Source organism: Ranitomeya variabilis, chromosome 1 (assembly GCF_051348905.1).
Source record: "Ranitomeya variabilis isolate aRanVar5 chromosome 1, aRanVar5.hap1, whole genome shotgun sequence".
Taxonomy (NCBI): domain Eukaryota; kingdom Metazoa; phylum Chordata; class Amphibia; order Anura; family Dendrobatidae; genus Ranitomeya; species Ranitomeya variabilis.
This window is the reverse complement of record NC_135232.1, coordinates 235736311-235808399: the sequence shown is the minus strand read 5'-3', so window position 1 is coordinate 235808399 and position 72089 is coordinate 235736311. Positions and strand designations below refer to the sequence as shown.

Sequence of the window (72089 nt, the reverse complement as noted above, 5' to 3'; positions counted from 1 at the left end):
CTGAGGCCAATATTTTTCTCCCACTGATTGATGTAGTGTTTTTTTTTTCAGGTAGATTTTAGAACCCAAATCAAGCAAAAAAATTAATAGGCTTTCTATGGCCCACTGAGTGAGAGATGGCACACACAGGAGTCAGGAGTGGCACACAAGCCCTGACTGAGGCCAATATTTTTCTCCCACTGATTGATGTAGTGTTTTTTTTCAGGTAGATTTTAGAACCCAAATCAAGCAAAAAAATTAATAGGCTTTCTATGGCCCACTGAATGAGAGATGGCACACACAGGAGTCAGGAGTGGCACACAAGCCCTGACTGAGGCCAATATTTTTCTCCCACTGATTGATGTAGTGTTTTTTTTTTCAGGTAGATTTTAGAACCCAAATCAAGCAAAAAAATTAATAGGCTTTCTATGGCCCACTGAGTGAGAGATGGCACACACAGGAGTCAGGAGTGGCACACAAGCCCTGACTGAGGCCAATATTTTTCTCCCACTGATTGATGTAGTGTTTTTTTTTCAGGTAGATTTTAGAACCCAAATCAAGCAAAAAAAGTAATAGGCTTTCTATGGACCACTGAGTGAGAGATGGCACACACAGGAGTCAGGAGTGGCACACAAGCCCTGACTGAGGCCAATATTTTTCTCCCACTGATTGATTTAGTGTTTTTTTTTCAGGTAGATTTTAGAACCCAAATCAAGCAAAAAAATTAATAGGCTTTCTATGGCCCACTGAGTGAGAGATGGCACACACAGGAGTCAGGAGTGGCACACAAGCCCTGACTGAGGCCAATATTTTTCTCCCACTGATTGATGTAGTGTTTTTTTTTTCAGGTAGATTTTAGAACCCAAATCAAGCAAAAAAATTAATAGGCTTTCTATGGCCCACTGAGTGAGAGATGGCACACACAGGAGTCAGGAGTGGCACACAAGCCCTGACTGAGGCCAATATTTTTCTCCCACTGATTGATGTAGTGTTTTTTTTCAGGTAGATTTTAGAACCCAAATCAAGCAAAAAAATTAATAGGCTTTCTATGGCCCACTGAGTGAGAGATGGCACACACAGGAGTCAGGAGTGGCACACAAGCCCTGACTGAGGCCAATATTTTTCTCCCACTGATTGATGTAGTGTTTTTTTTTCAGGTAGATTTTAGAACCCAAATCAAGCAAAAAAATTAATAGGCTTTCTATGGCCCACTGAGTGAGAGATGGCACACACAGGAGTCAGGAGTGGCACACAAGCCCTGACTGAGGCCAATATTTTTCTCCCACTGATTGATTTAGTGTTTTTTTTTCAGGTAGATTTTAGAACCCAAATCAAGCAAAAAAATTAATAGGCTTTCTATGGCCCACTGAGTGAGAGATGGCACACACAGGAGTCAGGAGTGGCACACAAGCCCTGACTGAGGCCAATATTTTTCTCCCACTGATTGATGTAGTGTTTTTTTTTCAGGTAGATTTTAGAACCCAAATCAAGCAAAAAAATTAATAGGCTTTCTATGGCCCACTGAGTGAGAGATGGCACACACAGGAGTCAGGAGTGGCACACAAGCCCTGACTGAGGCCAATATTTTTCTCCCACTGATTGATGTAGTGTTTTTTTTTCAGGTAGATTTTAGAACCCAAATCAAGCAAAAAAAGTAATAGGCTTTCTATGGCCCACTGAGTGAGAGATGGCACACACAGGAGTCAGGAGTGGCACACAAGCCCTGACTGAGGCCAATATTTTTCTCCCACTGATTGATTTAGTGTTTTTTTTTCAGGTAGATTTTAGAACCCAAATCAAGCAAAAAAATTAATAGGCTTTCTATGGCCCACTGAGTGAGAGATGGCACACACAGGAGTCAGGAGTGGCACACAAGCCCTGACTGAGGCCAATATTTTTCTCCCACTGATTGATGTAGTGTTTTTTTTCAGGTAGATTTTAGAACCCAAATCAAGCAAAAAAATTAATAGGCTTTCTATGGCCCACTGAGTGAGAGATGGCACACACAGGAGTCAGGAGTGGCACACAAGCCCTGACTGAGGCCAATATTTTTCTCCCACTGATTGATGTAGTGTTTTTTTTTCAGGTAGATTTTTGAACCCAAATCAAGCAAAAAAATTAATAGGCTTTCTATGGCCCACTGAGTGAGAGATGGCACACACAGGAGTCAGGAGTGGCACACAAGCCCTGACTGAGGCCAATATTTTTCTCCCACTGATTGATGTAGTGTTTTTTTTTTCATGTAGATTTTAGAACCCAAATCAAGCAAAAAAATTAATAGGCTTTCTATGGCCCACTGAGTGAGAGATGGCACACACAGGAGTCAGGAGTGGCACACAAGCCCTGACTGAGGCCAATATTTTTCTCCCACTGATTAATGTAGTGTTTTTTTTTCAGGTAGATTTTAGAACCCAAATCAAGCAAAAAAATTAATAGGCTTTCTATGGCCCACTGAGTGAGAGATGGCACACACAGGAGTCAGGAGTGGCACACAAGCCCTGACTGAGGCCAATATTTTTCTCCCACTGATTGATGTAGTGTTTTTTTTTTTCAGGTAGATTTTAGAACCCAAATCAAGCAAAAAAATTAATAGGCTTTCTATGGCCCACTGAGTGAGAGATGGCACACACAGGAGTCAGGAGTGGCACACAAGCCCTGACTGAGGCCAATATTTTTCTCCCACTGATTGATGTAGTGTTTTTTTTCAGGTAGATTTTAGAACCCAAATCAAGCAAAAAAATTAATAGGCTTTCTATGGCCCACTGAGTGAGAGATGGCACACACAGGAGTCAGGAGTGGCACACAAGCCCTGACTGAGGCCAATATTTTTCTCCCACTGATTGATGTAGTGTTTTTTTTTTCAGGTAGATTTTAGAACCCAAATCAAGCAAAAAAATTAATAGGCTTTCTATGGCCCACTGAGTGAGAGATGGCACACACAGGAGTCAGGAGTGGCACACAAGCCCTGACTGAGGCCAATATTTTTCTCCCACTGATTGATGTAGTGTTTTTTTAGGTAGATTTTAGAACCCAAATCAAGCAAAAAAATTAATAGGCTTTCTATGGCCCACTGAGTGAGAGATGGCACACACAGGAGTCAGGAGTGGCACACAAGCCCTGACTGAGGCCAATATTTTTCTCCCACTGATTGATGTAGTGTTTTTTTTTCAGGTAGATTTTAGAACCCAAATCAAGCAAAAAAATTAATAGGCTTTCTATGGCCCACTGAGTGAGAGATGGCACACACAGGAGTCAGGAGTGGCACACAAGCCCTGACTGAGGCCAATATTTTTCTCCCACTGATTGATGTAGTGTTTTTTTTTCAGGTAGATTTTAGAACCCAAATCAAGCAAAAAAAGTAATAGGCTTTCTATGGACCACTGAGTGAGAGATGGCACACACAGGAGTCAGGAGTGGCACACAAGCCCTGACTGAGGCCAATATTTTTCTCCCACTGATTGATTTAGTGTTTTTTTTTCAGGTAGATTTTAGAACCCAAATCAAGCAAAAAAATTAATAGGCTTTCTATGGCCCACTGAGTGAGAGATGGCACACACAGGAGTCAGGAGTGGCACACAAGCCCTGACTGAGGCCAATATTTTTCTCCCACTGATTGATGTAGTGTTTTTTTTCAGGTAGATTTTAGAACCCAAATCAAGCAAAAAAATTAATAGGCTTTCTATGGCCCACTGAGTGAGAGATGGCACACACAGGAGTCAGGAGTGGCACACAAGCCCTGACTGAGGCCAATATTTTTCTCCCACTGATTGATGTACTGTTTTTTTTTCAGGTAGATTTTAGAACCCAAATCAAGCAAAAAAATTAATAGGCTTTCTATGGCCCACTGAGTGAGAGATGGCACACACAGGAGTCAGGAGTGGCACACAAGCCCTGACTGAGGCCAATATTTTTCTCCCACTGATTAATGTAGTGTTTTTTTTTTCAGGTAGATTTTAGAACCCAATTCAAGCAAAAAAATTAATAGGCTTTCTATGGCCCACTGAGTGAGAGATGGCACACACAGGAGTCAGGAGTGGCACACAAGCCCTGACTGAGGCCAATATTTTTCTCCCACTGATTGATGTAGTGTTTTTTTTTTCAGGTAGATTTTAGAACCCAAATCAAGCAAAAAAATTAATAGGCTTTCTATGGCCCACTGAGTGAGAGATGGCACACACAGGAGTCAGGAGTGGCACACAAGCCCTGACTGAGGCCAATATTTTTCTCCCACTGATTGATGTAGTGTTTTTTTTCAGGTAGATTTTAGAACCCAAATCAAGCAAAAAAATTAATAGGCTTTCTATGGCCCACTGAATGAGAGATGGCACACACAGGAGTCAGGAGTGGCACACAAGCCCTGACTGAGGCCAATATTTTTCTCCCACTGATTGATGTAGTGTTTTTTTTTCAGGTAGATTTTAGAACCCAAATCAAGCAAAAAAATTAATAGGCTTTCTATGGCCCACTGAGTGAGAGATGGCACACACAGGAGTCAGGAGTGGCACACAAGCCCTGACTGAGGCCAATATTTTTCTCCCACTGATTGATGTAGTGTTTTTTTTTCAGGTAGATTTTAGAACCCAAATCAAGCAAAAAAAGTAATAGGCTTTCTATGGACCACTGAGTGAGAGATGGCACACACAGGAGTCAGGAGTGGCACACAAGCCCTGACTGAGGCCAATATTTTTCTCCCACTGATTGATTTAGTGTTTTTTTTTCAGGTAGATTTTAGAACCCAAATCAAGCAAAAAAATTAATAGGCTTTCTATGGCCCACTGAGTGAGAGATGGCACACACAGGAGTCAGGAGTGGCACACAAGCCCTGACTGAGGCCAATATTTTTCTCCCACTGATTGATGTAGTGTTTTTTTTTTCAGGTAGATTTTAGAACCCAAATCAAGCAAAAAAATTAACAGGCTTTCTATGGCCCACTGAGTGAGAGATGGCACACACAGGAGTCAGGAGTGGCACACAAGCCCTGACTGAGGCCAATATTTTTCTCCCACTGATTGATGTAGTGTTTTTTTTCAGGTAGATTTTAGAACCCAAATCAAGCAAAAAAATTAATAGGCTTTCTATGGCCCACTGAATGAGAGATGGCACACACAGGAGTCAGGAGTGGCACACAAGCCCTGACTGAGGCCAATATTTTTCTCCCACTGATTGATGTAGTGTTTTTTTTTCAGGTAGATTTTAGAACCCAAATCAAGCAAAAAAATTAATAGGCTTTCTATGGCCCACTGAGTGAGAGATGGCACACACAGGAGTCAGGAGTGGCACACAAGCCCTGACTGAGGCCAATATTTTTCTCCCACTGATTGATGTAGTGTTTTTTTTTCAGGTAGATTTTAGAACCCAAATCAAGCAAAAAAAGTAATAGGCTTTCTATGGACCACTGAGTGAGAGATGGCACACACAGGAGTCAGGAGTGGCACACAAGCCCTGACTGAGGCCAATATTTTTCTCCCACTGATTGATGTAGTGTTTTTTTTCAGGTAGATTTTAGAACCCAAATCAAGCAAAAAAATTAATAGGCTTTCTATGGCCCACTGAGTGAGAGATGGCACACACAGGAGTCAGGAGTGGCACACAAGCCCTGACTGAGGCCAATATTTTTCTCCCACTGATTGATATAGTGTTTTTTTTCAGGTAGATTTTAGAACCCAAATCAAGCAAAAACATTAATAGGCTTTCTATGGCCCACTGAATGAGAGATGGCACACACAGGAGTCAGGAGTGGCACACAAGCCCTGACTGAGGCCAATATTTTTCTCCCACTGATTGATGTAGTGTTTTTTTTTTCAGGTAGATTTTAGAACCCAAATCAAGCAAAAAAATTAATAGGCTTTCTATGGCCCACTGAGTGAGAGATGGCACACACAGGAGTCAGGAGTGGCACACAAGCCCTGACTGAGGCCAATATTTTTCTCCCACTGATTGATGTAGTGTTTTTTTTTCAGGTAGATTTTAGAACCCAAATCAAGCAAAAAAAGTAATAGGCTTTCTATGGACCACTGAGTGAGAGATGGCACACACAGGAGTCAGGAGTGGCACACAAGCCCTGACTGAGGCCAATATTTTTCTCCCACTGATTGATGTAGTGTTTTTTTTCAGGTAGATTTTAGAACCCAAATCAAGCAAAAAAATTAATAGGCTTTCTATGGCCCACTGAGTGAGAGATGGCACACACAGGAGTCAGGAGTGGCACACAAGCCCTGACTGAGGCCAATATTTTTCTCCCACTGATTGATGTAGTGTTTTTTTTCAGGTAGATTTTAGAACCCAAATCAAGCAAAAAAATTAATAGGCTTTCTATGGCCCACTGAGTGAGAGATGGCACACACAGGAGTCAGGAGTGGCACACAAGCCCTGACTGAGGCCAATATTTTTCTCCCACTGATTAATGTAGTGTTTTTTTTTCAGGTAGATTTTAGAACCCAAATCAAGCAAAAAAATTAATAGGCTTTCTATGGCCCACTGAGTGAGAGATGGCACACACAGGAGTCAGGAGTGGCACACAAGCCCTGACTGAGGCCAATATTTTTCTCCCACTGATTGATGTAGTGTTTTTTTTTTCAGGTAGATTTTAGAACCCAAATCAAGCAAAAAAATTAATAGGCTTTCTATGGCCCACTGAGTGAGAGATGGCACACACAGGAGTCAGGAGTGGCACACAAGCCCTGACTGAGGCCAATATTTTTCTCCCACTGATTGATATAGTGTTTTTTTTTTCAGGTAGATTTTAGAACCCAAATCAAGCAAAAAAAATAATAGGCTTTCTATGGCCCACTGAGTGAGAGATGGCACACACAGGAGTCAGGAGTGGCACACAAGCCCTGACTGAGGCCAATATTTTTCTCCCACTGATTGATGTAGTGTTTTTTTTTTTCAGGTAGATTTTAGAACCCAAATCAAGCAAAAAAATTAATAGGCTTTCTATGGCCCACTGAGTGAGAGATGGCACACACAGGAGTCAGGAGTGGCACACAAGCCCTGACTGAGGCCAATATTTTTCTCCCACTGATTGATGTAGTGTTTTTTTTTCAGGTAGATTTTAGAACCCAAATCAAGCAAAAAAATTAATAGGCTTTCTATGGCCCACTGAGTGAGAGATGGCACACACAGGAGTCAGGAGTGGCACACAAGCCCTGACTGAGGCCAATATTTTTCTCCCACTGATTAATGTAGTGTTTTTTTTCAGGTAGATTTTAGAACCCAAATCAAGCAAAAAAATTAATAGGCTTTCTATGGCCCACTGAGTGAGAGATGGCACACACAGGAGTCAGGAGTGGCACACAAGCCCTGACTGAGGCCAATATTTTTCTCCCACTGATTGATGTAGTGTTTTTTTTTTCAGGTAGATTTTAGAACCCAAATCAAGCAAAAAAATTAATAGGCTTTCTATGGCCCACTGAGTGAGAGATGGCACACACAGGAGTCAGGAGTGGCACACAAGCCCTGACTGAGGCCAATATTTTTCTCCCACTGATTGATATAGTGTTTTTTTTTTCAGGTAGATTTTAGAACCCAAATCAAGCAAAAAAATTAATAGGCTTTCTATGGCCCACTGAGTGAGAGATGGCACACACAGGAGTCAGGAGTGGCACACAAGCCCTGACTGAGGCCAATATTTTTCTCCCACTGATTGATGTAGTGTTTTTTTTTCAGGTAGATTTTAGAACCCAAATCAAGCAAAAAAATTAATAGGCTTTCTATGGCCCGCTGAGTGAGAGATGGCACACACAGGAGTCAGGAGTGGCACACAAGCCCTGACTGAGGCCAATATTTTTCTCCCACTGATTGATGTAGTGTTTTTTTTTCAGGTAGATTTTAGAACCCAAATCAAGCAAAAAATTAATAGGCTTTCTATGGCCCACTGAGTGAGAGATGGCACACACAGGAGTCAGGAGTGGCACACAAGCCCTGACTGAGGCCAATATTTTTCTCCCACTGATTGATGTAGTGTTTTTTTTCAGGTAGATTTTAGAACCCAAATCAAGCAAAAAAATTAATAGGCTTTCTATGGCCCACTGAGTGAGAGATGGCACACACAGGAGTCAGGAGTGGCACACAAGCCCTGACTGAGGCCAATATTTTTCTCCCACTGATTGATGTAGTGTTTTTTTTCACGTAGATTTTAGAACCCAAATCAAGCAAAAAAATTAATAGGCTTTCTATGGCCCACTGAGTGAGAGATGGCACACACAGGAGTCAGGAGAGGCACACAAGCCCTGACTGAGGCCAATATTTTTCTCCCACTGATTGATGTAGTGTTCTTTTTTTCAGGTAGATTTTAGAACCCAAATCAAGCAAAAAAATTAATAGGCTTTCTATGGCCCACTGAGTGAGAGATGGCACACACAGGAGTCAGGAGTGGCACACAAGCCCTGACTGAGGCCAATATTTTTCTCCCACTGATTGATGTAGTGATTTTTTTTCAGGTAGATTTTAGAACCCAAATCAAGCAAAAAAATTAATAGGCTTTCTATGGCCCACTGAGTGAGAGATGGCACATACAGGAGTCAGGAGTGGCACACAAGCAGAAAGGGCAATATTAATCTCCCACTGTTTTATTTTTTTTTTCTTTTTCAGGGAGACTTTAGAAACAAAATAATAAAAAATAAATAGGCTTTCTATGGCCCACTGAGTGAGAGATGGCACACACAGGAGTCAGGAGTGGCACACAAGCAGAAAGGGCAATATTAATCTCCCACTGTTTTCTTTTTTTTTCTTTTTCAGGGAGACTTTAGAAACCAAATAATAAAAAATAAATAGGCTTTCTATGGCCCACTGAGTGAGAGATGGCACACACAGGAGTCAGGAGTGGCACACAATCAGAAAGGGCAATATTAATCTCCCACTGATTGATGTAGTGATTTTTTTCAGGTAGATTTTAGAACCCAAATCAAGCAAAAAAATAAATAGGCTTTCCATGGCCCACTGAGTGAGAGATGGCACACACAGGGATGGCACTCTAGCAAAAATGCCAATCTTAATCTCCCACAAAAAAAAAAAAAAACTGTCCTACAATTACTATCTCCCTGCAGTAATCTCAGCCAGGTATGGCAGGCAGCAATAAGGAGTGGACTGATGCACAAATTAAATAAAAAGTGTGGACTGTTTGTAGATAGCTGTGCAGAAAGGAAGGAACAAGAGGATATGTGCTTTGAAAAAAGCAGTTGGTTTGCACAGTGGCATACACACAGCAATACAGCTATCAGGGAGCCTTCTAGGGCAGCCCAATGAGCTACAGCGCTGAGAGAAAAAAAAAATGTAGCTTCCACTGTCCCTGCACACCGAAGGTGGTGTTGGACAGTGGAAATCGCTACAGCACAAGCGGTTTGGTGGTTAATGGACCCTGCCTAACGCTCTCCCTGCTTCTAATGAAGCGGCAGCAACCTCTCCCTAAGCTCAGAGCAGCAGCAGTGAGATGGCGGTCGGCGGGAACGCCCCTTTATAGCCCCTGTGATGCCGCAGACAGCAAGCCAATCACTGCAATGCCCTTCTCTAAGATGATGGGGACCAGGACCTATGTCATCATGCTGCCCACACTCTGCGTTCACCTTCATTGGCTGAGAAATGGCGCTTTTCGCGTCATTGAAACGCGACTTTGGCGCGAAAGTCGCGTACCGCATGGCCGATGCAACGCTGGGATCGGCTCGGTTTCATGAGACGCCGACTTTGCCAAAAGTCGGCGACTTTTGAAAATGAACGACCCGTTTCGCCAGGGGCTGGCTGGCAAATTTTAGCCTGGGGGGCAAGCACACAGCAGTGGCCCATGAGTAGCGACCCAACCTTAAAGGGGTTTTCGGATCTTAAGCTACATGTCTACAGACACTATGTGTGAATCCTCATATCATGAGCACTGTGAGGATTTTCTGGTACCGGCACCGGGAACAGGTGGTCTTGTTACTGCAAGCTTGCGAATATAAATATAAATATCGTCACACACCAAACAACCACAGTTCCACTGTATAAAGAGACACACACACGGCCGGACTGGGACAAAAAAGCAGACCTGCCTGCCAAACAAACCCATATCCATTTAAATGGGTTTTCCAATATTTTTTTTAATTTTCCCATAAAAAAAACCTGAAAATAATAAACCAGTATTGACCTTCCCAAAGTCCAATGTCACCTCTCTGACAATAGAAGAGGAGGAGTGGTACTGTGCAGTGTATATATACAGGACAGGAGGAGCGGTACTGTGCAGTGTATATATACAGGACAGGAGGAGCGGTACTGTACAGTGTATATACACAGGACAGGAGAAGTGGTACTGTACAGTGTATATATACAGGACAGGAGGAGCGGTACTGTGCAGTGTATATATACAGGACAGGAGGAGCGGTACTGTGCAGTGTATATATACAGGACAGGAGGAGCGGTACTGTGCAGTGTATATATACAGGACAGGAGGAGCGGTACTGTGCAGTGTATATATACAGGACAGGAGGAGCGGTACTGTGCAGTGTATATATACAGGACAGGAGGAGTGGTACTGTGCAGTGTATATATACAGGACAGGAGAAGTGGTACTGTGCAGTGTATATATACAGGACAGGAGGAGCTGTACTGTGCAGTGTATATATACAGGAGAGGATGTGTGGTACTGTGCAGTGTATATATACAGGAGAGGATGTGTGGTACTGTGCAGTGTATATATACAGGACAGGAGGAGTGGTACTGTGCAGTGTATATACAGGACAGGAGGAACGGTAGTGTGCAGTGTATACATACAGGACAGGAGGAGTGGTACTGTGCAGTGTATATATATACAGGACAGGAGGAGTGGTACTGTGCAGTATATATATACAGGACAGGAGGAGTGGTACTGTGCAGTGTATATATACAGGGCAGGAGGAGCGGTACTGTGCAGTGTATATACAGGACAGGAGGAGTGGTACTGTGCAGTGTATATATACAGGACAGGAGGAGGGTACTGTGCAGTGTATATATACAGGACAGGAGGAGTGGTACTGTGCAGTGTATATATACAGGAGGAGTGGTACTGTGCAGTGTATATATACAGGAGGAGTGGTACTGTGCAGTGTATATATACAGAACAGGAGGAGTGGTACTGTGCAGTGTATATATACAGGAGTGGTACTGTGCAGTGTATATATACAGGATTAGTGGTACTGTGCAGTGTATATACACAGGACAGTTGGAACGGTACTGTGCAGTGTATCCATACAGGACAGGAGGAGTGGTACTGTGCAGTGTATATATACAGGACAGGAGGAGTGGTACTGTGCAGTGTATATATACAGGACAGGAGGAGTGGTACTGTGCAGTGTATATATACAGGAGGAGTGGTACTGTGCAGTGTATATATACAGAACAGGAGGAGTGGTACTGTGCAGTGTATATATACAGGAGTGGTACTGTGCAGTGTATATATACAGGATTAGTGGTACTGTGCAGTGTATATACACAGGACAGTTGGAACGGTACTGTGCAGTGTATCCATACAGGACAGGAGGAGTGGTACTGTGCAGTGTATATATACAGGACAGGAGGAGTGGTACTGTGCAGTGTATATATACAGGACAGGAGTAGTGGTACTGTGCAGTGTATATATACAGGAGTGGTACTGTGCAGTGTATATATACAGGACAGGAGGAGTGGTACTGTGCAGTGTATATATACAGGACAGGAGGAGTGGTACTGTGCAGTGTATATATACAGGAGGAGTGGTACTGTGCAGTGTATATATACAGGAGGAGTGGTACTGTGCAGTGTATATATACAGAACAGGAGGAGTGGTACTGTGCAGTGTATATATACAGGAGTGGTACTGTGCAGTGTATATATACAGGATTAGTGGTACTGTGCAGTGTATATACACAGGACAGTTGGAACGGTACTGTGCAGTGTATCCATACAGGACAGGAGGAGTGGTACTGTGCAGTGTATATATACAGGACAGGAGGAGTGGTACTGTGCAGTGTATATATACAGGACAGGAGTAGTGGTACTGTGCAGTGTATATATACAGGAGTGGTACTGTGCAGTGTATATATACAGGACAGTTGGAACGGTACTGTGCAGTGTATATATACAGAACAGGAGGAGTGGTACTGTGCAGTGTATATATACAGGAGTGGTACTGTGCAGTGTATATATACAGGACAGTTGGAACGGTACTGTGCAGTGTATACATACAGGACAGGAGGAGTGGTACTGTGCAGTGTATATATACAGGACAGGAGGAGTGGTACTGTGCAGTGTATATATACAGGACAGGAGGAGTGGTACTGTGCAGTGTATATATACAGGAGTGGTACTGTGCAGTGTATATGTACAGGACAGTTGGAACGGTACTGTGCAGTGTATACATACAGGACAGGAGGAGTGGTACTGTGCAGTGTATATATACAGGAGTGGTACTGTGCAGTGTATATATACAGGACAGTTGGAACGGTACTGTGCAGTGTATATATACAGAACAGGAGGAGTGGTACTGTGCAGTGTATATATACAGGAGTGGTACTGTGCAGTGTATATATACAGGACAGTTGGAACGGTACTGTGCAGTGTATATATACAGGACAGGAGGAGTGGTGTTGTGCAGTGTATATATACAGGACAGGATGAGTGGTACTGTGCAGTGTATATATACAGAACAGGAGGAGTGGTACTGTGCAGTGTATATATACAGGAGTAGTGGTACTGTGCAGTGTATATATACAGGAGGAGAGGTACTGTGCAGTGTATATATACAGGACAGGAGGAACGGTACTGTGCAGTGTATACATACAGGACAGGAGGAGTGGTACTGTGCAGTGTATATATACAGGTGGAGTGGTACTGTGCAGTGTATATATACAGGACAGTTGGAACGGTACTGTGCAGTGTATATATACAGGACAGGAGGAGTGGTGTTGTGCAGTGTATATATACAGGACAGGATGAGTGGTACTGTGCAGTGTATATATACAGAACAGGAGGAGTGGTACTGTGCAGTGTATATATACAGGAGTAGTGGTACTGTGCAGTGTATATATACAGGAGGAGAGGTACTGTGCAGTGTATATATACAGGACAGGAGGAACGGTACTGTGCAGTGTATACATACAGGACAGGAGGAGTGGTACTGTGCAGTGTATATATACAGGTGGAGTGGTACTGTGCAGTGTATATATACAGGACAGTTGGAACGGTACTGTGCAGTGTATATATACAGGACAGGAGGAGTGGTGTTGTGCAGTGTATATATACAGGACAGGATGAGTGGTACTGTGCAGTGTATATATACAGGACAGGAGGAGTGGTACTGTGCAGTGTATATATACAGGTGGAGTGGTACTGTGCAGTGTATATATACAGAAAAGGCCATGTTCACACTTTCAGTATTTGGTCAGTATTTTACATCAGTATTTGTAGCCAAAACCAGGAGTGGGTGATAAATGCAGAAGTGGTGCATTTGTTTCTATAAGGCTATGTGCACACTTTGCGGTGTGCTCTGTGGGTTCTCCCGCAGCGGATTTGATAAATCTGCAGGGCAAAACCGCTGCAGTTATCCCTGCAGATTTATTGCGGTTTGTCTGCCAGTTTCCGCTGCGGGTTTTACTCCTATACTATTGATGCTGCATATGCAGCAATATGCGGCATCAATAGTAATGTTAAAAATAATAAAAAATGGTTATACTCACCCTCTGATGTCCGGATCTCCTCGGCGCTGCACACGGCGGTCCGGTTCCAAAGATGCTGTGCGAGAAGGACCTTCGTGACGTCACCGCAGGTCCTGCTCGCAAAGCAACCCTGAGACCGGACAGCCGCGTGCAGCGCTGAGAGGTGAGTATATCATTATTTTTTATTTTAATTCTTTTTTTTTTTTACACTAATATGGTACCCAGGCCTGGAGGAGAGTCTCTTCTCCTCCACCCCGGGTACCATCTGCACATTATCCGCTTACTTCCCGCATCGTGGGCACAGCCCCATGGGGGAAGTAAGCGAATCAATGCATTCCTATGTGTGCAGAATCGCAGCGATTCTGAGCAAAGAAGTGACATGCTGCGGAATGTAAACCACTGCGTTTCTGCGCGGTTTTTCCCGCAGCATGTGCACAGCGGATTGCGGTTTCCATAGAGTTTACATGTAACTGTAAACGCAATGGAAACTGCTGCGGACCCGCAGCATCAAAATCGCCGCGGATCCGCGGTAAAACCCGCAAAGTGTGAACATGGCCTTATACTTTTCCTCTGGATTGTCCCACTCCTGGTTTTGGCTTACAAATACTGATTAAAATACTGAACAAATACTGACCGTGTGAACGTGGGCTTAATACAGGTGCTCATTAGGGTGGAATCACACTAGCATATGGAATCGGATGTGATCTAACGATACCCGGCTCTTGCTCTGCTGCGAGTGTGAGCCAAGTGTCAGTGCTCCAATGTTCTCGCAGCACAGGTGTGGAGGAGACGGAGAAATTCATTTCTCCATCTCCTCAATGGTCTGACTCGCCGTGTATCGGACTGCAACATCTGCTGAGAAAAAAACGGCTGCACACGGACAGCAAGTGGGAAGAAAATTGTACCACTTTTGTGGAAGAAAATGGAACCATTTTTTGTTATACTCTTTATTAGCCCATGTGGCAACATTTCACTTCCATATCAGAGAAATGTTCAGTTATGGATCCGAAACACTGCCACACAGGCCAATAAAGAGTACGCTACTTTTCTAACAATTAATCAGGCTCCCTCATCCCTGACTCCATGGCTCCTTATCCCCTTCCTTGTCTGCATGGCTCCTTATCCTCATCCTTGTATGCATGGCTCCTTATCCCCATCCTTGTCTGCATGGCTCCTTATCCTCATCCTTGTATGCATGGCTCCTTATCCCCATCCTTATATGCATGGCTCCTTATCCCCATCCTTATATGCATGGCTCCTTATCCCCATCCTTATATGCATGGCTCCTTATCCCCATCCTTGAATGCATGGCTCCTTATTCACATTCTTGTATGCATGGCTCCATATCCCCATCCTTATATGCATGGCTCCTTATCCCCATCCTTGTATGCATGGCTTCTTATCCCCATCCTTGTCTGCATGGTTTCTTATCCCCATCCATGTCTGCATGGCTCCTTATCCCCGTCCTTGTATGCAAGGCTCCTTATCCCCATCCTTGTCTGCATTGCTCCTTATCCCCATCCTTGTATACATGGCTCCTTATCCTCGTCCTTGTATGCATGGCTCCTTATCCCTGTTCTTGTATGCATTTTTCCTATAAAAAAAACAAAAAAAAAATCCTACTTATCTTCCCTGCATGCCCTCGCAGCATCTCGTTCCGGTGCCAGCAGCTCCTGTGGCTGGGTGATCACGTGTCCCCCGCTCTTTAAGGTAATGAATATTTACTCCACGCCTATGGGAATGGAGAGGGGTGAATACTCATTACCTTAATGAGCGGAGGATACATGATCTCTCGGCCTGAAGAGCTGCTGGCTCAGGAATGAGATGCAGCGAGGGCGCGCAAGGAAGGTAAATAGGATGTGTGCTGGAAGCCGGCGGCTGTGCGCATGCTGTAAGAGAAATGAATATTCACTGCCAGCGCAGTGAATATTCATTTCTCTTTAGCAGCGGCACAGGCTTTAGCCGCAGCCACCGGCTACTGCTTCTGTGACCCGCTGATCCCTCTCCATCTTTCTGAGACAATGACTCGTGTATAAGCCGAGGGGGGCATTTTCAGCACAAAAAAAAAATATGCTGAAAAACTCGGCTTATACACGAGTATTTACGGTATACTACATTCTATTATATACACTGCAAATTATATACCGTGTTAAGGAATATAGAGCGGTGTAAATATTATATAGTGTAGAGATGTGGCAGTGTATATATAGTGTGAATTCTACACTATATACAGCACCATACTATATAAACATCTCTAGACTATAATATATATATATACACACGCTAGATGGTGGCCCGATTCTAACGCATCGGGTATTCTAGAATATGTATAGTAGTATATAGCACAGCCCAAATATAGCGCAGCCCACGCAGTACATAACACAGCCCACGTAGTATATAACACAGGCCAGGTAGTATATAACACAGGCCACGTAGTATATAACACAGGCCACGTAGTATATAACACAGGCCACGTAGTATATAGCACAGGCCACGCAGTATATAACACAGCCCATGCAGTATATAACACAGCCACGTACTATATAGCACAGCCCACGTAGTATATAACACTGCCCACGTAGTATATAGCACAGCCGACGTAGTATATAGCACAACCGACGTAGTATATAGCACAGGCGACGCAGTATATAGCACAACCGACGTAGTATATAGCACAGGCCACGCAGTATATAACACAGCCCATGCAGTATATAACACAGCCACGTACTATATAGCACAGCCCACGTAGTATATAACACTGCCCACGTAGTATATAGCACAGCCGACGTAGTATATAGCACAGCCGACGTAGTATATAGCACAGCCAACGTAGTATATAGCACAGCAGACGTAGTATATAGCACAGCCCACGTAGTATATAGCACAGCCGACGTAGTATATAGCACAGCCCACGTAGTAAATAGCAATGTGAGACTATATTCCTGTTAAAAAAAAAAAATAATTAAAATAAAAAATAGTTATATACTCACCTTCCGGCGGCCCCCGGATCCAGCCCAGGCCTTTACCGATGCTCCTCGTGACGCTCCAGTCCCAAGAATGCATTGCGGCAATAACACGTGATGATGTAGCGGTCTCGCGAGACCGCTATATCATCTCCGGTCATTGCCGCAATGCGCTCTTGGGACCGGAGCGTCGCGAGGAGTGGGAAAGGCACCGGAAGGTGAGAATAGCACGATTTTTAATTTTTTTTTATTATTTTTAACATTAGATCTAGTAAAAAGTTGGTCACACAGGGTTAATAGCAGCAGTAACAGACTGCTAAACCGCAATGGGGGCACTGACCGGAGGAGAGTAGGGAGGGGCAAATTCGTGGCCGGACTGTGCCCGTCGATGATTGGTCGCGGTCGGCCGCAACCAATCAGCGACGCGGGATTTCCATGACTGACAAACAGACGGAAGTGACCCTTAGACGATTATATAGATAGATACCGCGACTATACACAGCAGTATCACCTATATAACGAATATGAAGTAGTCTACACATTACATAGATGATACTGCTGTATATAATGATAGTATCACCTATATAATGTATGTACAGCAGTCTATATACATTCTATAGGAAATACTGCTACTATATATACATTATATATAGGTGATACTGCTGGGTATATGTGTGTGTGTGTATATATATATATATATATATATATATATATATATATATATATATATATATATATATATATATATATATATATATACATACATACACATACACCGCAGTGTTACCTATAACGAATATACACATCAGTAGCAGTACTGCCTATAGAATGTATGGAATGCCTCCAGTACTACAGTCCTCCGTGCGGTGGGTACCCTGCTTTAATAGTATTTATTATGTTTGTTTGATAGGCCATGGGACTATAATTAGGATAGCAATACAGCGGCCCTTGTATTTACCTATCTCATATGCTGTGAACGGTTGCTATTTGCTCGGTATTCCTGCCTGCAGTAGGATCCAGTTATTATTATTTTGTGGTTTATTCAGTTTTTTACTATTTGGTTTTCCTACTTTTGCTTATTTTTTCTACTCTGATAATATATAAGCCTGGAGGACTGTTATTTCTGGTGGCGCCCTTCCTGTTAACTCTTTAACAGTGGTTTCTGTGCTGCTACTACCTTCCCTCCTTTCACCTGTTCTTAATGTTGTTATATATTACCAATAAAGTTTATAGTATCTCCATGTATTGTGTGTGACCATTTGTCATCGCTTTTTTTCTTTTTAAGTTTAATGCCTATAGAATGTATATAGACTGCTGTATATACATTATATAGGTGATACTATCAATATATACAGAAGCAGCCAGTATCACTTATATATTGTATATACAGCAGTCTATATACATTCTATAGGCAATATCACTACTGCTGTGTATATACGTTATATATAGGTGATAGTGCTGTGTATATACGTACGTGTGTGTGTGTGTGTGTACACACACACCAGTATCACCTATATAACGAATATACACATCAGTAGCAGTATTCCCTATATAATGTATATAGACTGCTATATATACACATTATATAGGTGATACTGCTGTATATAATCACTGTATCACCTATATAATGTATGTATGTATAGCAGTCTATATACATTATATAGTGAATACTGCTACTGATGTGTATATACGTTATATAGGTGATATTGCTGTGTATATATGTACGGGTGTGTGTGTGTGTGTGTGTGTATATAAATACACACACACACACCGCAGTGTCACCTATATAATCTATATACATCAGTAGCAGCATTCCTTATATAATGTATATAGACTGCTATATATACATTGTATAGGTGATACAGTGATCATGTACAGCAGTATCACCTATATAATGTATATATAGCAGTCTTTACACATTATATAGGTGCCACTGCTGTATATACACATTTAAAAAAATCATCTTGGGACTTACCAGGTCCCTGAGATGGGGGGGAGGTCGGGAGGATGAAGGGCTGAGGTGGATCGGGTCCCAGCGTCGGCGGTAGAGGATCCCAGGCAGCATTGGTGAGAGCAGTCTTCTCTGACGCTGGTTCAGGCCGGCCAGCGTCAGACACAGGTGGAGGCGCCCTATGCGCGCCAGCTTTTCAAATATCTCCGTGTGCACGCGGGGTCTCCTGCTTCCCGCGCTGACAAGGGCAGCAGGAGCTGGAGCAGACGAGCACACTCAGCACACGCAGGAACAAGGACCGCGGCCGTGCTCAACGCTCATTGCTCCCGCGACCCGCACTGACGCCGGCCGCTGCGGCCCTTGTCAGTGCGGGCAACTGAACACGCGCATACAGGACCATTTAAAGGGCCGGCTGGAAGTTTTGTGCGCTATGTAGTAAAATCGCTGCCGGTAATCCAGCGGCCCTGTGTAGCTGCTCAGGGACCGGCCCGGGGGGCAAATGCATTCCTGCAACCCGGCCCAGTCCGCCCCTGCGTTTCGCTCAACCCTACTGGGCACCACATTTTCAAAAAGACATTGAAAAACTATAGCAAGTTCAGGGAAGAACTACTATGATGGTAAGCAGACTGCAAATTATGTCCTACGAGGAACGGATAAAGGATCTGGGAATGTTTAGCTTGCAAAAAAGACTAAGAGGAGACTCAATAGCTGTCTACAAATATCTGAAGGGATGTCACAGTGTAGAGAAATCATCCTTATTCTCATTTGCACATGGAAACATGAAAAGCAATGGAATTAAACTGAAAGGGAGAAGACACAGATTAGGTATTAGAAAAAACTTTTTTACAGTGAGGATGATTAATGAGCGGAACAGGCTGCCACGAGAGGCTGTGAGTTCTCCTTTAATGGAAGTCTTCAAACAGAGGCTGGACAGACATCTGTCTGAGATTGTTTAGTGAATCCTGCTTTGAGCAGGGGGTTGGACACGATGACCCTTAAGGTCCCTTCCAATTCTAACATTCTATAATTCTATGATACAAACTGCTCCACTGAGAACCACTGATCTGTGATGATTTATAAGGCCTAAAAAAACACAATTGACAGAATTGTCTCAGTGAATTTGTTGCAAAAATAAAAGTGCCTCAAATCCAACCTTTTACTGCAAATAGATTAAAAATTCAAACTTTTATTTAACAAAAAATGCAAAAAGAATGATGAACAATCATTTGGTTATCACTCTATGGAAATTCTCCATGGATCCGCAGTGAAAAATATTAGAATAGCATATCTATAAAGGCTTTTTTTTACTGCAGTAGGAGAAATGTGAGGCAGTAAAACTGTTAATGGAATGTAATCATATCCGAACTCTATAAGATTAAATGTCTGAACCATATAAAAGGATTGTTCCCAAAGTTTAACTGGTTAAGTATTTTGTGTCTTACTTCTGCATAATGCACTGCAGTGCTTTAAACATATATATATTGATTTGATAGACTATGGCTTGTCCTTGGCTGAAACCTAAATCTGTCTTTAAATTGGCTCGCTACTTTTAATCATGTCTCTCCAAAAGGTGAACTGTAATTACATTTTCTTCATAAATGATAAGACTTGCCCAGTCCTCACTGTAAATAGGAAGATATCAGTATTAACGAAGCCTAATGGTTTGGTGGCTTTTAATTCATGAGCCTGAAAAATCGACAGACATTTTGAAGTTTGAAAGTTACTTAAAGGGAATCTGTCACCAGTATTTTATCGCTTAATCTGAAAACAGCATAATAAAAAGACAGAGACCCCGATTCCTCCGATGTGCCCCTTAATGGGCTGCTTACTGTAGTTTTGATATAAATACTGTTTTAACAGCTGTAATGTAGCAGGGTTGCTACAGTGTGACAAATAGTCAGGGACCACAGGGAAGTTCACAGCAAACGTGTTTAATGTCCAAACAACTCACACAGTGCACTGCACATGGTATCTTCTGGATCACATTCGGGGAGTCACAACAGTCCGTACACGAGATCAGTTGCCAAGGGCGACTGCAACACTGAATCAGACTGCGGGGTGCCAGGCGTTCGCTGCTCTTGGCTTTGTGTTAGCTCACACAGGCTGGACACTGCAGAGCCACCTGCTCTGCTGCTTGCAAACAAACACTGGCACACCCAAACCCTAAATGGCAGGGTTTTTAACAGGAATCTGTGGCCATGGGCCACCTGTAGGATCCGGCTTGGAGGAAGCGGCCACCACACTACCATTTTGTAGTCCGCTTAAAAAATAAAAGCCCTTACCGTTTTTTCTTGAACATTGCCTTGGCCAAATAGCTTGACCAGGTACACACTTACTTTTCCTTATGACTCACAGGCATCCTGCTATGAATACAAGGCACTCCAGCAGGTCTAATAGGACTCCGTCCGCATCCTGAGGATATGTAGGGACCCTCGCATATTATCCCCCTCACTGTCTTATATATCCCCTCCTATGATCAAACTTTTGGGGTTGAACACTGGTCACAATACTGGGGGCCCAAAGGGCATCCACATTTCCCTGTGATTTCCCCGCCCAATGTTCAATGGTGAAATTAACCCCTTAACGACCAGTGGTATTTTTCATTTTGCATTTTCATTTTTTGCTCACCTTCTTCCCAGATCCATAACTTTTTTATTGTTTGGTCAAAATGGCCATTTGAGAGCTTGTTTTTTGTGGGATGAGTTGTACTTTTGAATGACACTATTGGTTTTACAATGTCTTTTACTAGAAAACAGGAAAAAATTCCAAGTGCGATGAATTGCAAAAAAAGTGCAATCCCACGCTTGTTTTTTGTTTGGCTTTATTCACGAGGTTCGCTAAATGCTAAAACTGGCCTGCCTTTAAAATTCTGTAGGTCATTACGAGTTCATAGACACCAAACATGTCTATGTCCTTTTTTATATAAGTGGTGAAAAAAAATCTAAACTTTGTTTAAAAAAAAAATTGTGCCATTTTCCGATACCCGTAGTGTCTCCATTTTTCGTGATCTCGGGTTGGGTGGATGCTTAATTTTTGCATGCCAAACTGGCATTTTTAATGATACTATTTTGGTGCAGATATGATCTTTTGATCGCCCGTTATTGCATGTTAACGCAATGTTTCGGTAACCAAAAAAACATAATTCTGGTGTTTTGACTTTTTTTCTTGCTGCACCATTTAGCGATCAGGTTAATCCTTTTATTATTGATAGATCAGGCGATCGTGAATGCAGCAATACCAAATATGTGTGTTTGGTTTTTTTTATTTATTTTGAATGAAGCTAAAGGGGGGTGATATGAACTTTTATATATTTTTTATTTTTTTATATTTTTAAAAACTTTTTTTTTTACTTTTGGCATGCTTCAATAGTCTCCATGGGACATGGGATGCTAGAACCTGCCACAACCCGATTGGCTCTGCTGCATAGAGGCGATGATCAGATCACCTCTATGTAGTAGAATTACTCACTTGCTATGAGCGCCGACCACCGGGCGTTGCTCACAGCAAACAGGCAGTGACAAACATAGAGGTCTCCAGGAGACCTCTGGCTGTCATGCCAATGAACCGGTGAACCGCAATCACCTGATGGAGGTTACCGGTGGGTGGATTTCTGGCCTGATGGCAGGAAGCATGAGTTAAATCCTGCTGTCAGCATTTGACAGCGGCATTTAACGGTTTAATAGCCACGGGTGGATCGTGATTCCACCAGCGGCTGTTCCGGGCACATGTCAGCTGTTCAAAACAGCTGACATGTATTGGGAAAGATGTGGGCTCACCGTCGGAGCCCACATCAAAGGTATGGTGTCTGACATCTGCGTAAATGTACACCTGATGTCAGAAATGGGTTAAAATTCTGCAGGGATAGAAACTATCTGGTGTCCCCAGAATTCATCTCTTTGGCTTTCCTCATCCATACCAAGGGTGAATGATCTGTCACCAAGCAAAATGGTCTACCAAGTAAATAATAGCATAGGGACTCCAAGGCCCACTTAATGGCAAGGCACTCCTTCTCCACTATGATCAGGAGTCAGTTTTTTACTTAGGTAGGTGACTGGATGTTCCACCCAGTTCACCTCCTGTGACAAGTCCGCTCCTAGGCCCACGTTAGAGGCATCTGTGTGTGCGATGAAGCATTTCTGGAAGTTGGGGCTAATGAGGACGGGCTGTCCACACAGCACCCCCTTCATGGATTGGTACACTTCCTCCACCTGGGGGTTCCACTGAACCATGACTGATGGAGAGAGGTGGTGCAGGATCATAGGACAGAATGGAGACAGATGGGGCAGGAACATGGGGCAGGATGGAGACACATGGTGCAGGATCAAGAGGCAGGATGGAGACATGGGGCATGATGGAGACACATGGGGCAAGATCGTGAGGTAGGATGGATACGATGGAGACAGATGGGGCAAGATCATGGGACAGATGGGGCAGGATGGGACATCACGTGGGGACAAAGTGGATACCCATGAGGGCAGGATGGGAGATATTATTACCACAGGGGCTAATTAAGGGATATTATTACTGCAGTTCTATATTTATTTTATTTTTTGAGGACACTGTTTTAAATGGTGGGACGGTCCTGTTAATGTGCAGAGTGACAGTATGTTGCCTTTTTTTCTTCATCTCGTGTAGTGTAGAAGTTGGGAAAAATTAAGTATTGTGCTCTAGAAGCGATGCTCTAGATAACTGTTATTTCTTGCAGAGATGAGCCCTGGCTGGAAGAAGTGATGACGGTCTTTGCTGAATGAAGATGAAAAGTGAAGATGACGGACTTCACCTAGAGAGATCACTAGTGAATCAGTGTGTTACCTGTACACTGATATTATACCATGTATACTATATACAGAGGTCCTGTGTACAATGACACTAGGGATCACTCTGTTACCTGTACACTGACACTGTATGCAGAGCTCCTGTGTATAATGTCACTGGTGATCACTGTATTACTTGTACACTGACATTATATACAGAACTCCTGTGTATAATGTCACTCATGATCACTGTATTACCTGTACACGGACACTGCATACTAGGTACAGATCTCCTGTGTATAATGGCACTTATGGTGATATTACTATTGTGTATTTTTTTTTATTAATGATCAGTATTCTAGTATTCGGTCACTATGTGGTGGTAATATGTCGTCCGGCCATGGTGTGGCTGTATTTGTTCCTTGTATGTGGTATTATAGGTCACTATGTGATGGTAATATGTGGTCTGGTCATGGTGCGGTGGTATTTGTCCCTTGTATGTGATATTATAGGTCATTTTAAAAATTGAAAAATAAATAAAAATAAACCTAAATTGTATTGCATATTTTAACAAATGTTTAATAGGTTATAACAGAGTAGGGCCTGGCCAAAAGAGTTTACTTTATTGTGGTGGCAGAATAAAAAATATTTTGGCCAAAACAAAAGCTCCTGGCTATGTCTGTGATCTGGTGGTGTTAATGTGTGATTGGTAAGAAGTGAAAGTTTTCCAAGAGAGAGCGGTGGGACTGTGGACAGTTTGAGGGATGGAGGTGGGGCTGGGGTGGAGCCTGGGAGGAGTCTCAAGGAAGCCCCCCAAATTTTGCAAGTATGGGGCCCCAAAATTCCTAGTGGCAGCCCTGAGGATGCACATCATGATGGCATGGTGCACAGAGACATCTGAGGTCAAGTTGAACCGGAACCCATAGCCTACAGTGAAGAATCCGAAGATTTCAGTTGGCTGGGGGGATGGTGGGACAGGTGAATGGAGAGGTGAGATTTTAAGTTATCTCTATGTTTATTATGCTCTGGACTCTATAGAGACAACAGAGTGTAAAAGGAACATTCACTGTTTCAAATATGTTCCCTGTGAATCTAGTTTTCCTGTAAAAAACACTTTATTTGACAAATTCAAATCTTGGCTGATTAGATCATCACTACTCTTCACTATCATTTGTACTCTTCACCCATGAAATAACAAAACCTGTGCAATCCTATTATCTACTCCTACAAAAGTGGCTCTATAAGAAAAATATCTATCATACATATTTGTGTATATAACATATACTAGGACATAAAACAAAAAGATAAGACAGAAAAAATAATTTAAAAAAACTTAGAATTGAAGAATAAAGCCGGGGTTGCACTAAACGTATGGAAAATCGGTCCGAGTCTCCCTGCCGAGAGTGCACAAGTGTTCTCCATATGGTCATCCATGTGTAATGCATTTGAAATGCGATGATGCAATTTTCTCGCACCTATGCATCCGTATGGCATCCATATGACATGGGTATGACATGCTTATGGCTTTATATTTCTCACTGCTTTTCCCTATTGAATTTAATGGCTCAATGGGCTGAGATGAGGAAAATGTGTGCGTATCTTTCACAAGTCACACGGATGGTCCATGTGGTGTCCGATTTTTTCTCGCACCCACAGACTTGCATTGGCGAGACTCAGATGATATACACGTAAAATTTCAGCATGCTGCGGTTTCACTCTCACGCTGAATACGCCAGAGAAAAAAAAAATGGTGATGTGAGCTGCCCAATAGATTAACAGTGGTCTGTGTGCTATGCGATGTTTTCTCTCATAGCACTCATCCGTATTCTACACTAGTGTGACCCCGGCCTTAATCTGTTGTCGGCATGTTTCGTAAAGGCGGAATAAAAAAATTATTTTCTTTTGGTTAACCCCTTAATGACAAAAGGTATTTTTGTTTTTGCATTATCATATTTTGCTCCCCTTCTTCCCAGGGCTATATCTTTTTGGTTAAAATGTGAGGGCTTGTTTTTTGCAGGACGAGTTGTACTTTTGAACTACACCATTGATTTTAACATATTTTATACTGGAAACAGGAAAAAAATCCAAGAGCTGTGAAATTGAAAAATAAGTGAAATCCCACAGATGTTTTTTACCATATTCACTATATGTTAAAACTGACCTGCCATTATGAATCTCCAGGTCATTACGAGTTCATAAACACCAAACATGTATAGAATGTATAGAAAACACCAGTGATTGTCTTACCGCTGTCTCTAACATCATGTCCTCCCTCTATCTGAAACTGAACCTGTCAAAAACTGAACTCCTCGTGTTCTCTCCCTCTACAAACCTACCTTTGCCCGACATTGCCATCTCTGTGTGCGGTTCCACCATTACTCCAAAGCAACATGCCCGCTGCCTTGGAGTCATCCTTGATTCCGAGCTTTCATTCACCCCCCACATCCGATCACTGGCTCGCTCTTCTTATCTGCATCTCAAAAACATTTCCAGAATTCGCCCTTTTCTTACTTTCGACTCTGCAAAAACTCTTACTGTCTCACTTATTCATTCTCGTCTGGACTATTGTAACTCTACTAATTGGCCTACCTTTTACCAGACTCTCCCCGCTCCAATCTGTCCTGAATGCTGCTGCCAGGATCATATTCCTCGCCAACCGTTACACCGATGCCTCTACCTTGTGCCAGTCATTACACTGGCTACCCATCCAATCCAGAATCCAGTACAAAACTACTACCCTCATCCACAAAGCACTCCATGGCTCAGCACCACCCTACATCTCCTCTCTGGTCTCAGTCTACCAACCTACCCGTGCCCTCCGCTCTGCTAATGACCTCAGGTTAGCATCCTCAATAATCAGAACCTCCCACTCCCGTCTCCAAGACTTTACACGTGCGGCGCCGATTCTTTGGAATGCACTACCTAGGTTAATACAATTAATCCCCAATCCCCACAGTTTTAAGCGTGCACTAAAAACTCATTTGTTCAGATTGGCCTACCGCCTCAACGCATTAACCTAATTATCCCTGTGTGGCCTATTAATAAAAAACAACAACATAATCACGTTCCTCCATCATGTTCTCATACACTTTATGCAGTTAATAGCCTCTGTGTCTGTACTGTTACATACTTAGGCAGTTAACTGGTTCATGCAGCTTTACATGAACACCCGAGCCTTACACTATGGCTGGTCCAAATAACTAAAGCAATTGTTACCATCCACCTCTCGTGTCTCCCCTTTTCCTCATAGTTTGTAAGCTTGCGAGCAGGGCCCTCATTCCTCCTGGTATCTATTTTGAACTGTGATTTCTGTTATGCTGTAATGTCTGTTGTCTGTATAAGTCCCCTCTATAAGTTGTAAAGCGCTGCGGAATATGTTGGCGCTATATAAATAAAATTATTATTATTATTATTATTATTATAGCCTCTTTTTAATTTAAGTGGTGAAAAAAAATTCCAAAGTTTGTTAAAAACCTTATTCCGATACATGTAGCTTCTCCATTTTTTTACATCTGGGGTTGGGTGAAAGTTTAATTTTTGTGTGCCGAGCAGATGTTTTTAATGATACCAATTTGGTGCAGATACAATCTTTTGATCGCCCGTTATTGAATTTTAATGCAATGCTATGGCAACAAAAAAAACGAAATTCTGGCATTTTGAATATTTTCTCTTCACGCCGTTTAACTATCGAGTTAATTCTTTTTTCATATTGATAGATCGGGCAATTCTGAACGCGGCAGTACCAAATATGTGTACACATGCGGCTCTGCTCCATACACCTTGTACTTAAGCGGCTCCGCGTCGTACACACAAGGCTCTGCTCCACTCTGTACACACACGGCTCAGCTCTGTACACTTCGTGCACCCCGTACAGATCCGGCTCCGCTCTACACCCCGTACACACTGCTCCTCTCCGTACACCCTGTACACACCCGGCTCCGCTCCATACACCCCGTACACACGCGGCTCCGCTCCATACACCCCGTACACACGCGGCTCCGCTCCATACACCCCGTACACACGCGGCTCCTCTCCATACACCTCGTCCACACACGGCTCCGCTCCGTACACCTCGTACACACAGGACTCCGCTCCGTACACCTCGTACACACAGGACTCCGCTCCGTACACCTCGTACACACAGGACTCCGCTCCGTACACCTCGTACACACACGGCTCCGCTCCGTACACCTCGTACACACACGGCTCCGCTCCGTACACCTCGTACACACACGGCTCCGCTCCGTACACCTCGTACACACACGGCTCTGATGAAACAAAAGTAGTTTGGAGGAGACAGACTGCTGAGTTGCATCCAAAGAACACCATAATTACTGTGAAGCATGGGGGTGGCAATATCATGCTTTGGGGCTGTTTCCTTGCAAAGGGACCAGGACGACTGATCCGTGCACATGAAGGAATGAATGGTGCCATGTATCGTGAGACTTTGAGTGCAAACCTTCTTCCATTAGCAAGGGCATTGAAGATAAAACGTGGATGGGTCTTTCAGCATTATAATGATCCCAAACATACTGCCAGGGCAAAGAAGGAGTGGCTTCATAAGAAGATCCTAGAGTGGCCTAGGCAATCTCCAGATCTCAACCCCATAAAAAACCTTTGGAGGGAGTTGAAAGTCCATGTTGCCCAGCGACATGCCCAAGATATCACTGCTCTAGAGGAGATCTGCATGCAGGAATGGCCCATGTGTGTCAACCTTGTGAAGACTTAGGGTACCGTCACACATTGAAATTTCCATCGCTACGACGTTACGATGTGTGACGTTCTAGCGATATCGTTACGATATCGCTGTGTCTGACACGCTACTGCGATCAGACACCCTGCTGAGAATCGTACGTCGTAGCAGATCGTTTGGAACTTTCTTTCGTCGCTTGATCACCCGCTGACATCGCTGGATCGTTGTGTGTGACAGCGATCCAGCGATGTCTTCGCTTGTAACCAGGGTAAACATCGGGTAACTAAGCGCAGGGCCGCGCTTAGTAACCCGATGTTTACCCTGGTTACAAGCGTAAACGTAAAAAAACAAACCGTACATACTCACCCGTCGGTGTCCTTCAGGTCCCTTGCCGTCTGCTTCCTGCTCTGAGTGCCGGCCGGAAAGTGAGAGCAGATCACAGCGGTGCTGCGCTCTGCTCTCACTGTACGGCTGCACTCAGAGCAGGAAGCAGACGGCAAGGGACCTGAAGGACACCGACGGGTGAGTATGTACTGTTTGTTTTTTTACGTTTACGCTGGTAACCAGGGTAAACATCGGGTTACTAAGCGCGGCCCTGCGCTTAGTTACCCGATGTTTACCCTGGTTACCCGGGGACTTCGGCATCGCTCCAGCGCCGTGATTGCAACGTGTGACCGCAGTCTACATGTAGCCAGGAAATTACCGCACACTCTGATTGGGTATGATGCAAAAAAGTGTTCAATACGTTTATTACAGAAAAAGATTGCCATGCAGTGAACAGAAATACAATGATTTCAGATTCGACCAAACCCAACGTTTCGACCCACAAGGGTCTTATTCATGGGATTTACTATGGAGATAAAAAGACAGTATGAGTAACTGATCATAGCAAAATTTCAATGAGAACAAATACATAGTGGAAGACCTGAAGAAAATATATAATCACCAAAATCTAAGTCTAAATAATATACAAATAACAGACATAATCAAAGCTAAAATGTACAGGAAATAAAAAACGCTAAGGTTACTTAACTTGGTATTGCTAGATAGTAGGGAAAATAAATAGTATAAGGGAGACTGTGGGGAGCGAAGGATTACCTTGGTTTCCGAAGGTGCGCAAATAGATAAGAAAAGCAGGTAGGCAATTTTTTCAGTGTAAGTCCTGTCGCTGTGATAAACAGAGTCATGTTAGGATAAGACATATAGACAGTTAAGGGTCCTAGATGCTAGCTACTGTATAAAGAATGTATATTGGGTCCAGAGAATTGTATGGAAAATACTGTTATAATTGTACCTATTGTATCCAGGGGAGGCACATCCATGTGGATAAAGAACGAATCACTAGGGAGCCAGAGATAGCCTTTTAGCCCATATATTCTGCCTGGTAGTAAAATGATAACACCATAAGATGGCATAGGTGTGGTTTAAACTAATTTGAGTAAATGAGTGAAATACCTGTTAAGGCTCGGGGCAGTGGTGCTCCTGTATAGAGTTCAATGTGGTATATAGAGGAAATGGGAGAGCCCAGAATGGATGTGTTGTACCTAGGAACAACGGTTCAGAGGAAGGTCAGAGTGGTAACAGAGAAATAGTATGTGGTCCAAATAGTCACAGAATACCTGAGTAGTCCTGGAACCATATAGTAGGTATGATAGATGGTGTAGACTGACAAGGCTCCCGGTAAGCTGTGGAAGACATGCAGCTTCATGAGTGAGAATATGGAAAGCTATAGCCGCGCAGCGTCTAGTAGTGGGGACATACCTGAATGATCCGGTGCACTAGAATGTAGGAGCGGCACTCCCGTGCCTTGCCCGAGGTGATGTGCAGTGTGGGGACTCATGGCCGGAGTTAAATAATGTCCGCGGTATCGCCAGACCGGAAATGTGGCCGCGAAACCGGAAGTGATGTTATGCACCTGCGCAATGGCTGCTAGGGTAGCGCTGATGTATGGGCAGAGTCTGCCAGGAGGACGTTCAGTAGGGAGGGGGCCTGGAGTGTGACAGAGGCAGCTAGATCAGGGATAGAGCGTCCCTGTGGTAGCGTGTATATAGCAGTAGCGGCGCTTGGTAGAAATATAACCAAACAAGGGAATAGTAATGTAGTAGAATGGATCGGTGGAGTAAATATACGTATGGCTTACATAGACAGAGGGATGAGTAACCGGATATATGGGCAGAGTGGGTAATGAGCTCAGGAGTAATTAAACGAATGGGACATACTAAAGAGAACGGATGGTAATACCGAGTGGTATTGACATGTTGCTGTTGTATTGGTCGGTGATGTGGATGGAAACTCACCTAGAGGGAGGTGGGCTCAACGGGTCTGTAAGAGAAAGATAAGTTAATAGGGTATTTATAATAGGTTAACAAGGTATTATAGCAGCCAGTCAATTTCTCTGTTTAATCCCTTTGGAGTCAGTGTTTCCAGTTTATGGATCCAGAAAGCTTCTCTAAGTTTAAGAGATCTAATGTGGTCACCACCTCTTCTCGGTCTGGGTACCTGTTCAATGATCTGGTATTTTAATTGAGCTACCGTGTGTCTGGCTCTGGAAAAATGGTCAGGGATAGGGAGCCAAGTTTTCCCACAACGGATGGTGGACTTATGGCTAGCTATTCTATCCTTGATGTGCTGGGTGGTCTCTCCAACGTAAAGCAAACCGCAGGGGCATTTTATGACGTATACCACGAAATTAGAGTCACAAGTATAATAACCCTGTATGGGGTAGGATTTTCCTGTTCTTGGGTGTGTAACATTGTCGGATTTGATGATGTTGGAGCATGAAGCACAGTTAAGACAGGGGAATGTCCCGTGGCGGCGTGTGGAGAGTACCGTTTGGCTGATAGTAGGGCGTGTACTGCCAATGTCGGCCCGAACAAGTCGGTCTCTAACGTTGGGTGCCCGTCTGTTGCACATGAGAGCCGGACGGGAGAAGCTGTCTATGTTGGGATAGGCTCTTGCTAGAAGAGGCCAGTGTTTTTTGATGACTGCTTCAACCTTTGGCATGAAAGGGTGAAAAGTATGGACGAAGGGTACCCTATCCGTGTTAGATTCTCTCAGAGGTGGAGGTTGAGGATTTAATGCCCTTCTTTTCTCCTGATCCAGTAAATGTTGGGGGTAGTTCCGTTCGCGAAATTTGTTTGACATGGTTTCGAGGCGCATGGGAAGAATATCCGGGACAGAAACGATTTTGGACACCCTGGTAAATTGGGAATGGGGGAGACTGTTGCGTGTCGACTTGGGGTGGCTGCTAGAGTAGTGGAGGAGGCTATTGCAGTCCGTTGGTTTGGAGTATAGATCAGTTGATAGGTGGCCCTGGTCATTCTTATATATAAGGGTGTCTAGGAAGGAGATCTGTTTGGGGTCATGGTGTATTGTAAATTGGAGTTCAGGGTAGATGTCATTAAGGGTCTGGTGGAATGCTAACAATGTTTCTGTGGGTCCTGTCCAAATGAAAAATATATCGTCTATGTAGCTATGATAACATTGTACGTACCGTATGAATCGGTCGTCGGTGTAGACGAAATCCAATTCAAATGTATTCATGAACGCATTAGCATACGCGGGCGCCACGTTAGATCCCATGGCGGTCCCTTGTTGCTGAATGTAGTAGGTATCTTCATATAAAAAGAAATTTTCATATAGGACCAGCCTTAGTAGGTCAAGAAATAGTTGTGTGGAATTAGCAGAGAGAGTGGAGGTCTCAAGTAATGATTTAGTTGCTGCCATGCCTTTTTCATGGGAGATAGAGGTGTAAAGACTATTGACATCCATTGTGACCAAGTGGCTGTCAAGTGGTATGGTATTGAGTTGTGAAATGACATGGAGAAAATGTCCCGTGTCTAGGAGAAAGGACCTGGTAGTCTTTATCAGGGGTGTGAGGATCTTTTCAAGAAAGACCGAAAGTGGTGAAAGTATAGAATTGGTAGAGGCCACAATGGGGCGGCCCGGGGGATTAGTTAGAGACTTATGAATTTTTGGGAGTATATAGAATACTGGGGTTACGGGATAAGGGTTTGAAAGAAATTTGGCTGTCTGTGGGTCAATGGTGCCATTGTCCACATAGGTGTTGAGTAGGGACTGAATTTTCTTGCGGATATCAAAGGTGGGGTCCCTAGGGATGATCCTGTATGTGTTAGTATCTGCTAGTTGGCGTAGTATTTCGTTCGAGTATAGGGAGCGGTCCATGATGACCGTAGCCCCACCCTTGTCCGCTGGCTTAATGATTATAGATTTATTGTTGTGTAAAGACGTAAGTGCTTGTTTCTCGGACAGCGTGAGATTAGTGCGTGTCGGAAAAAGGCCTAGTCGGTGTTGGTGTGATAAATCCTTAATCTCTCTATCCACAAAAGAAATAAAAGTTTCAGTCGCGTGGAACGATTGTGGTGGGTTGAAGGAACTGGGGTTCCTCAACCCCAATGATGAAAGGGGGATCTCCGCAACAGAGACGTCCCTCTGTGGAGACACTCTGTTCTCGGAGTTCCCCGCCAGGGTCCCGAAATGAGTCTTAAGTCTCACCAGCCGGTAGAAGCGTTGTAAGTCCCTCTCCAGCTGGAAGCTGTCCCAGTTGGGAGTGGGACAGAAGGAGAGTCCTTTCTGGAGTAGATTCAGTTCCGCAGGGGAGAGCGTATAACCCGAAATATTGATGACTAGATTAGGTATCTTACCTGTGACCGAGTTGCCATTCTTTCTTGATCTTCTGGTCGGTCGATACGCTGATGTCCTCCCCTGCGGCCTTTGGGTAAAAAACGGGGCCTGCTGGAACCAGTGGAGGAGTCGCTTTCCATGCTGAATGAGCCAGTTTTCCGTTGATAAGGACGACGCCAGGGGTTGTTTCCTGAAGTATCGCTCCATTTGTAGACTCTGTTGTGGGTGTAGTCGTCGTTGTCACGTTGGAATTTTTGGCGTTTTCTTTCCTGTAGAAACTTTTGGTGGTCAAGAAGGGTTTTGTCTGTTTTCTCCTTAAGACTGGTCCAGTCTGAGGTTGATAGGGTTGATGATAGTTGGGTCTCAATAGCCCTTATTTTGTCCTTAGAGTCCGCAATAGCCTTCTGCAAAAATTCAATCGTTAAGATGATAATGTCCAATGAACATTTGTTTAAGATTTTCTTATACTTATCACAGAAGTCAGAGTCATCAGAAAAAATAGTAGGGCGCAGATTACATCTGAGGCCCCTGGGGATTTTCCCTTGCTTGTGATATTCTGCCAATGTTATGGTGTGTAGATCATAGGAAAGTAGTTTACTACGCTCCTTCTCATAGTCTCTTGTCCTTAGTTCGTTGACGGGGGTTTTCAAAAACTCACTTGAATTAGTAACCTGGGAAAGGATACTGGAACTAGTTGCAGTGTCGTATGCAAATGTTTCAGACGACATCTGGTAGATCGGTGCTATACCAAGAAAAAAGTCATATAGAGAAAATAATGGTATGCACTCTGATCAAAAGTAGTGCGAGGTGCTGGTAAGACAGACCCGAGGGTCCAAAGGGTCATGTAGCCAGGAAATTACCGCACACTCTGATTGGGTATGATGCAAAAAAGTGTTCAATACGTTTATTACAGAAAAAGATTGCCATGCAGTGAACAGAAATACAATGATTTCAGATTCGACCAAACCCAACGTTTCGACCCACAAGGGTCTTATTCATGGGATTTACTATGGAGATAAAAAGACAGTATGAGTAACTGATCATACGACGCTGGAGCGATGATTATACGACGCTGCGACGTCACGAATCGTGCCGTCGCAGCGATGAAAATTTCAATGTGTGACGGTACCCTTACAGAACGCGTTTGATCTCTGTCATTGCCAACAAAGGATATATAACAAAATATTGAGATGAACTTTTGTTAATGACCAAATACTTATTTTCCACCATAATTTGCTAAATAAATCTTGACAAATCAGACAAGGTGATTTTCTGGATTTGTTTTCCAATTTTGACTTGCACAGTTGTGGTCTACCTATGATGTCAATTACAGGCCTCTCTCATCTTTTTAAGTGGGAGAACTTGCACAATTGATGGCTGACTAAATACTTTTCCCCACTGTAGATTGCCGTCCCTTATTATACAGTGCCTTCTCTCTTGTTATGTACAGCACCATCCCTTACATATTGGATTATTTATATTGCCCCCTGTCTTTATTACATACCGTCCTGTCTTGTTAGTTATATAATGCAATTACGGATGATGACATACAGTTGTGCTCAAAAGTTAACATACCCCGGCAGAATGTTTTCTTTCTTGGCCTTTTTTCAGAGAATATGAATGATAACATCAAAGCTTTTTCTCCACTCATGGGTAATGGTGAAGACACTTGTTGTCAAACTACTGTGATTTCTCTTTTTTTAATCATAATGACAACCCAAAACATCCAAATGACCCTGATCAAAAGTTTCAGTTTTTCATTTTTAATAAATTTTCAAACATTTCTACCTTTCTGTTTTTTCTTTCAGTCAATATGGGGGTGCAGAGTGTACATTAATGAGGAAAAAATGAACTTTTTTGAATTTACCAAATGACTGCAATGAAAAAAAGAGTGAAAAATTTAAAGGGGTATGTGTTAGGTGTCAAGTTCCCACCGCTGCACGGGGGGAATCTCAAACCATCTCCGCTGTGGTCTTCCATTCTCCTCAAACCGCAGTGGAGCCTGCTCAGCAGAGACGTCTGTCCCAGCGTCTGGCTCAAGCTGATACTGTGCAGCTGGTTACTGCTGTCCTTTCAGGCTCAGCCATTGTAACCAGTACTGATCAGTGGCGAGCGGGCGCTCCTGGGATGAAGTCCGGCTGTTCTTCTTCTGAGCATACCCAAGGGACGACCTCCCATTGGAGGTCGTGGGTCACATGCTCAGGTCCTGTAGCAGCAACTATGGGACCACTAGGAAGGTCCCGGAGAGCTTCTGCTATAAAAGTTTCATACAGGGTGATGGAACCAGTGTTTATTCTGGCATAGTACCGCCATATAGTGCTGCCATTACCTTGCAGCAGGTTCCATCTCTGCACTGTGGACCCCGGACAGCGAACTCACCTTTTACTATTTTTATATTTATTCGGTGCATTCCGCCAGCACTATCATTATACTATCACCAGGGTCTGGCTAGTAATGGCGGATGACCAGTGACTCCAGCAGTACATCCAGCAGCTGGACGGCAGGTTGACGACTCTTGAGCACACAACCTCAGCTGTGGATGTTACCGCAGTAGCTGTTCAGACTGCTAGCGTGGCTGCAGCTAGTTTGTCCACTGCCACCCCTGTTCCGACCTTATCCCACCTCCTGCTGCCAGATAGGTAATCTGGCGATAGCAAGTCATGCAGGGGATTCATGAACCAGTGAGTGATACACTTTGAGCTCCTGGCTGCACGTTTCCCCTCAGAGTGGGCTAATGTGGGATTTATTATATCTCTCTTGTCGGATAGGGCGTTGGGGTGGGCTACGCCGCTGTGGGAGCATGACGATCATGTGGTGCAGAGTGCTCTGAACTTCCTGAGCACTCTGAAACAGGAGTTTTTGGGATCTCAAGTCACTCATGATACGGCACTCTAACTGCTGGCACTAACACAGGGCTCATCCTTGGTCAGCCATTTTTCCGTCCACTTCCGGACTTTAGCATCTGAGCTGGAGTGGCTGGATAAAGCCCTCATACCAGTATTTTGGAGGGGGCTGGCTGACCATGTTAAGGACTCTTTGGCCACTAGGGAGATTCCGGCCACATCGGAGGAGCTAATAGCTATATCAGGAAGGTTGGAGCGAGCCCAGTGTAGTCAGAGGATTCGGCTGGCTCCCACCTTCGCCATACCTCTGGAATCTCAGGTCCAGGCGTCCAAGCCACATGAGGCCATGGAGCTGTCACGAGTGGGATCTAAGTCACAGACCGCTCATGCACTCAAGGTCCATCATGTCTGCCGGCGGTCAGGATATCCTGCCTCCAGATGTCCCCAGCAGTCGTGAAAACTTTCCTCCGAACTGTCCTTCAAGGGGACAATTTCCATTGGCCCATCCACTCTTACGGTAGAGCTTTGTGTGGATTCCGGAGCGGAAGGCAATTTTATGTCATCTGCCTTCACCCATTTGCACGCAATACCCGTGGTAATGCTAACCAAACCTTTGACCGAACGAGTGGTAAATGGATCGACACTGCCCTCACAGATAACACACCAGACCATCCCATTTACTTCATCCATGTCTCCATCCCATCAGGAGATTATCTCTCTGCTAGTCATTCCCGAGGGAATAGATGAGGTCCTCCAAGTGATACCATGGCTACGCTACCACTCTCCTCATATAGAATGGTCCTCAGGGAGAATTCTGAGATGAAGTGAATCTTGTGAGGGTAGATGTCTGAGGGAGTGCGTTCAGGTTGCTACTACTGAGGTACCCGCAGATCTTTCCTCTCTCCCCAAGCATTATTGGCCCTATGCGGACGTGTTCTCCATGGAGACCCTTCGCCCCACCATCCCTATGACTGTCCTATTGACCTCTTGCCTGATGCAGAGCCTACCCGGGGTTGAGTCTATCCCCTATCTCTCCTGGAGATAGAGGCGATGACCCAATACATCCAGGAGTTTCTGGCAAGAGGATTCATTAGAAAGTCAGTGTCACCTGCAGGGGCGGGGTTCTTCTTCGTGCAGAAGAATAATGGAGAACTACGTTCATGCATAGATTTCAGGGGTCTTAACATCATCACAGTTAAGAACAAATATCTTCTGCCATTGATATCTGAGCTATTTGATAGGTTGCGGGGAGTGAGGGTATTTACTAAGCTTCATCTGCTGGGTGCTTACAACCTGATTCGCATCCGTGAGGGTGACGAATGGAAGACGTCATTTAAGACCAGGGCACTATGAATACCTGGTGATGCCCTTCGGGCTCTGTAATGCTCCTGCCGTTTTCCAAGACTTTGTGAATGATATCTTCCGGGATATGCTCACCACCTCAGTCGTAGTCTATCTGGATGATATTCTCATCTACTCTCCAGATATAAACTCCCACCAGTGAGATGTTTGCAAAGTTTTTGACCACCTATGGGCATACTCCCTCTATGCCAAGTGGGAGAAGTGTGTGTTTGAGCAGGAGTCCTTGTCTTTCCTGGGCTATATCATCTCCACCCAGGGATTGGCCATGGATCCTGCAAAGCCATAGGCTCTGATGGACTGGCAAGAACCCCATTCTCTTAAAGCGGTGCAGCGCTTTATGGGGTTCATTAATTACTATCGCCAGTTCATTCCCCACTTCTTAACTTTGGTAGCTCCCTTGATTGCCCTCACCAAGAAGGGAGCAAATCCCAAATTGTGGTCGGAGGAGGTCTCCAAGGCCTTTCCCTCTATTAAGTCACACTTTGCTAGCGCTCCCATGCTATATCGCCCCGATGTTGATGAACCATTTATCATGGAGGTGGATGCCTCTTCCATCGGTGCTGGAGAAGTCCTCTTCCAGAAGTATGCTCAAGGTCGGAAGTATCCTTGCTTCTCCAAGACCTTCACACCTGTGGAGAGGAATTATTCCATTGGGAAAAGGGAGTTACCAGCCATGAAGTTGGCCTTCTCAGAGTGGAGACACCTCCTGGCGGGAGCTCGCTTTCCCTTCCAAGTTTACACTGACCTCCATTTTCTCTCCGGGGAGAAGAACATTTGTGCCGACGCGCTCTCCCGCTACGTAGTGTCATTAGAGGAGAAGGAGCCTTGGCTTATTGTCCTTTCAGAGAGCCTGAGAACTGTTGCTCCGGTTTCGCTAGAGTCTGTGCCCCTGGGCAAGACTTTTGTGCGATCTAATCTGCGACCGGAGGTTCTCTCTTGGGCTCACTTATCCAGGGTGGGTGGACATTTTGGGACCAAGAGGACATCTGAGCTTCGGGCGAGGACGTTCTTGTGGCCGCATATGGCCCGTGACGTCGGGGACTATATTCGGGCATGTATCTCCTGTGCCAAGAATAAGTCTCCTCGACAACGGTCTGCTGGGTTACCCTCTGCCATTGGCAGACAGACCCTGGGAGATGGTCAGGATGGACTTCATTGTGGGCTTACCCAAGTGCCATAGCTGCACCATTATTTGGGTAGTCACCGACCATTTTTCCAAAAAAGGTGCACTTGGTGCCGCTTCCTCGGCTACCTTCTGCATGTGCCTTGGCGGCACTGTTTAATAAGCACGTTTTCTGCCTACATGGTATGCCTGACAAAATTGACAGTGACCGAGGTCCCCAGTTTGTGTCTCGGTTCTGAAGAGAGCTTTGTCGTTTACTCAGCATCGAGCAGAATCTCTCTCCAGCATAAAATCCCGAGACAAATGGGTTGAAAGAGAGGGCCAACCAGACCCTGGTCACATACCTGCGACATTTTGTTTCAGCTAGGCAGGATGACTGGGTACCCTTGCTACCGTGGGCAGAGTTTGCGCTGAACAATGCCGTAGCCAACACCACTGGGCAGACCAGATTCCTCCTTAATTACGACCAGCATCTGTGGGTTCCTGTGCCCATGCCCAAGTGCACAACTGCAGGGTGGCAGACTGGGCTGTGGAGACATGTAACATTTGAGACCGCACACAGGATGCCATTCGGGCCTCCAAGGAGAGAATGAGGCCCTCCGCCGATGCACATCGGTGCCTCACTATGACCTTTGCTCCTGGCGACTTGGTGTGGCTCTCCGCCCGTAATATCAGGCTTCGAGTTGAGTCCACTAAGTTTTCTCCTTGCTACTTGGGTCCCTTCAGGGTCCTGGAACAGGTTAACCCTGTGGTCTACTGTCTGGCCCTTCCTCCACGCCTAGGCTTCACCGACACCTTTCATGTGTCCCTCCTAAAGCCAATTCACATGTCCTGGTTTTCTGAGTCATCTCCTGGGACATCGGGTTCATCCACGGACGATTACAAGGTGAACGCCATCATGGGGTGTAAGGTGGTACATGGCAAAAGATTCTATTTGGTGGATTGGAAGGGTCATGGCTAGGGTTGAGCGACTTTTATTTTTATAGGATCGGGTCGGGTTTCACGAAACCCGACTTTCTCAAAAGTCAGGTCGAGTAAAATCGGCCGATCCTATAAAAAAGTCGGGGTCGGCCGAAACACGAAACCCAATGCAGTGCAATGGGATACTATGGTTCCCAGGGTCTGAAGGAGAGGAAACTCTCCTTCAGGCCCTGGGATCCATATTAATGTGTAAAATAAAGAATTAAAATAAAAAATATTGATATACTCACCTCTCCGACGCAGCCTGGACCTTACCGCTGGTAACCGGCAGCCTTCTTTGCTTAAAATGAGCGCGTTCAGGGCCTTCCATGACATCACGGCTTCTGATTGGTCGCGGCCGCCCATGTGACCGCCACGCGACCAATCACAAGCCGTGACGTAATTCTCAGGTCCTAAATTCCTAATTCTAGGAATTTAGGACCTGAGAATTACGTCACGGCTTGTGATTGGTCGCGTGGCGGTCACATGGGCGGCCTCGACCAATCACAAGCCGTGACGTCATCTAAGGCCCTGAACGCACTCATTTTAAGCAAAGAAGGCTGCCGGTTACCAGCGGCGATGTCCAGGGGCCTCCGGAGAGGTGAGTATATCAATATTTTTTATTTTAATTCTTTATTTTACACTTAAATGTGGATTCCGATATCGCAAACATATCGGAACTCGGTATCGGAATTCCGATACCAGATTCAGAAGATCGCCGACCTCATGGCCGACCCCACACAGGGGTCGGGTCGGGTTTCATGAAACCCGACTTTGCCAAAAGTCGGCAACTTCTGAAAATGGCCGACCCGTTTCGCTCAACCCTAGTCATGGCAATGAGGACAGGTCCTGGGTGCCTTCTGAGCACATTCGGGCTCTGCAGCTCATTGCAGCCTTCGAGCGTAGCGAGGTCCAAGGAGGGGGGCCATGTTAGGTGTCGAGTTCCCATCGCTGCACAGGGGGAATCTCAAACCACCTCCACTGTGGTCTCCCATTCTCCCCCAGCCACAGTGGAGCCTGCTCAGCAGAGACGTCGGTCCCAGCATTTGGCTCAAGCTTTTACTGTGTGGCTGGTTACTGCTGTCCTTCCAGTCTCAGCTATCGTAACCAATACTGATTAGCGGCGAGCTAATCACGCGAATCATCCGGTTGCGCAACGTTATCGCAGGTCCTACGCTCAATGCATTCTTAGGAACGGAGGCTGCCGCTTGCACCGCTGAGAGCCAGGGGCTGTCGGAGGGTGAGTATAAGCATATTTTTTTTTTTTATTCTTTTTTTAACATGAATATGGATCCCAGGGCCTGAAGGAGAGTCTCCTCTCCTCCAGATCCTGGGAACCATCCGCACCACACACGCCGTATAAGATGACTGGGTGTATAAGATGACCCCCGTCTTATACGGCGAGTATATCCCAAATTCCATATTTTATATGGAAAAGTTGGGGGTCGTCTTATACGCTCAGTCATCTTATACAGCAGAAAATATGGTATATATATATGTATATATACAGTATACGAGCGGCTTTGGCAAAAATTTAGAGACCGCTGGTAAATGTTCAGTTTGTTTGATTTTTCTCTTTATAGGTATATTTTTGAGTAAAATTTAAATTGTTCATTTATTCTATAAACTTCTGACATGTATCCGAATTTTCCAAGCAATAAATTTTGTATTTTTTTTCTGACAAAGAAAAATGGTCAAAATAAAAAAAAAACAGTGCTTTCAGACCTCAAGTAACCCTAATGAAGAAGGACGCAGTTCCTTCAAAATGCGTCGGATAACTTTCTTGGTCCCAGTGCTGCTCCGTAGCCTCTGTGACGTCACACGCCAGGCATCCCCGCCAGCCATCTTTTTCCTCGCTCGCTTGTATCCAGGGACACCACCAGCCGGGGCATTCCCTGGCTCTGCTTAGCTCCTTTGCATCCCTGCTGTGCCGCGGCTGCAAACAGCCCACCTCTCTACCTACCATCCGCAAGCCAGGACTGCCACCTCAGTGCCACCTTCTGGCACAAAAATTTAAGCAGTTCTTTGTTTGATGGCTTGTGACTATCTATCATCATCTTGATTATATTCCAGAGGTTTTAAATGGGGTTCAGGTCTGGAGATTGGGCTGCACATGACAGGGTTTTGATGTGCTGGTCTCTTAATGTTTGCCAGAGCTCTATATATTAATTTATAGTTGCCAGCTTGGGTATAAATATATGTGTATATAATAGACTGTAGACTTATGTGAGTGTAATAAATATTGATACACTGTTTTGTCTTAGTTAGTATCTATATATATGAGGCATCGTGATTACTCGCTAATCTCGCCCCCTGCACAGTTGTTCTGCCCCCGCCACATCACCACATAATCCCGCCCCCACCCCATTACCACACATAATCCCGCCCCCCACTACATTACCACACACAATCCCGCCCCCCACCACATTACCACACATAATCCCGCCCCCCACCCCATTACCACACACAATCCCGCCCCCCACCACATTACCACACACAATCCCGCCCCCACCACATTACCACACATAATCCCGCCCGCCACCACATCACCACACATAATCCTGCCCCCACCCCATTACCACACATAATCCCGCCCCTCCACCACATCACCACACATAATCCCGCCCCCCACCACATCACCACACATAATCCCACCCCCCACCATATCACCACACACAATCCCCCCAACACATCACCACACATAATCCCGCCCCCTACCACATCACCACACATAATCCCACTCCCCACCACATCACCACACATAATCCTGCCTCCCACCACATCACCACACATAATCCCGCCCCCACCACATCACCAGACATAATCCCGCCCCCCACCACATCACAACACACAATCCCACCCCCACATTACCACACACAATCCCGCCCCCCCACCACATTACCACATACAATCCCGCCCCCACCACATTACCACACATAATCCCGCTCCCCACCACATCACCACACATAATCCCACCCCCCACCCCATTACCACACACAATCCCACCCCCACCACATTACCACACACAATCCCGCCCCCCACCACATTACCACACACAATCCACACCACATCACTACATTACCACACACAATCCCGCCCCCCCACCACATCACCACACATAATCCCGCCCCCACCACACATAATCCCGCCCCCAACAAATCACCACACATAATCCCACCCCCCCCACCACATCACCACATATAATCCCGCCCCCCACCAAATTACCACACATAATCGCGCCCCCAACCACATCACCACACATAATCCCGCCCCCCTATCACATCACCACACAATCCTGGCCCCCACCACATCACCACACATAATCCCACCCGCCAACCACATCACCACACATAATACCGCCCCCTCCACACTCCACACATAATCCCGCCACCACATCACCACACATAATCCCACCCCACCACCACATCACCACACATTATCCCGCCCCCAACACATCACCACACATAATCCCATCCCCCCACGCCATTACCACACATAATATTACCACATATAATGCCGCCCCCCACCCCATTACCACACATAATCCTGCCCCCCACCCCATTACCACACATAATCCCACCCCCACCACATTACCACACATAATCCTGCCCCCCACCCCATTACCCCATAATCCCGCCCCCACCACATCACCACACATAATCCAGCCCCCACCACATCACCACACATAATCCTGCCCCCCACCACATTACCACACATAATCCCGCCCCCCACCACATCACCACACATAATCCCGCCCCCCACCACATTCCCACACATAATCCCACCCCCCAACACATCACCACACATAATCCCGCCCCCCACCCCATTATCACACATATTCCCGCCCCCCACCCCATTACCACACATAATCCCGCCCCCCAACACATCACCACACATAATCCCGCCCCCACCCCATTACCACACATAATCCCACCCCCCACCCCATTATCACACATATTCCCACCCCCCACCCCATTACCACACATAATCCCACCCCCCACCAATTTATGTTTCGTTATGAAATTTGTTTAGATGCTGGAATGAATAAAAAACGTACATCTTACTGAATCCAGTTTGTTTTTGATTTTACACTGTGAATAAAATTTATTATTAGTATTATTCAGATTTTTAATGATTATTAAATGAATGAATTAATGAATTAGGCATTCAGGACCTGAAATTACGTCACGGCTTGCTGTGATTGGTCGCGTCGCGGTCACATGGGCGGCACGCAACCAATCACAAGCCGTGACGTAATTTTAAAATGCGCGCGTTTCCTGCCTCCCGTGACGTCACGGCTTGTGATTGGTCGCGTCGCCCATGTGACCGCGACGCGACCAATCACCAGCCGGAACGTAATTTTAAAATCCTGAATGCCTAGAATTAGGCATTGAGGACCTGAAAATTACGTCACGGCTTGCTGTGATTGGTCGCGTCGCGGCCACATGGGCGGCACGCTACCAATCACAAGCCGTGACGTCACGGAAGGAAGTAAACGCGCGCATTTTAAGCAAAGAACGCTGCCGGTTCCCTCGGTGAGGTCCAGGCTGCGTCGGAGAGGTGAGTATAGCAATATTTTTTATTTTAATTCTTTATTTTACACATTAATGTTGTTTCGATACCGATACCCGATACCACAAAAGTATCGGATCTCGGTATCGAAATTCCGATACCCGCAAGTATCGGCCGATACCCGATACTTGCGGTATCGGAATGCTCAACACTAAGGCTAGGTTCCCATTGCGTTAATGGGATAGCGCTAACGGACAGCACGGCGAAATTAACGCCGTGCACCACGTCCGTTAGCGCTCCCATTGCTGGCAATGTTAGAGCGCATTGCTAGCGCGTGTCATTTTCGGCACGCGCTAGCGATGTGCCGGTCTTTTGTAGCGCGCCTCGGACGCTGCTTGCAGCGTCCGCGGCATGCCAGAGGTCCGTTCCCCGCTCTCGCAGATCGGGGATCTGCGAGAGCGGGGACGTTAACGCGACCCCTGAACGCGGCCCCGAAAAAGATATTGCGTTAGCGCAATCCGCTATCGCTCGCGCTAAACGGATTGCACTAACGCAATCTGAACCTAGCCTAATAAGGACCAAATAATGTTAAGGCATTACTAAGTGGATATTAACTATTAATAGTCGAGTTCGAAGATAATAGTTATTATTGGAACCACAGTAGAGGTGCAAGGAGAGTTCCCCCTTTAATAACAAATATTTTAGGTGAGAAACTTGTCTTTTTTCATTGGGTCTAGGACCTCATCATTCCCTATCGTATCATCACTCCTCTCCAGACTGCTGTAACGCTGCTGCCCTACTAATCTACTTCTGTCTTCGCTACTCCAGTTCTCCCCTCTGCAAATCCCTTCATTGTCTCGCAATTCCACAACATATCCACTGAAATCTACTAACACTGACCTAGAAAGCCATCTATAATCTGTCTCCCCCATATATCTCTGAACTAATCTCCTGATAACCACCACCATGTAAACTCTTGTCCTCCTAAGGGTACCGTCACACATTGAAATTTCCATCGCTACGACGTTACGATTCGTGACGTTCTAGCGATATCGTTACGTTATCGCTGTGTCTGACACGCTACTGCGATCAGACACCCTGCTGAGAATCGTACGTCGTAGCAGATCGTTTGGAACTTTCTTTCGTTGCTTGATCACCCGCTGACATCGCTGGATCGTTGTGTGTGACAGCGATCCAGCGATGTCTTCGCTTGTAACCAGGGTAAACATCGGGTAACTAAGCGCAGGGCCGCGCTTAGTAACCCGATGTTTACCCTGGTTACCAGCGTAAACGTAAAAAAACAAACAGTACATACTCACCCGTCGGTGTCCTTCAGGTCCCTTGCCGTCTGCTTCCTGCTCTGAGTGCCGGCCGGAAAGTGAGAGCGGTGCTGCGCTCTGCTCTCACTGTACGGCTGCACTCAGAGCAGGAAGCAGACGGCAAGGGACCTGAAGGACACCGACGGGTGAGTATGTACTGTTTGTTTTTTTACGTTTACGCTGGTAACCAGGGTAAACATCGGGTTACTAAGCGCGGCCCTGCGCTTAGTTACCCGATGTTTACCCTGGTTACCCGGGGACTTCGGCATCGCTCCAGCGCCGTGATTGCAACGTGTGACCGCAGTCTACGACGCTGGAGCGATGATCATACGACGCTGCGACGTCAAGAATCGTGCCGTCGCAGCGATGAAAATTTCAATGTGTGACGGTACCCTAAGGGTACTGTCACACTCTGCAACTTTCCAGCAATCACGACCAGCGATACAACCTGGCCGTGATCGTTGGAAAGTCGTTGTGTGGTCGCTGGAGAGCTGTCACACAGACCGCTCTCCAGCGACCAACGATGCCGAAGTCCCCTGGTAACCAGGGTAAACATCGGGTGACGTCACCGCTGTGCTTACTTTCCGGCCGGCAGTCAGTCAGAGCGGGAAGCAGACTGCAAGGGACCTGACGGACACCGGAATGTGAGTATGTACTGTTTTTTTTTTTTTACTTTTACGATGGTAACCAGGGTAAACATCGGGTTACTAAGCGCGGCCCTGCGCTTAGTAACCCGATGTTTACCCTGGTTACAAGCGAACGCATCGTTGGATCGGTGTCACACACACCGATCCAACGATGACAGCGGGAGATCCAGCGACGAAAGAAAGTTCCAAACGATCTGCTACGACGTACGATCCTCAGCAGGGTCCCTGATCGCTGCTGCGTGTCAGACACAGCGATATCGTATGGATATCGCTGGAATGTCACGGATCGTACCGTCGTAGCGACAAAAGTGCCACTGTGAGACAGTACCCTAAGACCTTTTTCTCTCTTCCACAATTGTATGTTCCTGATCCAATCACCTGCAAGATTTCTCCCAAAAGTGCTGCAGAATACGTTGTTGATATAAAACTATTTTTATAGTTATCCCATATCCTGTAGATTTCTGTAGCCCAACGCATCCGATCATCCCCTACATTCAGAACTTTCAAGAGGAACTTGAAAACCCATGTCTTCAGAGCAGCTTACAGCCAGCAATGACCTCGCTGCCACCTCACCAACACCAGAGCTGCTGCAACCCTGATACCTACTGGCTCGTTCCCCATTAACCAGTTGAATGTAAGGCTGCAAAGGTAGGATCCTCTCCCCTCTGTACCTGTCTGTCACTATTAGCTTGTTCATTGTAATTTCTATATGTGTTCTGTATGTATTATTATTATTATTATTATTTATTGTTATAGCGCCATTTATTCCATGGCGCTTTACAAGTGAGGAGGGGTATACATAATAAAAACAAGTACAATAATCTTGAACAATACAAGTCATAACTGGTACAGTAGGAGAGAGGACCCTGCCCGCGAAGGCTCACAATCTACAAGGGATGGGTGAGAATACAGTAGGTGAGGGTAGAGCTGGTCATGCAGCGGTTTGGTCGATCGGTGGTTACTGCAGGTTGTAGGCTTGTCGGAAGAGGTGGGTCTTCAGATTCTTTTTGAAGGTTTCGATGGTGGGCAAGAGTCTGATGTGTTGTGGTAGAGGGTTCCAGAGTAGGGGTGATACGCGAGAGAAATCTTGTATACGATTGTGGGTATGTAATCTCTCCTCATTTACAGCACCATGGAATCAATGATGCTATCAAAATAAATAATAATAATCTCCTACATGATGTTCCATCTAGTCTTCACCCCTGCCCTCCTTGCTGGTGTCCACACAGCATAAAGCTGCAGCAATTGGCACTTGTGTTTCATCATCAGCATCATCAGAGATGTGCGGCAATGGGCCGCTGACTGTTTGCAATACCCTTCCAACATACTCATCCTCCAACAGAACAAGTGGTTTGTTATCAGTGCACTCAATCTCTTCGAATTGTGGGGCAAGGCCAGGTGGATGGTCCACAACACTTCAGCTAGCACCAGCATAAAAAAGTCACAAAAAAGCAGAAGTGACTGCTGCTTGACTTTTGTCACAGACTTCTTGCTTGATTTGCAAAGGGGGTGAGGAAGCATACAGATGTCCATGGTTCGCAGGTGCAAAATCTACACTTTCAGCAAGGGACCAGGTGGAAGACAAAGCAAAGGGACTGAAGGAACTCTCAGCCAACCAATCTACTTGTTCTGGCCTCAAAATTCATCCATTAATACTCGTGCCTACAAAATTACACAGAACATCCTGTCGCCTGCTTTCATCAGAGGAAGGTGTTTCATTTGGATGTATAACAGAAACAAATAGACCACAACATTCTCTCTCCCTACAACAGCTACATCACCACCACCAGCAACATGGCAACATCTCCTATTTGGAGCTCTTCTCATTGTTTTCATCCAAAAATTGGCAGAGTATCACACGGCCTTTATACAGAGAGACAGTGGAAAGTAGATTATTACACTGCCTGTTTTCAGAATACCACCAAAAAAATCAATTAAAAAAAAGAAAAAAAAGTGTTGTCTATCTCCTCCTTGTACACTTCTTCCACCTACACTGCCACTTCCTCCTTAGCCTCCTGTTCCACTTTGACCTCCAACTCCTGGTTCATGATTATAATTTTTTCTTTTTTTTTATTCTGTTAGTTTAAGTCATTTCTGTATCCACATTTGATTACAGGACACTTGTCCTTCTCTTACCCCCATTTAGCTTCATTTTGCAGCCCTCTAGATCTTACTATGATCATTTTACAGCCATTTTAAAGCACCAAAGTTTGGGTCCCCATTGACTTCTATTGGGTTTGGGTTTGGGATCAAGTTCAGATTCCAAACCAAGCCAGTATATTCATTGAACTCGGCAAACCAGAACATCCATGGGTTCACTCCTTACTAATCTTGATGTTTTAAGACACTTCAGAGTAACAGTGTCTTTCTTCTATCACTTTGAATATCCCACGCTATGGTGCAGTACCCCATGCTCGGCGCTAGCCACAATAAGATGCTATGTCTATACCTCCAGAGCCAATATCACATGTTGCCAGTAGCCCACTCTACACAAGATGCTTATGGAAATTACATCCGTGAAACCTATTTAATGTCACTGCAGGTACTTACAGTCAGTGAAGAATTGCCGCCTTATAAGCCACACGGGTCAATATGTGTCGCTGTGACTCCTTTTTTGTCTCTGTATTTCAACCATATAGATGTTTCTTTAACATTGTTCTGAAAGCTGTTCTTTACTCTCAGTCACTACACACAACCCCCTTGTACCCAATTAATCCACAATAGTTCTTATCTACTTCACAATCTCTCCATAAAAAACTTTCTTTAACACTCCACATGTCAAACGCTAACCCATGGGCCAAATATGGCCTGCAGCCTGAGTATATTTGGCCAACGACACCAAGTGGGTCCCCCAAGTAAATTTGGCCTACTATGTATGACACTTTGACCCGGCATCGCACTTCCAACTACATCAGTATCGTAGATGCTGATACAGTTAAAAGCAATGATGAAGAAAGAAGCGTCAGTTTCTGCCTTTATACCCCTTCTGCATCTTATACTTCAGCACGGTGGGCTCAAGGACATTATTACAACTCGCCCGCTATACCAAGATGTGCAGGGGATCTGAAGATACTGCTAAGAGAATGAAACACTAAATACAGATACCACTGATGCATATCAGATTACAACAGGAAAACACCCCGTAATGGACATAGAATCAAACAGGGCAAACTCACCTAACATATAAATCCTACAAAAAACTGCGGAGTATATAGACCCACAAAATGGTAAAAAAGTATAACAAATTTTATTGAAAAACATATAAACAGAAGTAACCACAAATATAAATAGACAAAGTGCACGTTATAGCACATGTATGGCGGACCAACCACACTGAAAAAAGTAGCACCTGGGACTAAGAATTAATACATGCAGATGTCATAGGGACATATTCCTCACTTAGTAACTAGCGGTTATAACTATAAAGTGCATAGTACTCAATGTAGGTGGCAATAATGCCCAATAACATACTGCATCCGGGGGCCACCAGACACACACTGGCACCATAGGATATTTGGGTAAGATAGACAGCAATATTTGGATACTGATATTATGATGGCTGATTCATGACTTAGGATGCAGTATGTTATTGGGCATTATTGCCACCTACATTGAGTACTATGCACTTTATAGTTATAACCGCTAGTTACTAAGTGAGGAATATGTCCCTATGACATCTGCATGTATTAATTCTTAGTCCCAGGTGCTACTTTTTTCAGTGTGGTTGGTCCGCCATACATGTGCTATAACGTGCACTTTGTCTATTTATATTTGTGGTTACTTCTGTTTATATGTTTTTCAATAAAATTTGTTATACTTTTTTACCATTTTGTGGGTCTATATACTCCGCAGTTTTTTGTAGGATTTAAGAGAATGAAACAGTGGGAAAATGGGCAAAGGTAAGTATTTATTTATTTATTTTTATGTGGGGCCTATTATACTTTGTGGAGCAATATGTGGGCCCAATATACTGTATGGAGCACTATGTGGGACCTTTGTACTATATAGATCACTATGTAGGGCCATTAATATTTTATGGGGCACTATGTGAGGCCATTATACTGTATGGAGCACTATATGGGGCCTATTATACTATATGGAGCACTATGTGTGGCCATTATACTGAATAGAGCTCTATGTGGTTCATTATACTTTATGGAACACTATGTAGGGCCATTATACTGTATGGAGAACTATGTGAGGTCATTATACTGTATGTAGCACTATGTAGGGCCATTATTCTGTATGGAGCACTATGTGGTGCTCTTTATACTGTGTGGAGTACTATGCAGTGCCCATTATACTATATGGAGTACTTTTTGTGGCCATTATATAATATGGAGCTCTATGTGAGGCCTATTATACTGAATGTGGCACTATGTGGACCATTATACTTTATGGAGCACTATGTAGGGCAATTGTATAATGTGGATCACTATGAGGGGCCCATTATACCGTATGGAGAACTTTTTTGGCTTATTATACTGTATAAAGGGCTCTGTGTTGATTACAGTTGGATGGAGTCACCATTTTTCATGGGGGCAATTGAGGGAGGGAGGTACAGAAGGGTTGTGATGCCATGTGTGTAAAGGGTACTGTGGAGGAATGCTCTGTGGGGGAACTTTTGTTTGCATCATACTTTATTATCTGTATTAAAAAAATGTATCCTTTGTTGTTATATATTAAAATTAGGCCAGTATGCCATGTTTTTTACTGATTTTACATACCATATTATATTATTCCCAAATTTTATTTTGAGATCTATTAATTAAAATGTGCTTTTCTCGTGGGACTACCCCTTTAAGTTTGTTTCCATATGACAAGGTTCATGGTTATATTTCACGATAAGGATACATTTCCGCAATTGTAGACTTTGTTTTATAAATATCAAATAAATGTTTGAGTTCGATATGCCTGCAACAGGAACTAGTTTCCTGTACAAAATATCCCAGTAACTGCTCCCTACCTGGCCTGGCACAGCCTAACAACCTGCTGTAGAGCACTGTACATGTAAAATCACTTTTAAAGCAGCAAATCCACACAATAACATTAGAGAAGTCTTCAGAGAGGGTGTTTGAACAACTTATCCACCTTTATACTATCAACATTTTAGGAAAGGTTTCTGTCACTGTACAGGACAGAAGTCATTTTAATATACTATAGTAAGTAGTTCCTTCACAAAACAAGTGTGATTGATTTGTAATACATTTATGACATTTCTTTTCTATTCCTGGAGAACACGTTTAAATAGAATTGTGCTTAGCAGAAAAATGTATTTGAACAAGAAATAACCACAGAACATGATACACATTCCTTATAATATCCACTATTTCATATTGTTTGTGACAGCAATCTTTGTCAAGTATCTTAGTCACAGGTGCATTTTTATTAGTCTAAAAGCTGATATGGAGAGAAATTTATATGAAGAGCATGAGCACTCATTATCTATGTAAGAACAGTACGTATACTTTCATGCAAAAAAAAGAAGGGATTTACTTTAGTGCATTGGAGACCAAGATAACATAATTTCAAGAAGATATTTGGCACTTGGTAATGTACATAGAATTGGACTGTAAAACGTGCACTTACAAGAGAAACAAATCTCATACAAAAGACTTTAACCATAGGAATTACTGAAACAATCATGACATTGACAATGCAAAAAACATCAGTTACTTTAGATATGCTTACTTTAAAGGGGTTGTATACTGAAATCCCAAAGACAGGAAGGTGAATAGAAGCATACACAAGTTATTGAACTCCTGAGTGGAACAGAACTGCAATAAGAATTTAAGAAGGCAAAAAAGTGCCTTGTTCAACACAATAACATAGTCTGTGAAAACTCCAGTTATTTTAGTTATTATGGTTTGCTAATATAGAGCTATCATATTCCACAGCACTTTACAGACATTATCATCTTAATCTAAGTTCCCTATCAGTATGTCTTTGGAGTGTGAAAGGAAACCGAAGCACACATGCAAACAATGGGAGAACATATAAACTCCTTGCAGATGTTGTCTTTTGTAGGATTTGAACCCAAGACCCTAGCGCTGCAAGGCTGCTCTGCTAACCAGAACCAATGAGCAGATGGTTTGTCTTGACTTTGTTTGTTCATCTGTGTTCTAATTAAAGTTTATGATTAGGGATGGAAAAAATGTTTCTCAATGGATTGATCGATCGAGTTTGATTTGAATTTATTAAAATCTTGAGTTTCACGCCACATTTTCAGTGCCATTTCCCACATTGCTGAAGCATAAGAGAGTAGGCTAGCTTTGTGTGACTGTAGACTTGTGAATTTTGCCAGCAAATGCACTGTATTGAGGGAGGGCACGTCCACTAGACGAGTTCTGGCCAGGAATATGCATATTGCATGCATGACCATCGTTTCCGATGCAGACACCGTTGAATTCTTGCAGCAAACAGAGCAAATGCTGGGAGGATTCACAAGTCTGCAGTCACATAGAATGACTATAGACTTTTCATTCTTTAATTGTAACCAGAGGTTTGATAATGCAAAAGTATACGGAGAGTATATGGCATCACTGACTCCGCTTTCAGATATATATGTAATCAAGAGGAAGAGAGCTGGGGCTGCTCTCTGGTTTCCTCTTTATGTTTGATTTGTCTGTAGGTGGGTACAGGGACACCAGTGCGAGCAGGTTGCAGGATACAGTGATGGACAGGAGGCAGAGCAAAGGTTAACAAGTTTAATAACAGGGGAATACTCCACACAGGGAGGTGAAGGTTTAAACAGGGGATTAAACAGTTCAAATGGCAAAGGATATTGTGAGTTGAAGGACAACGGTTCAGATAACGGCAGTTCTGATGAAAGTCAGTGGTTACTAAGTCCATGAAGTGAATAGCACCGACAATGGCTGGTGCAGTGTCTTTTCCAATGGGGTCCTGTGGGCATCAATGCCCCATCTTCTGGCAGCAGCGGTCGGTGGCTGGTACTTTCTGCTGAGCCTAGTACATATGCTACAGTAGCTGATAGGGGGGGCACAGTACTGTATAAGCCGAACGTGGCTCAGCAAATATAAACTGGCAAAACTCAGGGCACAAGTGTCAGTCCCGTACTCAGTCCCTCTAATGTGGCATGTGCGCTATATTCACGGGCCCAAAGCCTTTGGCACCTTTTTCTCTGTAGTCACCAGGCACACACTGTACGTCCCTCTCTCCTTCAGATCCCCGCTGGTGGCGGCGGGAGACAGCGGATGCTAGCTTGTACAATGCTGATGCTCTCAGGACGGAGCACTTCTCTCTTTGGCTGCTGCTGATGCTCCCAGGACAGAGCACTTCTCTCCCTGGCTGCTGCTGATGCTCCCAGCTTCTCTCAGCGCAGTGGTCCCTCTCTCAATCGCTGCAGCATACCTGGCTTCTCTTCAGGCAGCGGTCCCTCTGCAGACAGTGGGGCCCTGTTGCAGCACCGGTACTCAGTGGGGACGGGAACTGGAGCGAGCTGGTCTCCTGACTGCATGCTGCCCTCTGTTCACGCCAAACTCTGCTGCTGTGCGCGCATTTCCTTTTATTCCCCTGCCTACCTGGGTCAGGAGGAAGGTCCGCCTCCCTCATGCTTCCCCCAGGGAACAGGGGATGCAGCCTTTTCAGTTCCGGACCCGGCACCCAGGTACCCACAGTCTGAATGTCCCCCTTACACTGGCATGGGAGGCGAGTATAGATATTTTTATTTTATTGCCGTCAAATGATCAAATTGAGAAGGGGTTGTGCTAGTAGTGGACAACCCTTTTAAGGATTTATAGTTCAATCCACTTGCCTTGGATACACATTTGTACATTTTTACTACAGTATCGGGATATCGTAGGTGTGTATCTTGCAAGATGTATGCATGCCTTGAATAGCTGTTTGAGGGTGAATATATTTGCGCTAGATGTCTATGTGTTGTATATTTGGAATCCCAGGTAATTGATCAAAATATGCAGCTTGCAATACACAGGAGGATTGCAAACCTGGAAAGTATATAAAACCTACAAGAGAAAAAAAAGCAAAAACCCTGCTGTAAATAAGTAAAAAGCAAAAAATGCATCTAAAGAACATAGAGTTTTTAGTAATACTGTTTTTAATCAAAAATAGCATAAAAGCCATTCCCCCATGACAAGGTAACTCTGATTGGGACAGTCCAACACTATCTAATTTTAAAAACCTTACCTGGAAAGTAATTTAGAGCTCATTGAACGGCCTCTGGTTGGGGCCAGTGATATGAAGGTAGATGGGTGTGGGAAAGATCAGGTCAAAGGAGTAGGTAGCTAGGTAACAGCAGGAAGAGTGGGTAGGGGAAAAGTGTCAAGGAGACTTGTCCTGAGCTGGAACACCCTAGTAAATATGCTTGTTTTACTGATATTAGAGATGCAAGCCCAAGACTGGGATCATTATAGCAACATGTTGCTCCTAATAACCAGTGGCACAAATCGCTTTGAAAAGTTGCACATATTTTAAACAGCACTGAGTTGGGCAAAATATTTTGGTTATTGACTTTTCACACCAGTTTCTCCTATCTCACCCAAAATAGTTGGAGCTTGGGCCGGATGGGTCGAGACAGGGGAGTGGAACCACAGCTCATCTAATTCTGATGAATGCTAATCTAGCATAAGCAGTGCTCCTTATGCTAGAAATCCCATTTCAGTCCTTGGCTGAAGTAAGATTTCCGGAGATGCTCAAACCAATTCCTCTTTCAGTTGGTTTATGAACAAGCCAGAATAGATAATTGTTGGGTCTGATTGTGTCAAGTAGATTAGATACAATTTCAAATCTAAAGGTCTGTGAACACTTCGGCAGCAGTCATAAAAAATGGAAAAGGGAAATGCAAAAAAACTTTAAAAACTTTTAGAAATGCTAAATTCTCTCTGCTGAAGGAACAGCTTAGTGTTATAATCTGGGATCATGTCCTGACAAATGGGGATACTGACAATATATGGGAATTACTACACTATAATGTATATTGATACATAATAATATATATAGATTGCTAGAATCATGTAACAAGTTTAGCAAGAAAATGTTTAGGAATAGAAAGAAATCATCATGATTAAATGACGTAATATTAAATATAATAAGAAAACAACAAAGGGCATTTAAAACCTTTTAGGTCACAATGTCAATATTAGCCTTTCAGACATATGAAAATATCATCTATAAACTTAAAATATAAATGAAGCTAGCAAAATTACAGTAGCTACAGTGAAAATTTCACCAAACATTTTACAATTAATCCAATCTATATATATAATTGCCTAAGGGGTACTTCCGTCTGTTTGTCTGTCTGTCTGCAACTTCCGTAACGGAAATCCTGGGTCGCTGATTGGTCCAATCAGCGAGATTGGGGCGGGATTTGAACACCGCTTCACTTTTAACTATTGATGCTGCCTATGCTGCATCAATAGTAAAAACATAGAACATTAAAAATAAAAAAAACAAAACAAACATTATATTCTCACCTTCCGAAGTCCGCTGCAGCCTTTCCAGCTCCTCGCGCTCCGGTCCCAAGAATGCATTGCGGCACTGACTCGAGATCACATAGTGGTCTCGCGAGATGATGACGTGGTGGTCTCGTGAGACTGCTACGTGATCTCGACTCATTGCCGTAATGCATTCTTAGGACCGGAGCACGAGGAGCATCGGTAAAAGCCTCGGCTGGATCCGAGGGCCGACGGAACGTGAGTATATAACTATTTTTTATTTTGACTGTTTTTTTTTTAACAGGGATATGGTGCCCACATTGCTATATACTACGTGGGCTGTGTTATATACTGTGTGGGCTGTATTGTATACTGCATGGCCTGTGTTATATACTGCATGGGCTGTGATATATACTGTGTGGGCTGTGTTATATACTGCGTGGCCTGTGTTATATACTACGTCACTGTACTATATACTGCGTGCCCTGTGTTACATACTGCGTGGGCTGTGTTATATACTACGTGGGCTGTGTTATATACTGCGTGGACTGTGTTATATACTGCGTGGGCTGTGTTATATACTGCGTGGGCTGTGTTATATACTGTGTGGGCTGTGTTATATACTACGTGGGCTGTGTTATATACTATGTGGCCTGTGTTATGTACTACATGGGCTGTGCTATATACTACGTGCCTCTGCAATATACTATGTGGCTATGCTATATACTACGTGGGGTGTGTTATATACTATGTGGCTGTGCTATATACTACGTGGGCTGTGATATATACTATGGGGCTGTGTTATATACTACGTGGCTGTGCTATATACTACGTGCCTGTGCAATATACTACGTGGTTATGCTATATACTACATGGGGTGTGTTATATACTACGTGGCTGTGCATTCTAGAATACCCGATGTGTTAGAATAGGGCCACCATCTAGTTTTTTAAATAAATATACTAATGACAAAAAGAGAAATCCAGTGGCATTGACCCTCTAAAAGATGACAATAGTAATATACAGTGGGTATGGAACGTATTCAGACCCCTTTAAATTTTTCACTCTTTGTTTCATTGCAACCATTTCGTAAATTCAAAAAAGTTAATTTTTTCCTCATTAATGTACACTCTGCACCGTATCTTGACTGAAAAAAAAAGCAGAAATGTAGTAATTTTTGCAAATATGCTCAGTATTGCCATAGGGTATAAGTTTCTACAGGATTCTATTAGTATATCCTTAACCCCTCCACCCCAAAGCCTGTTTTCACCTTCCTGACCATCTCAATGTTTTTAAATTCTGACCACTGTCTCTCTATAAGGTCATAACACTGGAACACTTTGATGGTTCCCACAGATTCTCAGACTGTATTTTCTAGACATATGGTATTTCATGATAGTGGTAATAATTATTTCATATGACTTACATTTAATTGTGAAAACATCAAAACTTTGGCAAAAATGTTCCAATTTTCTACATTTGCTCTTAAATCAAAGAATTATGTTCCACAAAATAATTAATAAATAATATTTCCCACTGACTACTTTACATCAGCACATGTTTGTTAAACAGCAGTCATAGAGTAAACGCAGCAACACTCACCGATCCTGTGATCAGAACTTTTCTTTATTGAAGCAAGTAACAATACATCTTCACGGCACGGGGGAGTGAAGCCGAGGGCAGAGTGAGCAGGGAAGGACGATGTTTGTTAAACATTTTTTTTGTTAGGAAGTTATGAGGGTTAAAAATTGACTAGTGATTTCTCATTTTTCCAACAAAACTTACAAAACCATTTTTTAGGGACCACATCACATTTTAAATGACTTTGAGGGGCGTATATAACAGAAAGTACCCAAAAGTGACACCATTCTAAAAACTGCACCTCTCGAGGTGCTCAAAACCACATTCAAGAAAAGGTTTATTAACCCTTCAGGTGCTTCACAGAAAATAATGGAATGTGGAAGGAAAAAAATAAACAAATTAGCTTTTTTTCACAAAATTTTGACTTTTTGAATTCAAAATTGGCTGGAATGATTAGCGGATGCCATGTTGAGTTTGGAGAACCCTTGATGTGCCTAAACAATGGAAACCCCCACAAATGACACCATTTTGGAATCTAGACCCCTTTGAGAACATGTCTAGATGTGAGTCACAGAGTCACAGCTAGAGTTATTTTCTGTACAGATAAGATGAGACAATTGATTCACGGTGTAAAAATGCTGTACTTATAAGTATAATCTTTATTAAAGTCTTAACTTTACGTGAAATTAGTGATATGAAAGAGACCACTGTCACCGTTAAAAAGAGAAAGATGGGAATCAGGAGGTACCTGTACCTATCAGATAGCTAGACTGCTCCTACCTACCAGCGGAGGTTGGCACCCTAAAACCTGCGCACTGGTGCCCCCGCTCACCGACGGCTATCCCTAGATGTGTGGTGAGCACCTTGAACTCCCTGGTGCTTCACAGAAGTTTATAATGTTAATCTGTGAAAATAAATCACATTTTTCCCACGAAATGTATATCAGACCCAAATTTTGTATTTTCACAAGGGTAACAGGAGAAAATGGACCACAAAATTTGTTATGCAATTTCTCCTGAGTTCACTGATACCCCATATGAGGTCTTAAACTACTTTTGAGGCACAGTGGAAAGCTCAGGAGGGAACGAGCACCATATTATAGTGAATACTTTGTTGCATTAGTTTGAGCGTGCCACATCACATTGGCAGAACCCCCAAGAAGAGACTCCATTTTACAAACTACACCTCTCAATGAATTCATCTAGGTGTGCAATGATCATATTGACTCTACAGATTTGTCACAGAATTTCATACCATTGGGCAATGAAGAAAAACAAATATTTACATTTTTATGACCAAGATTGGGTGTTAGCGCCAAATTTTACATTTTCATACTGGGAAATTGGTACAAAATGGCACCACAATTTCTGCTGAATATGGAAATTCCCCACATATGGCTGTACAGTACTATTTAGCCACACGGCGAGACTCGGGAGGGACCGAGCGCTACTTGCCTCTGGAGCACAGATTTTGCTAGAATAGTTTTTGGACTCCATATACAGAACTTTAAAGGGGTTGTCCACTACTTTCAATTAACCCCCCCTATGTATCCCCCCGGGGCCCCTGATGATTTGTGTAAATACTTTCTTTAGCCGTTTTCGCCTGTGAGCGGCGCTATGCTGGTGCCTGAGTCCGGGTCACGTGACCCCCAGGCTTCAGCCGCCGCTCATTTCCGCTGACGTCACGTCAATTTCCAGACTCTGGAAATTGACGTGACGTCAGTAGCAGGCGTGTCCCCAGGCTCCACAGACAGCAGTCACTCATAAAGAGTGACTGGGCTGTGGGCGGGGCTGAGGCTGCCTGCGGGGCTGTGCTGGGGGCGGGCGGGCCTAGGCAGAGATGTGCGGGAGGGCACCGGTGCTGTGCGGTCCCCGGCGCTGTGCGGTCCCGGGCGCCGTGCGGTCTCGGGCGCCGGCGATGTGCGGTCACCGGCGCTGTGCGGTCTTGGGCGCCGGCGATGTGCGGTCACCGGCGATGTGCGGTCACCGGCGATGTGCGGTCACCGGCGCTGTGCGGTCCCGGGCGCCGTGCGGTCTCAGGCGCCAGTGCTGTGCAGACCGGTATGTGCTGGGGGGTGGTGTGTGTGTGTGTGTGTGTGTATGTCTCTGTGTGCAGGCATCGTCCGATGGGACAACAAGTCCCATCGGGCTCTGCCTGCTACAGTGGCAGTGAGTGACACATTAGCCAATGATGGGACAGTAGTAGTCCCATCATCCGGCTAATGTGTTGAATGTAATTAAAAAAAAAAAAAAACACACATACATATACAGTACATACATACATACATACATACAACACACACCATGCGACGACATGCGACAACACTCACCATGCGGCGACATGCGACAACACACACCATACGGCGACATGTGCCATGCGATGACATGCGACAACATGCGACATGCAGCATGCGATGACATGCGCCATGCAACATGCAACATGCACCATGCGACGACATGCGCCATGCAACTACATGCACCATGTGACGACATGCAGCATGCGACGACATGCACCATGCGGCGACATGCACCATGCAACGACACTCACCATGCGACGACATGCGCCATGCGACGACATGCAGCATGCAACGACACTCACCATGCGGCAGCATGCGACATGTACCATGCAATGCCATGCGGCGACATGCTACATGCGACGACATGCTGCATGCGACGACATGCGCCATGCGATGACATGCTGCATGCAACGCCATGCGCCATGCGACAACATGATGCATGCGACGACATGCGGCATGCGACGACATGCGCCATGCGACGCCATGCGACGACATGCGGCATGCGATGACATGCGCATACAGTACATACATACAGTACATACATACATACAGACATACAGTACATACATACATACATACAGTACATACAGACATACAGTACATACATATGTACAGTACATACATATAGACATACAGTACATAAAACATAGAGTACATACTCACCATCACTTGTCACTTTGATCCCCGAAGCCATTGTCATCTGTAAAAAATATTAAAATAATAAACAAACAATATACTCCCTGATCCGCAGAAATCCAATTAAAACGAGTGTCACACGACGATCTCCCGTGTAGAGCAGGAGCATCTGCTGACCCAACCACTCTCCAGGGGCTCCAGGAACACAATGAGGGGAGGAAGGTATCCTTCCACAATGTATTCCCCATAATGTATTCCTACGCCCCTGTGAGAAAATAGTCCCTAGTCTCACTTTATGGCATGCTGTATGAGAAAGTTCCCACGCAGCTTTTTGCCATAAAGTGAGACCAGTGAACTTTAGTAACCTCAGTGATGCACTACAGGAGCCATTGTCTCCTGTCAGTGTGTCACTGAGGGTCCTATAGAGCAGTGACATCACCCAATGTCACTGCTCTATAGGGGAGATCGTCGTGGGACACTCGTTATTAATTGGACTACAGCGGACAGGTAGTATACGGTTTATTATTTTACGTTTTTTGCAGGCGCTGAAGTATGGTAAGTATGGTTAAATGAAGAATATTAAAATACGTTTTCCTAATGTGTGTGTGTTTTATTAACCCTTTTTTAGTATTGGATTAATAATGGATAGGCGTCTTATTGACGCCTCTCCGTTATTAACCCCGCTTAATGTCACCTTACAATAGCAAGGTGACATTAACCCCTTATTACCCCATATTCCACCGCTACACGGGAGTGGGAAGAGAGGGGCTAAGGCTGGTTTCACACTTGCGTTTTTATCTGCATGCGTTTTTAAAAAAACGCATGTGTGAAAAAACGCATGTAAACGCGGTAAAACGCTGCATTTTTGCATGTAGAAAAAAAACGTGGCGTTTTGCCGCGTTTACATGCGTTTTTTCATGTGTTTGCGTTTATAAAACGCATGCTGAGAAGTGTGTGACAGCTGCCAATCATCAAAATCCACAAGAAAACCCACTATAAATAGAAATAGCTAGGGGTAGGGTTAGGGCCTAACCCTAACCGTGACAGAAATATGTGGCACTTTAATACGTGACACTGAAATACGTGGCACGTGGCACTTAAATACGTGGCACTGAAATACGTGGCACTTACATAGGTGGCACTTAAATTCGTGGCACTGAAATACGTGGCACGTGGCACTTAAATCCGTGGCACTTACATACGTGGCACTTACATACGTGGCACTTACATACATGGCACTTAAATACGTGGCACGTGGCACTTACATACGTGGCACTTATATACGTGGCACTTATATACGTGGCACTGAAATACGTGGCACTGAAATACGTGGCACTGAAATATCGTGGCACTATGACTGTCAGAAAATGTTCATTAAATGGTTAGGGGTGAGGTTAGGGGTAGGGTTAGGGTTAGGGTTTGGATCCCTTTATCACCCTGATGGTGGTGGGTGGCTTTTCAGTGTTTTTTGTTTTTTTCTATAAAAACGCATGCGTTTATAACGCAAACAAATGCATGTGCTTAAAAACGCATGCGTTTACATAGACAGCAATGCATTTTTTTGCCGCAAATAAACGCATGCATTTTTTTGCGGCAAAAAAACGCCGCTATAAAAATGACTACAGGTTGCATTTCTGCAAATGAACACGCGCGTTCAAAAATGCATGCGTTGCCGAAAACGCGTCAAAACGCATGCGAAAAAATGCATGCATTTTTAATGTTAAGTATAGGAAAAAAACGCATGCGTTTTTTAGCGCTAAAACACAGCGTCCAAAACCGCAAGTGTGAAACCAGCCTCAGTGCCGGAATTGGCGCATCTTACAGATTCGCCATTTCTGGGGTGGCTGCGGACTGGTATTTGTAGCCGGGGGGGACCAATATCCATGGCCCCTCTCTAGGCTATGAATATCAGCCCGCTATCTGCGTAGCCTTTCTGGCTATAAAATATAGGGGGACCCCACGTCATTTTTTTTGGGGGGTCCCCCTATTTTAATAGCCAGTAAAGGCTACGCAGACAGCTGCGGGCTGATATTCATAGCAGGCTACAAATATTGGCCCCCGGCCGTCGGCTTTCCCCCTCTTGCGCAGAAAATTGTGCGGGAGGCCACGCCGTTTTTTTCAGTTTTTTATTAAATTAAACGCTCATTAAGGCCTGTTTCACACTTGCGTCGGCACGGGTCCATCGCTATGCGTTGGGCCGACGTACCGACGCACGTTGTGAAATTTGTGCACATCGTGGGCAGCGGATGCAGTTTTTCAACGCATCCGCTGCCCATTCTGAAGTCCGGGAAGGAGGGGGCGGAGTTTTGGCCGCGCATGCGCGGTAGAAAATGGCAGACGCGACGGACGTGCCAACGGTCTGCCAAAACACGACGCATTCGTTGCACGATGGACGCGACGTGTGGCCATCCGTCGCGATCCTTCACTAATACACGTCTATGGGTAAAAAACGCATCCTGCGAGCACATTTGCAGGATCCGTTTTTTTCCCAAAAAGACGGATTGCGAAAAATGCAAGTGTGAAAGTAGCCTTATAGAAACATCGGCCTTTCTATTATATATCTATGGATATATCTATCCATAGATATATTTATCTATAGATATATCTATAGATACATAGATGTATCTATCCATATATTTGGGTGCTTTCACACATCAGATTTTTGCCGTGAGGCACAATCCGGCGAGTTTTGAAAAAAACTGATCCATTTTTTTCCGTCGGATCCGTTTTTTTCTCATAGAGTTTCATCCGTTTTTTGCCGCATCCGTCAAAAAAGCTGTTTCCGCCGGATGGAAAACACATACAGAGGAACGTTTTTTCTGTCCGGCGAAAAAACGCACAGCGACGGATCCGGCAAAAAAACATATGAAACTGAGCTGTGAAATGATGAATCCGGCCTTGGAATCCATTTTTTCATGCATGTTTCCATTCAAATCATGCACATTTTCCGTTTATTTACTTATTTCCAAAAACGGCATTAAAACCGCGCATAAACCGCACCAAAAAAAGCATCAAAACTGCACCAAAAACTGCATCAAAACCTGGTGCAGTTTTGCAGTTTTGGTGTGGTTTTGATGCAGTTTTTGGTGCGGTTTTGATGCAGTTCTTGGTGTGGTTTCGGTGCGGCTTTTTCCGCAGCATGTGCACAACAAGTCTGCGGCTCCCATAGACTTACATTGGTTGTACACTACACTGCGGATTTGATGCAATTCAGTGCAGCAAAAAACGCTGCGGATCTGCAATCAGATCCGCAACGTGTGCACACAGCGTTAGCATTTAGTGAACCTAGCCAAAAAGCCAAGCAAAAAACAAGTGTGGGATTGCACTTTTTTGCCATTTCATTGCACTTTGAATTTTTTTCACATTTTCTGCTACACGACATGGTAAAATCAATGGTGTCATTCAAAAGTAGAACTTGTCCCGCAAAAGATAAGCCCTCACATGGCCATATTGACGGACACATTATGGCTCTGGAAAGAAGGGGAGCGATAAACGAAAACAAAAAAGCTCCAGGAGGTGAAGGGGTTTAGAAACATGGATATGGACATATATATAGAAATAGACATATATCTATCTATCTATCTATCTATCTATCTATCTATCTATCTATCTATCTATCTATCTGTCCATCTATCTGTGTGTAATGGAGTGTGGGCTGGACAAATGTAAAAGAGGAGGTTGGACAGAAATGACATCACAAATCTTTTTGAAGCTAGAGGAGGGAGGGGTTGGGGTGTGTTTTGAAGTGGGTGTGGTAGGTTCGTGCTTAGTAGCAGTGCAATGCATCATGGAACTTGTAGTATTAGAGCACAGTAACTCAGGAGAAAGGAAGTTGTCGATTAACCCCATGAGAGCTGAATCCAGCACTAAAGATGTGCTGCTACAGCATGATAAAAGGTAATATTGCTAAAATAAACACAGTAGATGTTTTCAGTGGCCCATAATAGCAAGATTTATGAAAGGAAAAAAAAAAAAAAGGTTATAGTAGTGGACAACTTCTTTAAAGGCTAGAATAGCAGAATTCCCACTCAAGTGACCCCATTTTGGAAATTATACCCCTTTGCGAATGTATCTACTTGGGTGGTTTCCAGAAACAAGCAGTACTGGATTTTGCTGAGAGAAAAAGGCAAACTTCCATTGTAGTGACCAGTATGCTGTACTCACCAGTATGTTGTAGTGAACAGTACACTGTAATGACCAGTACATTATGCCCAGCTCATGCTTCTGGAAACATGCACCTGTAAATTAGGCTGGCTCTCATCACTACAGAAATGGCAAACATATGGACAATAAAGGTCTTTTACACAAGACCCAACAAAGCAGACGAGCTGAAGGCTGCTATCAAAGCAATCTGGGCTTCCATAAAACCTCAGCAGTGCCACAGATTGATCGCTGCCTTGCCATGCCGCAATGATGCAGTAATTGATGCAAAAGGAGCCCGACCAAGTATTGAGTGCATTTACTGTACATACATTTCAGTAGGTGAACATTGTCAATGTTAAAATCATTTTTTCAAGCTAGTGTTATAAAGTATTCTAATTTACTGAAATAATGACTTTTAGCTTTTCATTGGCTGTAAGCCATAATCAACATTAACAGAAATATACACTTGAAATACATCACTCTATTTGTAATGACTCTATCTAATATAGGAGTTTCATTTTTTGTATTGAAGAATTTAAATAAATTAACTTTTTGATGATATTCTAATTTTATGAGATGCACCTGTACATTTACCCATACTGTCTCTACATTGTCGCAGCTCCCCTCAATGTCGCCATTGAGGACTTGTCTTAAGTTAGATTTAATAAAAATACACACCCCTCCACTTTTTCTGTTTTCCTTTCTAAATGAACACAGTTAAATACAACTATTACACAGTTATCACAACTATGATAATGTGTTTAATTATGCACTTACCTGTTGTTAGGGCTAGAGGAATGCACCGAGTATAGCTAAGAAGCAACAAGGTGCGCTCGCAGCCCGGGATCCACCGTGCAGAGATATCTGCTGCAAAGTAACGGCAGATAAACTCTGAGCTCACACGTGGGTTAAGCTTCACCCCGTGTGAACTGAAAGCGATCTCTGTTGCCGCACAGAGTTGTGCTGTACACAAAAACTATTGCCCTAACTAGGGTTGTGCTTGCAAGCAAGCAAAAGGCTAATTGCACCCACTGACGCTAACTGCCTGCCTGAGTGTACATTCCCAGCGCTACAGTCTCACACCGCTTACATATATATATATATAGAGAGAGAGAGAGAGTGCTAAAGTATCCACTGGCATAAGCCAAATACATTTGATACTAGCCTCCAGTGGACATGCTCAGTGTGTGCAAAGCAGGACTTAGTCCCAGAAAAGCCTGCTCGCCACTGACCAGTGCTGGCTACAAAGGGAGATCCTGGAAAGGCAGCAGTAACCCTTTGCACAGTATCAGGCTGACCCAGACGCTGGGACCGACATCTCCACTGAGCAGGCTCCACTGCGGCCGATGTAGAATGGGAGACCGTAGTAGACATGGTTCGAGATTCCCCCTGTGCAGCGGTGGAAACTTGACACCTAACATTACCCCCACTCCTAGGGCCCCCCTCCTTGGGCCTCGCTACGCTCAAAGGCTGCAATGAGCGGTGGAGCCCAAATGTGCTCCACCAGTTCCTAGGTTCTGTCCTCTGGACAGTGACTCTTCCAGTCCACCAGATAGTATTTTTTGCCAGGCACCACATTGCACCGCAAGATAGAGTGCACTTCATACTCATCCGTGCATGAACCCGATGTCCTGGCAGATGACTCGGAAAACCGGGACATATAGATGGGCTTTAAGAGGGATACATGGAAAGTGTCGGTGATACCAAGGCGTGGAGGAATAGCCAAATGGTAGACCACAGGGTTAACCTGTGAAAGGGCATATGTAGCGAGGCGCAAACTTAGTGGACTCAACTCGCAGCCTGATGTTACGAGCGGAGAGCCACACTAAGTCACCAGGAGCAAATGTCGGAGCGGGGCACTGGTGTGCATCAGCAGAAACCTGTTATGATCCTAGTGGCAAGGATCGCAGGTCGGACTAGCTAAGTATCTGAACAGACTACTAGCTCTGGGGAAGTGGTAACTAGATTGACTGCAACCTGATCCTATCCGCAAACAACTATAGGCAGCCGTGGAACGTTACCAAAAATCCTAGACGTCTCGTCACGGCCTGAGAAACTGACTATTCCTGGAGAGAAAGAAAGTCCTCACTTGCCTCAGTGGAATGACCCCAAAGATATAGAATAGCCCCCCACAAATATTAACGGTGAGTTAAGGGGAAAGCACAAACGCAGAGATGAAATCAGATTTAGCAAATGAGGCCCGCTAATACTAGATAGCAGAAAATAGGAAGGGAACTGTGCGGTCAATAAAAAAAAACCCTATTCAAAATATCCACGCAGAGATTGCTCGAGCCCCCGCACCAACTAACGGTGCAGGGGAAGCAACTCCGTACCCCAGAGCTTACCAGCAAAAAGAAATCACATATTAGCAAGCTGGACTAGACTCATCATACACAGAAATCATATTGCAGGCAGATGAGCAAAAAATATTCAAACAGAACTTAGCTTATCCTGAAGAGGCAGAAAACGAGATAACCAGGAGTAATCAGAATAGCACTGAATACATTGACAGCCGGCAACAAGTGGAAGTGAAACAGAGCTAAATAGGAGCCTCCCTGGTGAATAACGAGGCAGCTGATCCAGCAGACCCGCAGGATAATAAACCAAACCACCAGGGGGAGCCAAAAAACCAATGTCACACAATACCATCTGTGACCACAAGAGGGAGACTGAAAACGGAGTTCACAACAGTACCCCCCCCTTAAGGAGGGGTCACCGAACACTCATCAAAACCCCCAGGGCGATCAGGGTGAGCCACATGGAAGGCACAAACCAAATCGGCCGCATGAACATCAGAGGCGACAACCCAGGAATTATCCTCCTGACCATAGCCTTTCCACTTAACCAAATACTGAAGCCTCCGTCTAGAAATACGAAAATCCAAGATCTTCTCCACCGCGTATTCCAATTCTCCCTCAACCAGAACAGGGGCAGGAGGCTCAACCGAAGGAACCACAGGCAGCACATACCTCCGCAACAACGACCGATGGAACACATTATGAATAGCAAACGATGCCGGGAGGTCCAAACGAAATGACACAGGGTTAAGGACTTCCAAAATCTTATAAGGACCGATAAACCGAGGCTTAAACTTAGGAGAGGAGACCTTCATAGGAACAAAGCGAGAAGACAACCACACCAAATCCCCAACGCGAAGTCGGGGACCCACACAGCGACGGCGGTTGGCAAAGCGCTGAGCCTTCTCTTGTGACAGCTTCAAATTGTCCACCACATGATTCCAAATCTGATGCAACCTATCCACCACAACATCCACTCCAGGACAGTCAGAAGACTCCACCTGACCCGAGGAAAATTGAGGATGAAACCCTGAATTACAAAAAAAAGGCGAAACCAAAGTAGCAGAACTAGCCCGATTATTAAGGGCAAACTCAGCCAATGGCAAAAAAGTCACCCAGTCGTCCTGATCAGCAGAAACAAAACATCTTAAATAGGTTTCCAAAGTCTGATTAGTGCGCTCGGTTTGGCCATTCGTCTGAGGATGGAAGGCCGACGAAAAAGACAAATTAATGCCCATCTTAGCACAAAAGGTCCGCCAAAATCTAGACACAAACTGGGATCCTCTGTCGGAAACAATATTTTCAGGGATCCCGTGCAAACGAACCACATTTTGAAAAAACAGAGGAACCAACTCGGAGGAGGAAGGCAACTTAGGCAAGGGCACCAAATGGACCATTTTAGAAAAACGATCACACACCACCCAAATGACCAACATTCTCTGAGAGACAGGGAGATCTGAAATAAAATCCATGGAAATGTGCATCCAAGGCCTCTTCGGGACAGGCAAAGGCAACAACAAGCCACTGGCACGAGAACAGCAAGGCTTAGCCCGAGCACAAATTCCACAAGACTGCACAAAGGAACGCACATCCCGCGACAAGGAAGGCCACCAGAATGACCTAGCCACCAAATCTCTGGTACCAAAAATCCCAGGATGGCCTGCCAACACCGAAGAATGAACCTCGGAAATAACTCTGCTGGTCCATCTATCCGGGACAAACAGTCTCTCCGGTGGACAACGGTCAGGTCTATCCGCCTGAAACTCCTGCAGCACTCGACGCAAATCTGGGGAGATGGCAGACAAAATCACCCCTTCTCTGAGGATACCAGCTAGCTCTGAATCACCAGGAGAGTCAGGCACAAAACTCCTAGAAAGAGCATCAGCCTTCACATTCTTCGAACCAGGCAGGTATGAGACCACGAAATCAAAACGAGAGAAAAACAACGACCAATGAGCCTGTCTAGGATTCAGCCGCTTGGCCGACTCGAGATAAATCAAATTCTTGTGATCAGTCAAGACCACCACACGATGCTTAGCTCCCTCGAGCCAATGTCGCCACTCCTCAAATGCCCACTTCATAGCCAACAACTCCCGATTACCAACATCATAATTCCGCTCGGGAGGCGAAAACTTTCTTGAAAAGAAAGCACATGGCTTCATCACAGAGCCATCAGAGCGTCTCTGCGACAAAACAGCCCCCGCTCCAATCTCAGAAACATCAACCTCGACCTGGAAAGGAAGGGAGACGTCTGGCTGACATAAGACCGGAGCCGAAGAAAACCGGCGCTTCAGCTCCCGAAAGGCCTCCACAGCCGCAGGAGACCAATTAGTAACATCAGAACCCTTCTTGGTCAAATCCGTCAATGGCTTAACAACACCAGAAAAATTAGCGATGAAGCGACGGTAAAAATTAGCAAAACCCAAGAACTTCTGAAGACTCTTAACAGATGTAGGCTGAGTCCAGTCATGAATAGCCTGAACCTTGACTGGGTCCATCTCAATAGCAGAAGGAGAAAAAATGAAACCCAAAAAAGAGACCTTCTGGACTCCAAAAATACATTTTGAGCCCTTCACAAATAAAGCATTGGCACGCAGGACCTGAAACACCATCCTGACCTGCTTAACATGGGACTCCCAATCATCCGAAAAAACCAGAATATCATCCAGATACACAATCATAAATTTATCCAGATATTCGCGGAAGATGTCGTGCATAAAGGACTGAAAGACAGAAGGAGCGTTAGAAAGTCCAAAAGGCATCACCAAGTACTCACAATGGCCTTCGGGCGTATTAAATGCAGTTTTCCATTCATCACCCTGCTTAATACGCACAAGGTTATACGCACCACGAAGATCTATCTTGGTGAACCAACTAGACCCCCTAATGCGAGCAAACAGATCAGATAACAATGGCAAAGGTTACTGAAATTTGACCGTGATTTTGTTTAGAAGGCGATAATCAATACAAGGTCTCAAGGAACCATCCTTCTTAGCCACAAAAAAGAACCCCGCACTAAGAGGGAGGAGGAGGGGCGAATAAGTCCTTTCTCCAAAGACTCCTTTATATAACTCCGCATAGCAGCATGCTCCGGCACTGACAAATTGAAAAGTCGTCCCTTAGGAAACTTACTACCAGGAATCAAATTTATAGCACAATCACAATCCCTATGAGGAGGTAGAGAACTGAGTTTGGGCTCATCAAATACATCCTGGTAATCTGACAAAAACGCAGGGACCTCAGAAGGAGTGGATGAAGCAATTGACACCACAGGAGCGTCGCCATGAATTCCCTGACAACCGCAACTTGACACAGACATTGCTTTCCAATCCAGGACTGGATTATGATTCTGCAACCATGGCAGGCCCAACACGACAACATCATGCAAATTATGCAATACAAGAAAGCGAATCACCTCCTGATGAACAGGAGTCATGCACATGGTCACTTGTGTCCAGTACTGAGGTTTATTCGTAGCCAATGGTCTAGCATCAATTCCCCTTAGTGGAATAGGGAATTTTAACCCCTTCATGACCCAGCCTATTTTGGCCTTAATGACCTTGCCGTTTTTTGCAATTCTGACCAGTGTCCCTTTATGAGGTAATAACTCAGGAACGCTTCAACGTATCCTAGCGATTCTGAGATAGTTTTTTCGTGACATATTGGGCTTCATGTTAGTGGTAAATTTAGGTCGATAATTTCTGAGTTTATTTGTGAAAAATACGGAAATTTGGCGAAAATTTTGAAAATTTTGCAATTTTCACATTTTGAATTTTTATTCTGTTAAACCAGAGAGTTATGTGACACAAAATAGTTAATAAATAACGTTTCCCACATGTCTACTTTACATCAGCAGAATTTTGGAAACAATTTTTTTTTTGCTAGGAAGTTATAAGGGTTAAAATTTGACCAGTGATTTCTCATTTTTACAACAAAATTTACAAAACCATTTTTTTTAGGGACCACCTCACATTTGAAGTCATTTTGAGGGTTCTATATGGCTGAAAATACCCAAAAGTGACACCATTCTAAAAACTACACCCCTCAAGGTGCTCAAAACCACATTCAAGAAGTTTATTAACCCTTCACGTGTTTCACAGCAGCAGAAGCAACATGGAAGTAAAAAATGAACATTTAACTTTTTAGTCACAAAAATGATCTTTTAGCAACAATTTTTTTATTTTCCCAAGGGTAAAAGGAGAAACTGGACCACGGACCTTGTTGTCCAATTTGTCCTGAGTATTCTGATACCTCATATGTGGGGGTAAACCACTGTTTGGGCGCACGGCAGGGCTCGGAAGGGAAGGAGCACCATTTGACTTTTTGAATGAAAAATTGGCTCCAATCTTTAGCGGACACCATGTCGCGTTTGGAGAGCCCCCGTGTGCCTAAACATTGGAGCTCCCCAACAAGTGACCCCATTTTGGAAACTATACCCCCCAAGGAACTTATCTAGAAGCATAGTGAGCACTTTAAACCCCCAGGTGCTTCACAAATTGATCCGTAAAAATGAAAAAGTACTTTTTTTTTCACAAAAAAATTATTTTAGCCTCAATTTTTTCATTTTCACATGGGCAACAGGATAAAATGGATCCTAAATTTTGTTGGGCAATTTCTCCTGAGTACACCAATACCTCACATGTGGGGGTAAACCACTGTTTGGGCACATGGTAAGGCACGGAAGGGAAGGAGCGCCATTTGACTTTTTGAATGAAAAATTATCTCCATCGTTAGCGGACACCATGTCGCGTTTGGAAAGCCCCTGTGTGCCTAAACATTGGAGCTCCTCCACAAGTGACCCCATTTTGGAAACTAGACCCCCCAAGGAACTCATCTAGAGGCATAGTGAGCACTTTAAACCCCCAGGTGCTTCACAAATTGATCCGCAAAAATGAAAAAGTACTTTTTTTTCACACAAAATTTCTTTTAGCCTCAATTCTTTCATTTTCACATGGGCAACAGGATAAAATGGATCCTAAAATTTGTTGAGCAATTTCTCCTGAGTATGCCGATACCTCATATGTGGGGGTAAACCACTATTTGGGTGCACGGCAAGGCTCGGAAGGGGAGGCGTGCCATTTGACTTTTTGAATGGAAAATTAGCTCCAATCGTTAGCGGACACCATGTCGCGTTTGGAGAGCCCCTGTGTGCCTAAACATTGGAGCTCCCGCACAAGTGACCCCATTTTGGAAACTAGACCTCCCAAGGAACTAATCTAGATGTGTGGTGAGCACTTTGAACCACCAAGTGCTTCACAGAAGTTTATAACGCAGAGCCATGAAAATAAAATTTTTCTTTTCTCAAAAATGATTTTTTAGCCCACAATTTTTTATTTTCCCAAGGGTAACAGGAGAAATTGGACCCCGAAAGTTGTTGTCCAGTTTCTCCTGAGTACGCTGATACCCCATATGTGGGGGTAAACCACTGTTTTGGCACACGTCGGGGTTCGGAAGGGAAGTAGTGACGTTTTGAAATTCAGACTTTGATGGAATGCTCTGTGGGCGTCAGGTTGCGTTTGCAGAGCCCCTGATGTGCCTAAACAGTGGGAACTCCCCACAAGTGACTCCATTTTGGAAACTAGACCCCCAAGGGAACTTATCTAGATGTGTAGTGAGCACTTTGAACCCCCAAGTGCTTCACAGAAGTTTATAACGCAGAGCCGTGAAAATAAAAAATGTGTTTCCTTTCCTCAAAAATATTTTTTTAGCCCAGAATTTTTTATTTTTACAAGAGTAACAGGAGAAATTGGACCCTAAAAGTTGTCCAGTTTCTCCTGAGTACGCTGATACCCCATATGTGGGGGTAAACCACTGTTTTGGCACACGTCGGGGTTCGGAAGGGAAGTAGTGACGTTTTGAAATGCAGACTTTGATGGAATGCTCTGCGGGCATCAGGTTGCGTTTGCAGAGCCCCTGATGTGCCTAAACAGTAGGAACCCCCCACAAGTGACCCCATTTTGGAAAGTAGACCCCCTAAGGAACTTATATAGATGTGTGGTGAGCACGTTCAACCCCCAAGTGCTTCACAGAAGTTTACAACGCAGAGCCGTGAAAATAAAAAATCATTTTTCTTTCCTCAAAAAAGATGTTTTAGCAAGCAATTTTTTATTTTCACAAGGGTAACAGGAGAATTTGGACCCCGATATTTGTTACCCAGTTTGTTGTGAGTACGCTGATACCCCATATGTGGGGGTAAACTACTGTTTGGGCACACGTCAGGGCTCGGAAGGGAAGTAGTGACATTTGAAATGCAGACTTTGATGGAATGGTCTGCGGGCGTCACATTGCATTTGCAGAGCCCCTGATGTGCCTAAACAGTAGAAACACCCCACAAGT

General features: G+C 44.4%; 1 protein-coding gene across 2 annotated transcripts; it reads right to left on the bottom strand.

The window, feature by feature from the left end:
- Nucleotides 1–28868: 28868 nt before the first annotated feature.
- Nucleotides 28869–33623, bottom strand: LOC143793887 (uncharacterized). 2 transcript variants are annotated; one of them, XM_077280834.1, is made up of 6 exons: nucleotides 32642–33623; nucleotides 30275–30299; nucleotides 29597–29662; nucleotides 29433–29521; nucleotides 29272–29358; nucleotides 28869–29145 (listed from the first exon to the last, which is right to left on the bottom strand). In XM_077280834.1, the coding sequence occupies exons 1-6, from the start codon at nucleotides 32826–32828 to the stop codon at nucleotides 29072–29074; spliced, it is 528 nt and encodes a 175-aa protein (XP_077136949.1). In that variant the 5' UTR covers nucleotides 32829–33623; the 3' UTR covers nucleotides 28869–29071. The 2 variants fall into 2 exon arrangements, with proteins under 2 accessions (XP_077136949.1, XP_077136948.1); XM_077280833.1 differs by lacking the exons at nucleotides 29272–29358; nucleotides 29433–29521; nucleotides 29597–29662.
- Between the last annotated feature and the right edge of the window lie 38466 nt (nucleotides 33624–72089).

What these genes read in the sequence shown, in the direction of transcription:
- LOC143793887 (XM_077280833.1), bottom strand. Translation starts at nt 33,349, where the DNA reads ATGTCGTCTGAAACATTTGCATACGACACTGCAACTAGTTCCAGTATC.